We start from the raw sequence: 72089 nt of genomic DNA, 5'->3' as shown, positions 1-72089 counted from the left end.
CCAGGCATTTTACAGCTTCTATCCCACTTACGAGTGGTAAAATGTATTTTTCTTCAAAATATAATACTAAAGACACTTCCAAAAAACCAGCTAAAACTTTGCAAGATCGCTTAGTTTCTGTTTATTATTAGACTATTTAATTCAACGTTCCTGTTGACTTGGTTTCTAAATTGTGATCGCTATCATTAAGATGTATTAGCATCATCATTATGAATAAACAAACTCGTTATAGATAGAGGTCTACAATGTATCTTATATAGAAATTGTTTTATTAATAATGTAATAGAAAACTAGCGCGCCAAACAAAACTAGATGACTTTTTTTGTAAAAACATTTATTAAAATTGTATACCATCCAAAATAAAATGAAATGTAACCGTGACCATGAAGGCTGCAAAGTCTTCGAAACGTCGGGAGACAATAAAACACCAATACCGCGATAGAATCCGAAAATTAGTTTAATTTCAATGTCTAACATTCGCGTAAACATAAGAAATCATTACGAAATGTAATCCAAAACATCCAAAATAGTACTGAAAAAGATTTTTTCAAAATCTAGGTAAGAAGACGTATATTATTATGTTGTAAAACTTTGAAATTTGGTTGAAGGGGTTGCTGTCAAAAAATAGTAATAACACACTGTGACGTCACTGATTGTTACTACGTGCGCGAGAAAGACAGAGCGCGATAGCCCTACCAACATTGCACAACATTTCAAATATGAAAAACTGTTTTATTTTTAACCATTTTTTTGGTTAATCCAAATAAGTATCCCTTTTTCATATTCTGGTACATATAAAATAATGTAGAAAATAAAAAATAAGCAACTATTAAATTTGATTTATTTCTATTATGAATTGATGGCAAAGGGTTAAACAAAATAAATGAAAAAAAAGGCGCAATCAGGTTTACTTTCAGATTTCTTACTTGTCAGTACATAAATTATAAAGTCTCTTGATAAAAGGTGTCTTTATAGCAACGTTTGGTTGATTTCTCCTCCTTAGCAACAGTAGGCATACATTACTTTGATCCAATTGGAAGGCATTTCTCGCCAGTGTAATAATAGTTTGCACAATAATATATGTTTAGTATTCAAAGCAGATCGGTGTTTTGCGAGGCTTAATGCTATTTACTACTATTATTAAATTCTCCAGTATTTGAGTAGCTATTTCGTGCAACAAAGAAGACACATTTAATAGAAAAAGGTTATCGACCTTTCTTATCCTGACAACTTTAATTAACAATAACTGTCTTAATACTAGCCCATTGCTGGGTACAAGAAACTTCTACTGCATATGTTTAGACCTTAGTTCACAAAGCTGTTTGCAAATTCTTTTATCCTATTTAGGCATCAAAAAGGTAGTCAGCAGTTTTTCAAATTAATGTTTCATTATATCATCTTAGGTTACATTTTTCAAAATTACAAACCATTGCGCAATGAGTAAAGGCGGTTGTCAGGTAGAGATCCCACATCGCTTCTGTCATAAAAATAATATGCAATCCATTCATAAATATGAATAAATTTGAATGCTTTACGCTGAGTTAATTGTTGCGCAGTCGACTCGTTCTTAAATGAACTTTGCTTGATTTAATGAAAGGGCGGTTGATAATTTTGAATATGGCCATATTCTTGTTATAACATTAATAATTAGTGTTGTTGTTTTTTTATCCTTTAACACGATAGGTGACGTGATATGTGAAAGAAATTCATTAAGTTTTCTAAAACGAAAATCATATGTTTGTGTTCGAAGAGCTCCTACTACACTTGCCAATGTACGATAAAGGATTCATGTGAATAATTTGGTACTAATTACGAAAATATCTTATGACCTACGTCAATCAAAATATTTTGTATTTGAATTGGTTTCTTTAAATAATTTATAAGGGCAATAGCAAATATGAAACCAGAATTGGCGAAGTAAGGACAAAGTAGAACACTAAGGTCAATTTATTCATATATTTATTTTGAAAGACACAAACACAAATGTATAAGTATAAATAAACATAAAGCTCGATACATAATTGAAATAAAATATGCATTTTGAGAAATTGATACCACAGTTACTATAATCTAAGCAGAACTGTGGTTAAAATAACACTAATATATTTTTACTGATATTACTAACTAGAAACAATTGGTAGAGTCACTGGCCTACAGAAAACCGAGGTAATGAGTCAGATTTATGTTTCGTTTAGTGAGTGAGAAATCCGGAGGATTAAACAGCTTGAAAACTTTCGTTTTACGGAGCAATTATTTTGATTCACATGTGCATTTCTTGAACGGACATAAAAAAGATAATCTGAATAAAGAGAATGATGAGGCAATTCTTGCTCGCGTTGATAAGACTGACTCGCTTTGAAAAACTTGCATCAAGAAAATTACTTTGTCTTCTCAAGGCCTTATTAAATACAACCACATTAGCGTATCTTTAAAACTTTTAGTATTAAGGGAATTTTTCGGTTGCGAAGGACGATTTAAATAAAGTGACCTATATATTCGTTCGCTGAGTTTGCTAGCCTATGCTAAAAACTGCTGTATGTTTGAAGGTGTGAAGAATTATTGATGGTGCTCCTACTGAATACATTTATTTCCTTGATGTGATAAAGAGTAGCCATAGATCATCATCAGCCGCAGGATGTCCTGACTTCTCCCAAAGATTTCCAGATCGACCTATTGGACGCGACCAGCATCCAGCGATAATCTGCAACTTTGATAAGTTCATTTGTTTTCTAACATGAGCCGTATAAGAAAACTAATAGGGGCTCAGCGAGCTATCGAGAGGATTATGCTTAGTGTTTCATTCGTGATTACATCAAAAATGAGGAGATCCGTAGAATAATGAAAAAGTAGTCTAAATCTAATCAAATATATTTCAAATAAAAATCAATAATTTTGGATTTCTCGACTCAGTAATTGCACGTAGGACTGCAGTCTTCATGGTTACGGGGTCTCTGTTAAAAAAAATCGAAAAATCCTTTTATTTCAATATCTAACATTCGCGTAAACATATGATATAATTAAGAAACTAATAAATTAAACAGTACCCTCTTCCAAAGATCTTACATCTGAGTTGGGAACCATCAATACAAAATATTTACTCTTATTTTCGTGTCTGCAATCTGATTGCTGTAGCTTCGAATCTAGACATACAAAGGTACTTATAATCAGACAGGAAGCCTTAATTTGAATATAATAAAAATATTTTCATCACTACACATCGTGTATAAAAACTTCACACAAGTTGGAGCTATGAAGACTCATGTGGGTGTGATGAATCTGCGATATTTATTTCATTTCATTATATTAAAACTAGCTACCCGTGCTGGTTTCGTACGGGTAGAACTAATAACCTATAGCCAGATGAACCGCAGCTCATACGAACTTCACAAGTTCAGCCCATAATCTAAAGTTTACTTAAAAAAATCATTAAAATCGTTCCAGCGGTTTTGGAGTACATAAAGAAATAAAGCTGGATCTGTCGCTGATCGGAATAGGTCGCCAACTCCCTAAATAAGCTAATGAGCGCAGCGCTGCACCAAGCCGAAGATCGCGCCTCGTGGAGAAGATTACTGAATGACCTTGGACGGGATCACGATCCTCAGTAATGAGGGGCCGACTGAAGAGAGAGAAGGATTTTATTTTCTTTCTGAATCTTATATATTTATGAAATACTTCCATTTTTTATTTTTAACCTAGGCCTATTTTCTTAAAAAAATAATTTAGGTATTTTTGAAAACTATAGACCACCAAAATGTTTCATAATAAATTGTCTATATAATAGTGTTGGTTGCCAATAAAAATTATGAATACTTTAGAAGATCCATGGAACAACAATTTTACTGGCATTTTTACTATGAAATTAATGAAAGAAAATCCAAATTATATAAAAATTTAAACAATAAAAATAACATATTGTAGAAAAATGATGTTATTTTTTCTATATTATTATATTTTTTTATAGATATGTAGCTTCTAAAAATACGCTTAGCGCGCCGTTTTACTGGAGCGGCCTAACTGATAACATAGTGGGACCGAAAATTCTCTATATTTGACCTGGATCGCACCTTTGCCCAGAGACTTATCGACTCCTAAGATCCGGTAGCTGTTCTAGTTATTGGTTTAAGGCGTTTGAAATAAAACAGAATCTTTGTTATAAATTTAAAGAGTGTGTTAAAAGCAAATATAATAATAGCTCTGTATTTCATCCTCTATATTTTACTTCTCTGCCTACCCCTGAAGGGGACATAGACGTGTAGCTCCTTATATCTTCAAATATATTTCTTTCCTGATGATCAGCATCAGATAATGATTGCTGCTTGATCAATATGAAGGTTTTAATGTAAAAGAGACATCTGTTGTCTTTGAAACGTATTGATGATCATGTTTATGAAATATATCTATATAATCGGTCCCTATGGCGCTCGATGGGGGAGGCCTATGTTTAGCAGTGGACGATTCTCGGCTGAAATTATGATAATGATGATAATATAATCAACTAAAATCTCGATATTATAAATTCTTTAATTCAATAAAAACATAAAAATCGGTTTAGTTTTTTTGTAAATTTAGATCATCAATCAGACTATTTGCAAACTTATATCAACCGCTTACTTAACTTTGTTATTTAAAAAAATCAGAATCAGACAGACACTTCGGATTGTATATTAATATACTTGGACTACGCCACTTTTAAATGTATTATGCATTTGAACTTGTACCGAAGATAGTACTTCCTATAACGATACGTATGACCTCGAATTTCGTAACTTACTTCCCGTTGAGCTTCTGTCGTTAAACTAAATCTTCGTTATCTTGACGGCGTAGGCAGAAATGTAATAATATTATTTTTAATTTCGTCTGAATTTGAACTTACGAATTGCACTTATTCAATTTAATATTCATTTCGTTGTTCTAAATACGAAATTATTAGAAAGGAAATTGCGTCTCCAATATTCATAATTATACACGCTACGAATAGGCCTAATATAAATTATTATTATTTTAATTATATATAACCAAAAAACGCGGAATTAGTTCACCCTTTGCTAGTAAAAAAGCGTAATGTAAAGCTTCGACGCGTAGGCTCGTGAAATCTAAAAAATAATTTATGCAAATATAATATTATTAATTATAAAATCTTATTTCGAAACAATAAAAATAAAAAATAAAATAGTTCACAGTTGCAAACGATACATTATTTTCTACGTCGCGCGTCAACGCTTCCTTTCAACCTATAATTTCCTTCAACAGCCCTAATTACTATGATCCTACAATCGCAATCATTTCGATAATTAAATAAAAATTAAATAATCATGTGTTCGAAAATTGACCCCCGTCCATGACCTCGGAGCCGAGATGGGTATATAAGGTACCAGCAGTGCCGATCAGCAACAGTAGACATCTGGCATTCGATCAGTAACCACACACGCACAACAAATCTGAACATGCAGAGATTCCTTGTCTTCACCATTGTGGCCGTGGCCACCGCAGCTGCCGGGGACATCTTTTACCCTGGATACTGCCCCGATGTTAAGCCCGTGGACGATTTCGACCTCAGCGCTGTAAGTTGAATTTCTATTGTCGATGTGTTACCCTAGTACTGAAGATCGATCATTTTTTGGTTCCTAAAATTATGTGGAGTCAAAGAATTCTCGCAAATTTGCTGAAAGAATTTGACGTGCCCCGAGATAAGGATAAATTTATATTAATTAGTATCAATTGATCATATCCTTGTGAGCGACGGGTATTGCACAACATTTTTTGAAATATAAATAATAATAATAAAATTAAACTAGTTTAGTAAACAAATTAGCATAAGCGGTGAATTGCATCTTAGCAAACCTCGGCGAAACATGTTTTTTTTTTCTATTTATTTAGTGACGGGATTGTAAATTTATGATGTTTGTTGTTTTGTTTTAGATTTTTACCTTGAAATATTAATTAATTGCAAACACGTGTACGTAGTATTAAAGGACCTTAGTACAAAATATTAAATTGAAAATTATTATCGAAATAGCCTAAAAATATAAGTTTCTCGTCAATTTAGCAGTGAACCATTTTTTTTATATTTTACGAAAAAAACTTTAAAGACGTTAAATGTTGACCACGTTTGCAAAAATCATGAAATTGTTACCGATACTTGAATCACAAAGCCCGCAATTTCGAGGTTATCAAATGAGTTATCATCATACAACAAAACGACAAGCATTGATGATTTCTTATTTTTTTCGCATTATATTATCTGTGATGATAGTTACGTTCTTTTTTCCTTTTTTTTGTATTCTTATAGTAACTTGTACTTCTAAAGTTTGCGCGTAGTTACTGCCATGTTACTTTTACTCCGAATGCCACGTCTGTGTATCACGTGACTTCAAAATTTAAAGGTTCTCGTTTAGAGTACATCTATTTATAATTACTATATTTTTTTTCGACATTTGGTTGAATATAGTAAATATTTGTTCTTCATATTCATTTTATTTTAATAGTGTTGATTTTTATCACGATTTATCGCTTAAGTATTTTGATTTTATTTCTTGATTTTTGCTAATATTTATCAGTTAGAAACATAGACAGAGTCGATAGATTAGATTTTAGAACCGCTGCATACTATATTCAAAATAAAAAAAATAGTTTGAATAAACTCCCCCTTTTTTTGAAGTCGGTTAAAAAGTGAAACTGGTTTAAAGTAAAGTATGTAATAGAAAGAAATTAAATAGCGTTCATAAAAAAAAATAATTAGTGTACAGAAATTAAATAGTGTTATCGATGTATATTATTGGTGTACAAAAATTTAAGTTCAGTAAATGCAATTTCAAAATTTGATATAAAAATGGAATTTGGTATGGAGAGATACAGTTTTCGCTTAAAGCATGCAAACAATAATGATAAAAGTACTGCAGAATTCAACAATACCAAAATACAAAATGGCAATATTCATAGAACCTAAGAATCAAAGACAAAACACTGTCGTGTAACTATAAATAATAATGTGTATTTTGTAAGAAAAATACTTATTTCTATTGAATGTTATATGATATGACATGCGAACATATCAGAATATGCTGTGTTTGTCAAAGGTTGCGACATTACATTCAGTTGTTACATTCAGTTTTCTGTTTGGCTGAGGTTTGGGCTATACTCCGACGAAAAGTTATCTCTTTTTACCGTCACGCGACTAACCATCGTTCGGGCTACAAAAAAGCGAATGCACAGATTTTACGAACTCACAAAATTACGTCTGTTTCATCTCGGCTTTAGATTACTTCTCGAAAGTTCTCTCAATTATCAGCTTGTATATTTTTTATTCTACCAAGTCATAGTTATAGATCACAGATTATTCTAGGATCATTTATATAACATGACTCCACAAGATTGTAACAAAGGATGATGTAATCACTTTTGAATACATTAGGAGCATAGGCTTCTAAATTTTGAATACTACTTATGCAAAAAGGTTTTTGTTCTTCCTAGGCGTTTCGTAATCGCTTTGAAGTTGATTTAAATGAACTACTCAGAATAATATTCTTTACAATAGCTAAATTTGGTGAATCTTGAAAATTTTCGCTAGAATCTAAGATTAAGCTATATTCCTTCATTACGTAATGTAGAAACGGAATAGCTTTGTACGATAAATACTTTCCCAGGAGAAAGCTCAATTTCTGTTAAAAAACGAAGATCACTAAATGATAATATGTTTCGAACGGTCAAGTAAGCAGATTTAGTCGATATTCGATTGCAAAATGCAAGTGACGATCTTTATAAAATATGGTAGATATCAAAAATCTTCAGTACGTTGTTAAGTAATAAAAATGTTATTCAACATATACGAAAAAATTTAAATATTTCATTGTTCCCTCTAGTTCGCTGGAGCATGGCACGAGATCGCCAAACTGCCCCTGGAAAACGAGAACCAAGGAAAATGTACCATCGCTGAATACAAATACGACGGCAAGAAGGCTTCCGTCTACAACTCGTTTGTCGTCAACGGAGTCAAGGAATACATGGAGGGTGACTTGGAAATCGCTCCTGACGCCAAATACACCAAGCAAGGCAAATACGTCATGACCTTCAAGTTCGGACGTAAGTTTGAAACTTTATTTTTTGTTAACCTTTCGTGCTGGATACGTTCTAGCGTTTGCTTTAGTTATTGTCTAAGAACAAAATCAAAAATTATAAAGAATAGAAATATTTTTTTGTATCTTTGGACCCATCATTATTTTCTGTTAAACCAAAAAGTTAACTGATACAGTTTACTAATATGTTTATTTTAAGAAATCATATTATTTTGCATTCATTTCAATGTAAAATATTAATTTTAAGTCTATCTTCAGATACGTCATGATTACGGATTTATGAGTTCGTAGCGAAGACCATAGTTACTAACGCTAGTTCTTAGTAATTGCTTATACATTTTTTAACATGTTCTTTTTGTATTATAGAGAGGGTAGTGAACCTGGTCCCATGGGTTTTGGCCACTGACTACAAGAACTACGCCATCAACTACAACTGCAACTACCACCCTGACAAGAAGGCCCACAGCAGTAAGTATATTCTTATATATTTTTTAAGAAAAAAATTAAAAGTATTTAAAAATGAAAAGTCTTGTAATATGCAACCTCACTTCTGCCACAGGGTAACACACCTTTAAATTTGATTGTACGTATAACGTATGTAATCTTTCACATAGAAGAATACGTCTTTGATAGATTGTAATAGTAAAATCTGTTGTTCTGAGCCACAAATAAGAGCAAGCACAATGTTTAGCATTAGTATATTCATATTTGATAATTGGCTTAAATACAGCGATTAGCCACATATCTAAATATACACATGTTACACTGTGTGATCCTATTACATTTTGTTTATCTAGAAGGTCACGAAATTTACAATTACTTTTTTTACAGTCCACGCCTGGATCCTGTCCAAGAGCAAGGTCTTGGAAGGAAACACCAAGGAAGTCGTCGACAACGTCCTCAAGACCTTCTCCCACCTGATCGATGCCTCCAAATTCATCTCCAACGACTTCTCCGAAGCTGCCTGCCAGTACTCCACCACATACAGCCTTACTGGCCCTGACAGGCATTGAGAAGCATAGTGAAAAATGCTAGCGTTAAATGTTTGCCAATTGCCCGTAGTGTTACGATAGTTTAAATATTCGTTGTATTACAACGTATCCTTCAATAGTTAAGTTCATGTACCAACATAGTTAGGGAGAAAAGGTATTGAATTGTATTTAGTTGTATAGGTGATTTTTTGCATATTGTAAACAGAAAACAGAAAGCACACTGTGTTTAAGGAAATAAAGGAAAGGTTTTTACATACTTTTATGTTATTATTTACATACTTTAGTTTTTAGAGAAACTTTAATGGTAAAAGTTACTAAGTATTAATGTCAACAGAAATTTTTTTTAGGATATTTTCCTCGAAGAGTTAACAGGAATGTTATAGCACTGCATCTGATGTTCAGTATAGCTTAATTTAATGATTGACTGACTGCCTCGGTGGCGCATTACGGTATGATTGCAGTGCTGAGGTATATAGTTCGATGCCGGGGTCAGGAAAAGTGATATTGGGTTTTTGTATTCAGTATCAGCCCGGAGTTTCGAAGTTGTGCCTGATATGGCGTTAGGTCGCCTCCTATTACGAATGGTATACACACGGCGGAAAGTGGATACATCAGTTGCGCCTCTGGCTACTTCTTTGGGCCATAGAGGATAAAAAGGCGTGAGTGTGTGTTTGAAAAAATCCCATTACTTCCTATGGGAGCAAATAACCAGGGTCAATGTTTCCTATGTTTTATGCTAGGACATGCTCTACCCCAGACCAAATTTCATCCAAATCCTTCTAAACATACATAAACCCAAATATTTTTACAAGTAATAAGATAAGGTAAGTTTCAAAAAAATGGGATAATGTTGAATATTTATTAGAAGTAAACGCAGAAACCGCTGAACGAATTGGGTGAAATTTGGCACATGGATAGACCATACCCCTTAAAAGATTTAATGGATCACTGGCACCCGCCAGAGCCAAATATTAAAAAGTAAAACCTAACTAAATAACTTAAGCAACATGCTTGAAAAAGTTATGAACCCAAAATTCGAATAGGGTTTGAAGTAAAAGAAAAGACAACAGACAACATTAATCTATGAAGGAATTTCTTCTAAAGAACACCAACTCCTCCCTATTTTTCTATTTCACTAATTTTGTTGTGGGATAAAAACAGATGAGTGTTCCCTGAGATTCGTTGAGCTTCACCGCTCGGTGTCAAAATGCGTGCCACTACTGATCTTGGTTTACAGGAGTTGTAGTGATGGGTGTGAGAGCAGGAAATGCCCTAAAGAACACCAGGGAGAAATGTTAGAAATGTCCTTTAATCTATGGGTCTGAAAACGGTAGATGCAATTACAGAATGCCGACACAATATTTATTTGTAATCGACTTACTTAATGGTAAGTGCGCACCACTATCAATGAATACCACCAATAGGTACAAGTACCAGGGACCGTTGTTAAGATGCTAATCTAAAATCGCTAATACTAAAGATAAGTCTGTAGGTATGATATGTCGTTCCCACACATTTTTTCTGTTTTCATTATCGTTAACGATAGTGAAATGTCAACTGGGGTCCACAGCTCTTGCTATTTTTACCAAGCGATGTACAGTATTAGCTGATACCCCTTCATAATAATGGTAACTTTCATATTTATGCGTAAATAGTATGAATACACAGATTGGCTGATGAGAGATAGTCACATTCTTATCCCGGAACTCGACACACTTACGTGGGCAACTAAGGCGCATTTTAACACCTTGTGTACTGTGGTCGCTATCCAGACGGATATAAAATATATCCACCAGCAAATCTTCAAACCCAAATAAACATGTCTGTAGAAATAGACAATGCTATTGTACCTAGCCCAGATGGAGTCTTACTTACAAAAACTTATCAGTCATTACAAATATTCGGTGGTATTAAAAATACCTAGTGTTTAAATATTTCCAAGAATCGAAATACACAATCACACTATGTTGAATAATACAATGTCAAATTACTACAGAAATTATGGTTGATATTTTGTATGAAAATATGTTTTCGGTCACCTGTTTTAAGTGGTCAGGGTGTCACCTCTACATGGGCGAATCTATCTTTTTGCAAGGAAGGGCATTCTAAACCGAATGACAGTGTTGAGAGTTGTATAGGCAAATACAGGATTATTTTACTCTCTTGCTTTATCAAAATTATAATTAACGAAGTAAAAATAACACTGCAGGATAAGTTATCGTGGAGATGTAAACAGAACAATTAAAAATAATCTTTGAAAACATATTTTTTGATAACCTAAACTAACCAAATATGACAGTAATAAGTTACCTATTTTGGGCCGATAAACGACGGCGAGTTCATTGCATGGTAGAAATCGTTGCCAATCAACACGCTAGAAGACTCGAAAAGGCCATCATAGTAATGTCGACTAGCGAGGGTTAATCAATTCTTGTCAGTTGATACTATTGTTCTGGACACCACTCCCTCACCTCCCTCATTATTAAGTACAGTTTACTTAGTCGTGATCGTATAAAGAATCGTGGATGCATTTTGGACTTCAAAAGAAATATGAGTTGATTAGATCAGGCAGTTTTGGCATAAAACAAAACTGCTGATGATATCACCTTTTTGCATAGAGATAGCGAATCAACACTAATCAACAATTCAGTTTCCAGTAAAAAGTAGGATGAAACGTTCGTAGATGGTGGGTTTGATATATCAAGTTAGTCACAACGTTCTTGTATTATAACTTCATTCAGTAACCTTACTGAGTATTCGAGGTTAGCAGACTTTGTTACTATGTTGACATCGTTTTTGTACTACTAATATTAAGAATGCCTGCGAAATATCAACATAATTTTTCAAGTGATAAGTCTTGATAAGGTCAACATTTAGCTGAATTTAGTATAATTTGATTTGTGTCATACATTTTTTTTATTTGGTTACCAAGAACAAGCATGACTGTTGTGATTTGTCTTCAGTATGTAGGTATAATAAAGAAATATTTAAAATCTGTTGATTGTTTGAGATTTGTTTATAATGTTATACATGTTACCGAGTCTTGAGTTGTTTCATTCATTATTAATTTTTATTCTCTTCTTCTTCCGACTTTCTTACTTTCTGGTTTTTATTTTTATTCAGTTCCTTCTAATTAATCCGCTATAAAAATTTCCGAAACATCTAAAATTCCTTTCTTTAAAATAGCCACGACTGGTGAAGCAACTTATGTTTTCCTGGTGAACAAATATCACGTGACGTCATTTGACGTGATTGTCAGCTAAGCATCTCGTATAAAAATATAATTAGATGGTATACTAATAGGGTCTGATGATGATACACTGTAGTCCAAAATAATATATAAAATATCTAGACCATAGAACGCAATTAGGAACGAGTCGCTATTAAAATTTTAAGGAGAATACAATTAACTCCAGTATAAACTATCAGTATAAATTTTGGAATAGAAAATAAATTGGAAATTGGCCAAATATTTTGATAAACACTTTAAATTGCTAATGGAAATCTAAATACGAAGATATCAGTATATGATATTTGCATTTGTGCGTGCGATAATATGCGATATGAATTATGTAATGTTTATCTGTTTTTAAAATATATATCGACTGCATAGTAATACGGCTTCCACTTTCCATGATAAATTTTGAAAAATTAAGAGGATTTTGAAAGGTTTTAGGCTTGTTAAAATTTACAACATTACGAGTTCCTTCTTCTCTTTCGCATACAGTTGGATATATTATGTAAGCCAACTGCATTATCGGAAAAATCTATTTACACGTGGAGAACGAGTTTGAGCTATCGCCAATTTAGTTATCATTCATGTTGTCGCATATCTAATTGCACTGTTTATTTGTATTTATCGAACATAGAATATCTAAAACAGTTGATTTTACCTACGAGCTCTTGGCATCAAAAATCTCAGTGTAAATTGTTCTAGTTTATTGCAATCGAAACAGCCTCTTAAAGAAATAAAAAAGAAATAATCTTTTAAAAACTGATCCTATGACCTGTGGCGTACTGAGTATATAAAGTAAATACTGATTACACTCCTAGTAGTATTCCACTGGACTGCGATTTGTGACTACGAAAACCGTCAAGATGTTCAGTTTGTTTATAATTGCGTTTTTAGGCGCTGCATCTGCTGATTTATTGTACGAAGGGCAATGCCCTGATGTCGCGCCAGTGGAAAATTTCAATATGCAGGCCGTGAGTTGATCTGTCACTATTTTATCATCATCGTCTGACGTGATTTGCTATCAGTGTCAATTCATCAAATTGGTTTCATTATGGTTGTTTATTTTGTACTTGAACTTCACCTTAATATACGATGTTTCTTCCAGTATGAAGGCACGTGGTATGAGGTAGCTATGCTTCCGCTTTACAACCAAATGAATGGGAAATGCTCCACTTCAGTCTACACCCTTGAAGGTGATGGGCTGTCAGTCAGGAACTCTCATATAGTCAATGGAGTAAAGCAATATCTGGACGGGAATGTCAAACATGCTGACCAGTCCAAATCTGGAAAACTTATTCAATCATTCAAGATTGCACGTGAGTTTTAAGAATGATTTTAATAATTTGTGCGGTGTTTAGATTTTTCCTATGGAAGATTGATGTCATTAAGGTGGTTGGTAGAAGAACTGAGCCCATTTCGAAGTAGGGTAAGGAAAGGTGCCAGTTAGGAAAAAAAGGAAAGGTAACAAAATAAATTTATTTACTTTATATAGTAACTTCCTTATTCATAAACGTTTTTTTTGTAAGGACGGAGTAAAGCTGTGATAACAAGTCTGTTTCTCAATGCTAATAGCATGGCAGCCTTCGCAGTGCGTAGCCATATGGCCGTTGTGATTGGCTAATATTGTTGGTATCTTACTATTAGCCAATCACAACAGCCCTATGTTTGTTTCTCAGTGCCGTGGGGTACTGAGAAACAAACTTGTTATCAGAAAAAACCGTCTATGAATAAGAGGGTTAGTGTTTAGATTTTCAAGCTAAGGATCTTTCATGTTGTACAACAACAAAAATTCTTTTCAAATTTTCGTAAAATTGAGTTAGCACGTATGTAGTACAACAGTATCTTGATTTTATTATTAATGCATTGTATAAACCAATTAACACTTCATTGCCTCTAGCTGCAAAGAACTTAATGGCCAAATTGAATATACTTAATTAATTAATATTTACTTCTAGACCGGGTGAAAGTGGTTGAGCCGTACATCTTGGCGATTGACTACCAAAATTACGCCATCGCGTACAGTTGCAGATACGACGAATCAAAGAAATCACACTACAGTAAGTAACATTACCGTTAGAATTATATAATAGTATCTATAAAACGTATAAAACTATGTAATAAACAAAATTTGACCTGTCATTTAAACGCCAGTTTTTAGATAAGTCAAACTTAACTCTCAAAATACGCTATATGTTGTAACTTAAGACATTATATGAGCTGTTGTTTATAATATCTGTTTCTTAAACAGTCACGATCTTAAGATGCTGATGTTGACATTAACTTGACAGCGTGTATGCTATCACACTTGAGAGCGAAATTTTGTTGCATCTATTAATACAGCCATTTAATCCCATTTTCATTTCTGGAATTGTAGTCTGGATACAAATTAACCATCGTAAAGCATGTGCAAGATTCATGAGATATTACGAATGCCTTTATTGTTATTTGTTACATCGCGTTACTTCGATTTGCTAACTTATCCCAAGCAATAACGTTTTACAAATAGACGCGTCATATGCTAACAAAATGGCACATAAAAACGGCGCACTATTTGCTATAGTCACGTATCTGTACATATAATTACAAATTGGCTCGAAGAAGGAATAAAAAGATGCAGCATACATTCGTTAGAAAAGGATATATATACATCGACCGTTACGTAACAGCGTTAGTGCCGCGTGCTTATTGGCCGTCAAGTCGGGCAATTACCTTACTTTCGTCTTGCCAGTATTGAGCTCGGACAACGTATCTATGTAATAAAAACATCTTAGATCTTGGGATCTAAGATGCAAAACATGTTTGTCATGAAAAACTCCACAAAATAACTTCGTCTGCCTAGGGATGATAGTCTTGGGACTGATTATCATCCCTAGGCAGACGAAGTTATTTTGTGGAGTTTTTCATGACAAACATGTTTTGCTCGGGATAAAATTAGTATCCTAAAAGAGATACCCAACAAAATCGTATACTGCAAAATATATGTTACGATATTTTTTTTTAATATTTTAATTAAAATAGCACTACAGGCTATGTTATCCGTATTGGGAAATGTCGGATTTAGTTGTAATCTTGAAAAAAACGGGATTACCCAGTGATCCGGTATAACCACAAAGCACCCTTATTAGCAGATTGGAGCTTAAATAGAATACAGATCAATGCCTAATATTATCAATTATGCTTAAATTAGTTGATATAACTATTTAGTAGATCCGTTCAAATCTGAAAGTTTTCTGACATAAGATATTTTGTGTTTTCAGCTTTCGCCTGGGTCTTATCTAGAAGTAAGACTTTGGAAGGAGACGCAAAGACAGCAGTCGAAAACTTCCTCCAAAACCACAGCAGCATCATTGAATCTTCGAAACTTATACCAACAGATTTTTCTGAAGAAGCTTGCAGTTTCTCCAGTTCGTTTTCACTTTCGAATCCAAAGATGTTTAACGCTGCAGCAAGACATTAAGAAGAAAGAATACAATATTTTTAAATTATTGTTTATTATTTCTGATTTTTTTATTATATATTGCTACAGTCAATTATGATGACTGGGTTCGGTGATTCTCAAAATTCGGGGAAATTGAGCATTTTTTTCAAATCGTGAAAGAATATCGTAGATATGCATTATTTTCCCTTATTCACGAAATCTAGGTATGCAAGAATATAAAAAAATGGTTTCTACAAGAATGGTGTTCATAGTTTTTGAGATAATTGAGATTGAAATTTGTGTTTAAAACGGCAATGAGAATGACTGTTTACGGTAATGAATGTACCAATGACGGTAGTGAAATAAGCCGCCGGTAATGAAAAAATCTGATGAAAATGTATATTCTACACTTAATAAAATAGCATTAAGTGAGTACTATTGCATTTATTCATAGAAATTAGCCCTAAAAATAAAAAATATACCAAAAATACTAACATACTTAAACTTTTTTTATCAAATTAACTTGACAAGTGTTTATTCTCATTGACTTACATATTATATAATCAACTATTAGAAACATAGAATCAGACTTTAAGATCGTATAGGTACTATATATTAAAATGCTTATCACAAATGTCTTAGTATATTAATAATATTATCACAAACAAATCAGTCTTTTATATTATTAAGTTTCTTATGACTGTAATGTTCTACATCCATTTCAATCTATTTGAAAACAACACCGACGCAGTTTTAATAATAAGTAATCAACATTAAAACAATAGTTATTCCGATTTAACTATTCTTTCAATAAACAACTAATTTTAATTGTAACTCACTAACATTAGTAGATGTTGAGACGGTTAGATTAGTAGACGTTCAACAAAAATTATAGTAGTAAGTATAGAAAGCCTTTTTAGAAAATTTTGAAATCATCATCGTCATCGCTGTCACTCACAATATTAAATTTGATGTTACTAAATGAACGAGGTTTTTCAAAGTATTTACTACCACTGGGTTTGTCGGACACAAACTCTTCAAAATTTTGCTGAAATTTTGCTAATTTACTTTTTCGTCCATAAAAACTAGTGTTTGACCAATCAGGTAATCTTATATTTGATAATATTTGCACTCGAGATTCATTTTCAAGCACAGCAGTAGAATTAATCCCAATATTTTCTATGTCATTAATATCTGTCACATTGGATTTTGGTTTTGTTGAAACATCTGATTTACTAGCAACAGGACTTAATATATTACTGAAGTTAATCGTTTCTTGAAGTGCACCAGCTGATGTATTTTCTTCAATGAACTGCTCGAGGTAAACGTTATCGTTTTGTGAATTTGTAACAGCCATACCAGGTGTATCGAGACAGCCAATATGATACCCATGACGACATATGGTATCGTTGGAGCAGATAATGCAACTTAACTCTCTAAAATACATGCGAGGGCATCCTACAGACCATAATACTTGGTGTACCGACATTGTTCCCTTAAAAGATTTGATTTCGATGGGAAAAGTCCTTGTGAGTATCTCTGCTTCAGTCACAATATTAATTTTAATATTTTTGATCCGTGTTTTAATAGCTTTTACGAAATCATCGAATGTTGCAATATCAGAACCAAAGGCAACAATTTGATCAGCTATTCTTTTTAAAGTCGCACCTACTCCATCTGGAGCGCCCTTGCCATGGCCGGCTTCCAAGTAGTTCCAAGTTACTGTTTTAATCTGAGGAAAGTCTCGGTATAACTGGCTGATGGCATAAAACATATGTTTATTCCGGTATTGACTAGATGGACTGTCCGAGATAAAATGTAAACCGTCTAACATGGGTGAGATGTCTAATATATACTCTATAAGTGGAATAAGGTGAGCCCAAATTGCCGCCGCATCATGCCTATTACACTCGCTAAGAGTACAGTAACTTTGTGTTTTATGTGTTCCCAATTCTGGATCTAACAAGTAAATAACAAATGTATGTAAAGTTATCTGACTGCGGCTGCCACCAAAATGGACACTTTGTATTTCTTCATTGTATTTCAAGCTGTAATTTTCGCTAAAATCAACATGTATAACCGCTTCTGCAAGACATAGGGTTGATTTTAACATTTTGATGGTATTGTATTGTCGTATGACGTTGTTGCAATGAGCAAAATAGGCGGGAATAGAATCTTCTAGCTTTTTTATAACATTCAAAGGTAAATCTTGTAACTGTACTTTTTTGGATACGACTTTCTTCTTTTCTTGACCTTTAGACATATATTTCTCAACTGTAGTACACCATTGATAATATTTTATCGTCTTGTCATTTTCAAATTCTCCATAATTTAAAACTCTATCCTTGCAGCATTCACATGATCTATTCATACAATTATCTTCATTGACATTACAGCATAAGCAAAGAAGAAGAGACATTCCGTTAGCTTCCTTTAAAATATTGTATCTTTGAAGGCTTTTTAGTATCAAATCCATATTTACGTGTTTTTTGCAAGAGCAGGTATTTCTATCGGTGTTATTTGGGCGTAATACCCAAAACGGACAGTATTTACAGAACGTCGAGTAGCTTACGTTTTGATTATGGTTCGCTAAAAATTTCTTATGCAAATGAAGTAGATTATCGTTCAAGTATCTTTTTGTTTTCTTACACCTTTTCTTGTAATGTATTCCTTTTATCTGGCAAAATTCTACTATTAACATCCTCTTCCAGGAAATGTTCTATCAGTACTTTCAAATTGTCAGTTCTCTTATCAGATGTAATAGATGCTTCCTTTTTATTTTTAATTGTAAATGGTTTTACTTTTCCTAAAATATTATATTTCTTGAGCCGCTTTCTTTGCTTTAGTATGGCATCACTAAATAAACGTTTTCCTTTTTTGTTAATTTGTTTGTAATGATCCTTTAAACTTGAATTTAAAATTTCTCCAAAAGCCAGTTCTTTCTTCACTTCTTCAAGTTTTTGTCCGTCTACGTATTTATTAATATTTTCTATTTTTATTTGTATAGGTGTTTTTATTTCTTTCTTTTGTTTTCTATTGATCTGTAATAATTTTAACAGGATTCTTCTAAGGTTATTCTTATCTCTCTGTAGATTCTCTATTTGGGCGTTTAATATTCCAATTTTTCTTTTATTTCGATAACGTAATTTGTTAATATATATTTTTTTCTTGTGACATTTATTACAGGTGTTGGGGTTATTTGTTACATTATTGGTATCCAGAGTAAGGTTTGAGGGGCCAGCTAATGGATCTACAGTCGTTGCTGGACTTTCTGTATTTCTCGATAAAGAATCCAAATCTTCAATTATTAGTTCTTGAATGGTTCTACTTTTTCTTCTTTGTTTATTTTTTGGTTTTGCCATTGCCTGTCTAGTATTTTTTACTGAAAAAGAACAATTTTATTAATTCTGAGGTTGTGAAAGTCTGTAATTATTAAAGTTACTTTTATTAAAGTTATAATTATTAACTATAAAATATATTTGGATATTTGTTAGAACGTCAAAAAAGGTTAAATAACAGCAAAATTTTTCGTGCATTTTTGTCTCATAACCATCTATACACTCTCATTACCGCCTGAAATAAATCTGAGAGGAAATCCTGGTAATGAGATTGAGTGGAATGAGATTTGGCATCATTTTGATTTTTAATTAATTAACAATAAGTATAAAGACTTTTTTTTTTTATATTATTAGCGTTATGTACATTCACGAAAGGAATAAAATAATCAAATAATAGAGCAACATAGTGCTGTATTTACCTGGTTATTGCGTGGATGGTAAAGAGCAGCCGATCGTGGTAATCTTAAAAACTCACGTAATAATGGTCTATAATTTATTCGACACTACAGTTACGTCCGTTCTCGCCGGCGCTGTCGGCGCGACTGATCCGCCGCCAGGGTATAGGTCGGGTCACAGATTATAGAAAATAAATAGAACTTAGTAATCGCAGTGACAAAGTCAGCTGAGTAAAATGAGAAAAAAATTGTGGTAAAAGTTTAAAAATCAGTGCAAGAATAATTAAACGAATATCTTATATGATTTATACCTAAAAACTGCCACTAATGTCTTGTCAGTGAAATATATTTTATTCAAGATTTATGAACAATGTTTTTGAAAGATATTTAAAAATAATTAGGTCAAGGTACGTTTTGGACCGCTGAGGGTAGTGAGAAAATGGGCATATTATAATTTTTATATCAGTTACTACGTACTTTAATGTTCTAAAATTACCTGGTTAATAAGGCGTGGGGTGCAAAGATTACTATAAAAAATAATTGTTCGAATATTCACATGGAAAGTATTTTTAAATTGTTCCGATTCACGATTTCCCCCAACGGAGAGAACCACCGGGTTGCCCTGAAGTCATTTATGTTTGATCTCGACCTTGCTTTTTGAATAGACTCTTTTGTGAAAGCTTATATTGAAAAAAAAAGCAAATAAGATAACTGTGTAAAAAATTTTTTTTTTGTATTCGTAACGAATGTAAAAAAAACACCTTCAGTTGTGCCTTACTTCATTTGTTAATAGACTTTTAAAGTAAAGTGGGCGAAAAACCAAGCCTTGTTCGTTCTATCGTTCTTTGTTTCTTATGTAATAAATTTAATCAATATTAAAAAATATTTCATATGCTCGACTGAACATGATGAACATATGTTTTATTGTTCCAAATAAATGCTGATAAGATGATCTTTCAGATAAGCAGAAACAAGAATATTAAATTAAACACCTCATTTAATTTCAAATCGATGAATAATGCATAAAATTTTTATATAATAAAATAATATTAAAAATCATTTATTCGAGTTAAGACGGCTCAGTGTATAAAATTAAAGATAATTTAGTTTCTGTCTTAAAGATAATTTAATTTATTTGGTTACAATCTTTTGCTTGCAGCTTCACCCGCGTGAATTAGTTCCGAGATAAAAAATAGCTTATGATCTTTCCAAGGGAAAAACTATCATTTTACCAAATTTCATCGAAAGCCATTCGATCATTTTCAAGTTTGTCGCATTTAGAAAGATAGACGCGACACTGGCATTTTGTTTAGTAATATATTATAAGGATTTTTGAATTACAAAGTATTGTTTGGTATTCCACTGCGCTCGCCATCCTGAGACATGAGGTGTTAAGTCTTATTATATCCAGTAATTACACTGGCTACAATGTTCTTCAAACCGGTACACACTAGAGAGACTACACACTGCTGCTTGGCGGCAGAAATAGACATTGCGGTGGTACCTACCCAGGCAGACTCTTACATATGAGAGGCCTACCACCAGTAGGATGATTTGAATTTAACAAATAGGATAAGAACACAGTATCAGAATACAATTATGTAATATACCACCTAAAATTATATTGACCGTAAAGTTTTGAAACACGCACGCCTTTTATACCTGAAGGGGTAGGTAGATGCGCAACTGTTGCATCCACTTTTCACTGTGCGTATAGTGTCCCATGATGTGACAGGGGTGAGCCTATCGCCAAATCGGGCTCTAATCACAGACTTCGAGTACAAATACAAAAATCTAAAAATAATAAACCCGACACTATAGCATTGTAGATGTACCTAATATGCCGCCGGAGCACTTTAAATTGTAGCAAAAATCATAAAATATGGCGAAGGTTGAATATTTCAAACGGTAACCCGATGCAAAAAAAAAATATTACCTTAGTTAACCTATCGCGGCATTTTAACAGAAAACAAAAACTAAGACAAACGTAAATAAACCTAAAAGGGAAGCCGGTAGGAATCGGGTTGTATGCACGCTTCGGCACCATAAAATATACACGATTTTATATTACTTTGTATAACCACACAGTATTCTAGAAACGAAGGCGTGAAAGTAAAATTTTTTTACCAAATTTTTGCAACACAAAATTTGTATTTCTAAGATAAAAGTATTAACTCAATCCTATTAAGTTGATTATTATGTCGGAATTGATTAATATCTTTATGATGTACTTCTAGTGCAGTTCTAAATATATGTGGGCAGAATATTCTGGAGCGAAATTATTTATTTAGGTATTTATAGAGTAGTAACAGCCATGGGCGCCGCAAAGATTAGTTTGAGGTGTTTCTGCATCTATGCACTATACTGCATAATATCATGTTTTTATCAAATTCAAATTGTGCGGGTTTTTATAAATGCTTCATCATAAAAAAACCTAATAGCCATAGACATAGCTCCTAGAGTTGCGAAACTCAAGTGGCAGTGGGCAGAACACATAGCTCGTAGAACTGATGGCCGTTGGGGCGGAAAAGTTCTGGAGTCGCGACCACGAACCGGAAGACGCAGCGTAGGCAGGCCCCCACGAGATGGACCAACGATCTGGTGAGGGTCGCCGGAGTCCGATGGATGAGGGCGGCCCAGATCCAGTCCCTATGGCACTCAATAGGGGAGGTCTATGTCCAGCAGTGGACGATTTCCGGCAGAAATGATGATGATGAACAAAACCTTTGTGGTCAATAGTTCCCATTGTTACATATTTATTGAGTGATTTATATTTTTTGTGATTTATTTCTGGACAGGGAGGCACATACACCTACTTGCACCCCCTTCCCGGCGTCCACGGCAACAGCTATATATATATAACAGACAACAGTTTAACAATAAATAGCTATTCAATAATAACTACTGAATTTACATACAGACTTCACAGAATTTTTGTGGAAAAAAGTAAAAGAAAAGATAAGGCAAATTAATATGACAGAATATAACAGCAAAACCCTCTGTTACATAAATTTAAAGAAAGCAATAAAAAAGAAAGGGATGACTAAACAAGGGTATCAAAAATCGTTAGAATATTTTTTCACACAGACGAAGTTGTTAGCACAGATAATATGTTCATTTCACTAGGCTCGACTTACATTATCCTTTAATATTATTAATGGCTTAATTATTGGATGGTGTTTTACTCGTAAGACATTGTCGCTACCAAGTCTGCTCGACATTTCTTTATATTAGCAAGAAAAAAATTTACCACATTCGACTTAACGGTGATCGAAATATAATATTGCATTCCTTGATTGTCTCCGGAATTAACTGCTCTCTTACTCCATAGTAAGAAGTCGAGTGTAGTTTCTTTTTTTCTTTACAGTTATTACTAATAGAGTTGGTAGCTGTGAAGGGTACATATAACTTGATTCCTGCCGGCTTCCCTTTTGCAAACTATTAAAATAAATTATATTTTTGTCAAATAAATAATTAATATTTATAGCATAGTGGGCTATAATCTAATATGATAGTATTAATACCTTTATTTTGTCAGCTTCTCTTTTGGTAAATTTCACCCTTCGCCACAGCTTGGTATACTTGGGTATATCAGGTGAAACAGGAGTTTGTCTGTAGTCTTATTGGATGTTTACTAGCTGTCCTAACACGCGATTCACTAAGACTCGATTTTCATACCACATGTGTGTCAGTTACTGTATTACAAAATTAAATTTTACAACAGCTGTCCCAATTGCTGGTTTATCCTTTTGGCATAATACAATATTATGCGAACACTTTCGAGTTTCGTTTACTGAACTCACATTATGTTGGTGACAAGTTAGGAGAAATCACCATATTCACTTTCCATCTTGCTGTATAGATTATTTCATTCAGGATGACTCGCCCTACTACTTTCCCTAATCGCTTACAGTGTGCGTGAGAGATCGCACACGCACAATATAATGGATAGCGTCGGGGAAAGTGCTCGAATTATTCCCCTTACCCCGCCACCCTATTGATTTTGTGGTGTAATACATACTATCATAATAAGTTAATCTGGGGAGAACGGTGTTGGTTAGATAATAAGTTAAACTATTTATTTCAAAACTTCCGTATAAGCTGTGTTTTGTAACTGCATGTTGTTCTTAAAATAAATAAAAAAACCTTATCAAAAGGTGCGTCTTCATGGATGAAATGACTAACGAAAAATAGGGATAGGTTTACGTCGCGGCGCTAGGTGTACTACTTGTAACATAATACTATCGTGTGCGCATCCAGCGTGCTGGACAGTGCTGCCACGTATGAAGATATATCTCTATTTATACAGATTTAAAACACATAATACAGATATAGTTGCAAATATTAATAAATATTTTGCAAATTTGTTTTTTTATATATTTTTTTTCTAGTTTTGTTTTTATGTATTTTTCGTTATGAACTAGTAGCTTTTGCAAACAAAAATATTAGTCGTGGGAACAGAAAAAGATGTTGCTGAAAAAGTTGGATACAGATTAAAAAAAGAAGTCGCCGGAGATGTTGGATACAGATTTTTCCTGTTTCAAACAAGCACGCACGGGATTTTTATGAATTTGGAACTCAGATAGAATCTTCTGAATTGACATTATATGATATAAGGTACGTTTTGCACCGTTTGCCGAGAAAGCTGCGAGCAAAACCTAGTACATTAGTGTTGGTCAGGTTCAAACAGTATACACTTGCTCGTGTATTCTTATAACCTTTCGTACGCAAATATTTCGCTCGCCTTGCTGTTTACACGTGCATATGATCTAGATTCGATTGCGAAATGGTGTTGCAAAAGTAAAATAAAACAAACGACGTGGCTCCATCGTGTTAGTAATAAGTAATATTTCATTCTAATTTGACAAAATATTACTGATGAGAATAGAATATTTATATCCGTTTTGATAGCAGAAAATATTTGAAAAATTTCACCTTTCGCCACTGTGGCCCACTGTCTGACACCGAAAACTAATAATAAATGTCTTGGCACATAATACATTTTGGCAATAAAAATAAATTAAAATCAAATACTTAGTTTATTGCAAATAGTCAATCACAGTCCATGAATCGCGAGCATTGGAATTCTACCAGAAATTACTTGTAAAGAAGTCTGTCTCGAATTTGCTGGAGTACGCGCAGCTGGCCTCGGAGAAGTCTTTGAAGACAAACGCCTGCCGATGTTCAGCCAGCTCAGAATACTTGGAGAGAGTGTTTTCCACCATCTTCAATGTGTCTCCTTGTAGCTTTTCCTTCGTACGAGTCAGAATCCATGTGAACACTGGAATTGTATTAGCAAATAGTACAGACTTGGGTTTAAATGATGTTGTAGCTAGTATGATTAATAAGACTGATAGTGAAGAACATGAGGCTTGAATTATACCATGCATCAGAATTAAAAGTAAAGGAATCATATTGTAAAGCCCTAAAAGCATTTTAGATTATATGTCTTCGTTAGTCATTTAAAAATTAAAAAGAGACTATAAATACTGGGTTCTTAATTTATTTCAACCAATGTAACGGTTTATTTTAATGAATATGTTACTTTCAATAGCTATACTAATATTTAATTTTACTAGATATTTGGTTTCTGCATTTTATATTTTTTCTACTAAATAGGGGCTTGCTATAAATGTTTTGAAAGCTATAGGATGTTATAGGTACTGCTGTATTGATTATAAATAGTATAGTGTTATTCGGTATCATGAAATCTGCGACCCTAGGATATGATATGACAAACACGACACAACCGGCCGTGTCGTTTAATTGTAACGATTGTGATCGGTTCATGGATCATCGCGAATCACGTGCTAATCCGTCGACACTATGAAACGACTTGAGCCCTCGTGTCGAGTTCTTTGGCAAATTCTATAGATGCTGACATCTGACACGTCACAACGAGCACAGGTCAGCGGAATTTATTTCTCTGTTAATCAAATTTCTACTGATGCTATTATAATATTTATAAACTGTTATCGACGATGCCTACCAATAGGCGAATGTCTTACGACCGTCTCCAAAAAACGATCCCATTTTTAATCTTCGATCCGATCCCGGGAAAGAACCAATAAAAAAGTCATTTGTAAGCATATCAAAAACCTTTATTCTGATTGGTTCATTATCACGATGGTTTGAGACAAGAGATTGGGATCGTTTACTGAAAGCGGCGGTAACTCGTCTATCATTTTAATGTCCAATAAGAAAGCGTCATACCATAATGTGTTCTGGTCTTCTTCTTCATAGTTTTGCAGGTGTACGCAATCGCGTAATTATCGTAGTCCGTGGAGAGAATAAAGAACGGGAACTGCAATACTTTATCTGAAAGTTAAGGTAATATGAACATTAAATAATTGGAATAAATACAGTCTGACCAGGAAAATAAATGACTTGCATCGGGAGTGCCACTATTCACTTTGTCGTGTTAAAGTTAATTCTGTCAGTACAACAATTAGTACCGTATCTTAAACTTGGCGCGGCTTTTCTTTTTTCTGGTCAAGTTATACACCGACATTCTATTATTGCATATAGACCTTATTGCATCAGCTGACGGCTTAATCATAGAAGAATCAGACAGAGCGAAACTAGTGTACTACGTTGAATTCAACTTTGCATTATGGTATTGGGGTGAGATATTATAATATCCAATATCGGTTTGATAGGCGTGAAATACAATCTTGGGTAATTGGACATATTCTTTGTAATCAAAAAGTCATAAATATTTTTGTTTTCCTACCAGAGATTTGAAAATAACGGTTTGCATTACCAGTACGCATTAATGATGCGAATGAAATTATATTTCTATTTTTTTGCATAAAATCAAAAGTAACAGAGTAAGGGGATAGTTCATTATAATATTATAAATTATCGTTTTACTACAATATGCGTGATAAAATATATTGACTGTAAACACAAAACAGGTTCATATTGACATTGTATTAGTAAATGAAACTATCTTTACCTTTGGACTTCTCTTAGAGTGGCAATAGTGCCATTAGGGCGTGTAAAATTAAAATTACTTTTTATTGATATTTACTTTGTTCGAAACTTCCACTTTTTTATTTTACATCTACGGTTCGTGTTACTTATGTTATTGTGAAGAAGATAAGTAGATATTTAATTTCATTTAGAAATGCAATGTTAAATTGACCCTGTATAAGTAAGTTATTGAAACAGCAATTTTCAAATTAAGATTGGATTTAAAAATATACATACCTCCATCTTCATGACTGACAATAAACTGGGCTTTGTTTCCAGCATCGAAGGTGGGATCGACTCGCGCCAAATATGACTTCTGAGTTTTGTTCTCTTGGTCTGAAGATACGTAGGTTTCCCTCAGGGTGTATCCGACATTATCTTCTTGGAAATCTAGCGTTGCGCAGTCGTAGATAGGCCTTCCGTCGCTGGCATAGCTCGCCACGTTATACCATACTCCTGAAAACTAGATATATATATATGTTGACTGCCTTGGTAGCATAGTTGTATTACATTATAGCCAGTGTAACTACCGGACATAATAAGACTTAACATCTCAAGTCTCAGGATAGCGAGCGCATTAGAATACCAAACAATATTTTATAATTTGAAGTGTTTCCACCGTTTATGGGCAAGCTCGTCTAGACATTCAAAATAATAAAAAAAGGGTACGTCTGCTGTAATGAAGTCTCGCGTTCGATCTTCGGGTTGGACAGAGTGATATTGAATTTTTCTACTGTGAATCAACCCGGAGTCTGGAATTTGTGCCTGATTTGGTGATAGGCTCACCCCCTATAATTATTTAGAAGGCATATATACGGTGCACCAGTTTCGGCTCTGCTACCCTCTTTGCGGATAAAAGGCGAGTGTGTGAGATTTTTAAGTTTAATTACATATACCGTCCCATAAACCTTTGTCTCTTATGGGATTTTTACCTCACGTAATTGGTAGAATAGTTAATTTTCTCATGTTTCATATTATCCGTACAAATATAAATCGGAAGTATTATATCAACACCCATAAGGAAGATAATCCCCAGAAGAGTCATAAATCTGCCGCTAGTCTTAGAGGAAGGCAAAAAAATATTCCTTAAATGGATTAGGGAGAGAAAGGAGATGTTTGGATTTTTGGAAATTTTTATACGAAACAAAAATGCGAGCTGTCGCTTTACTTAATTTTTCTCATTCTTGATGGAGTTAAATATTATAGATAATTATTTGTCTTTAGGGCACTGTTACTGCAGTCATTGCTATTAAAATGTAACTATGAGTGATTCAAGGACAGTAAAACTGTAGACTATTTCTTGTTATCTTTACCCCGATAAAAGACTTTCACGCTTTAGAAGTCACGTAGGATTTAGATTTATTTCATAATCTAGAAAGAACCTAAGACTTGCAAAATAATTTCCACATTATCTAGATAGTAACTGTTGCAAATCGCCCACGATAATTCTGATAGCCCAAATAGCGTCATGAGCAGGTAAACGTCACGATATAAGACGATGAGAGTTCGATTGTCGTTTTTTATCTTTATTTAAGGAGCTATGGCTTCATTGTCGCTTTAGGTCAATAAAATTCAGAGATTTACAAATATTTCTTTTAGATCGAGAGCGATGCAGGAGTATATGGTATTTTAAAGTGAAGAGGAAAGTGTAAATCTGTCATAAAATTTATCAACGCATCGTTCGTTTGCTATTATAGATGATTATGAGTGTTAATAATCATCCATCACCAACATTTTCTCTTTATCGTCTTAGAAGCATTCGCATATTTTAAAGCCAGAACTATGTACACCGTCGACTCAAAACGCAAACGTCTGAGATCAAAAGAATGATGACTCCATGTTCAGGGGATCACAACCCTCAACAATACGATGCGAGGAGGAAGATGTACACCGGTGTATATCTATTTGATTTTTATACAAAATATTAACTACCAAGTTCTAAACCACAATCTTAAAGAATTACCTTCGTGTAATGCAAATTCTCCTGCAGTTTAACATCAGGACACTCTCCGGGCAGCGTGAATTCTGCAGCCAGAGCCGTAGTGACACAAAACAAGATAAAGACATACATCGCTACTGCGCCGTACGGACGTGATACGACGAATGCTGGGCTCTCGCAACCCACACTGTAATTATTCAATGATACGTTAATAAAGACGTTTTATACTGAAATAGCTGTGAATTGGCTTTTTATTCTCAGTCCTTTGTTAGGATGGCGGTATGCGCAGTTATGGCGTTGACAAGGTTAATAAGGATTATATTTGCATTTCAATTTAATGGATAATCGTAAAAATAGTTACCTATTTCGTCTGTGAAGATTTTCAAGTATCATGAAATTTACAGGACCAAATTGCTTATAGATTAACTGATGAAGAAGGATTACTGATAACACGTTAAAAACCAGACAAAAAATGCAGTGACAGTCTTTAAAGTCGGATAAGTAATCCGATGTGTACCTTTGGATTTTTCTATGTTTAAATATGACATCCTATTTCTACAATTGCTGTGACTGTTACGTAGTGGCTAGGGGAGATGCCGATTGCTTTAATAGAGCTATTGTGTCTATTAGTTGATAAGGCTCAAAATAGCTTGTAGTGAACTTGTTTACCGTATTGATTTCCTGATTTTGGATCTGATGAATCGTTTATTTTTAATCTACGATTACTGAAAATAAAGAGCTGATACAGATAATGGTTTTAGTGCAATGTGCTTTGTATTTACTGACATGGAATGTTCATTATTTGTAATTACTATATTATTATTTTTTTCACTAGTCATTAATTAATGAAAAATGTTTCATTTGGCTTAGAAAAATATGTTCACTGCATCTAATAAGTGAACTAAAGACTTGGGAAATTATGCATTATGAGAGATCGGGAACCCTGATAAGGGCCACAATTATGGTTAATGTTTCTTTTCAATAGGTTCGCCCCCTTAACATGTAGCGAAAGTAGGTACGCCAATTGCATTATTGTCCACCCCTTCGGAGATAAAGTCGTGATGGGAGTCTATGTTAAACATCATAGACTGTCCTAGGTTCTAATCCCGTCTGGCCAAATTAAAAGTGACTGGGTTATTCTATCTTAAAAATTGCTCAGTCTCACCTCGGAGTTTGGAAGTTGGTCTGATGCCCCTGCTTTGGAAAGCACGTAAAGCCGTTGGTCCTGTGCTTGATTTCTCTGATCATGTCGGATTGTCGTTTCACCAGACTATAAGAGTGACGGGATTGGGGCTGCATCTGTGTATTGCGTACAATATGCACTGAGATTGATCACCGTGGGCGAAATTCGGTTGGTTAATCAATATTATACACCATAGATTGTTTATCGGCTTTACAGGTGTAAACATGATGCACGTCATTTTCTTCATCAATCATGACAACAGCGTGTTAAGAACCACGTTTTGCCAAAAAGTAATGCGTGGCCTTATCTTTATTACAAATCTGGGGTATGTTACGATATTTATGTACGTAATTTTGCGGTCCTATTATGTCGTACGGTGCGATGGGGTAACACCGGATCAAGGGGTAATATCGTCAAACATAACTGGGGCCTTATTCTCTATCCCGCAAGTTATTTTAACAGTGCGTAACAAGCACGTAACACAACGCGTCATGTTTAGGACTATAGAAATTTGGCTTACAGAATACCATTCCACGCACATTTCTCAAAGATAACATGACACGGCCGCATTACGCGTTTACACTATCATACAGAATAAGAGCCCTGTATAACTGCTAAGCTAGTAATGACACAATACAGTGGCAGACCACTCAGGTATTTAAATGTAGCATTTCAGCCTCTGTTTTCCGTATTAGAAAATTTTGTCGGATTTAGTAGTCTTTTTGAAACATCGGGATTACCCCGTGACCCGGTATTACCTCAACGCATCCTTTTTGTTTGGTATGCAAGGCTTATTTAAAAGCTTAATAATGCAAACGAAATCACGGAAAGTATTATGAGACAACTACATGAATTATGTTAGTTGAATATAGTTTGATATCAAAGGGAAAATGTGCGTAGAAGTAGTATATTATATTTTTCCAAATTCCAGATTTTCAGAGTTTCGAAATTTAGAACGTAGAAAACATGTAGGCAAATTCTTAATGTTCGCAACATTACGGCATTTTTTTACAAATCTTATATTTATGTACTTAATGAGTTAACATATCCTGAAAATTTGCATTAATTTAATTATTAAAAACTTAAATATTGTTATTCTGAACGCATCTTTATGCTAAGATCAGTCAATCACGTAATGGTCAGAGATAAAACACATTCGAAGAAAAAAAAACTGTGAGTAAATAATACTCAGAACTGACGCTTATTTGTTTACAAATAAAATAGAATAATAATTAATATTAGATTATGTCTGTATATTGTGAAATAAAGTTATTATAATTTAAATTTAACTCATTTAAAATCTAATGACTAACAAATTTTGCGAGTTGAGATTACAAATAAAAATTGTTGACTTAAATTTCAAATGTGTTAATAAGTAAATATTTTATTTATTTTATGCATCTACAATAACGCTATTAAATAATTAGATTTATTTATTTATTAGAATAATAGTCCTATATTTTTTTAAGATTTTATTAGAAAGCATGTGTGAAATATTTTTTTATTTTAATAAAACTTATCTTTTCTCAGAAATGTTATTAAACACAGTAAATATTTTCAATCTTATTTACTGTTATTCATAAGAAGCTGTGAGATAACCTATAGATAATTATAAATAAATATGTGACTGTTAATTATGTGAGAATTTACTCTTCACTCAGAAGTAGAAGGGATAGCGTGTAAAATGTTGAAGATTTTAATAATTTGTGCTTGTGTTTGTAATGTGTTTTGTTATTTCACATTGCTGGGAAAATGTCCAGAGAATTTGAAGGTCCAGGAGGAATTCAGACTTGCTGATGTATGGATCGAATTTAATACTATATGTTATTTATAAGTTTTTGATATGAAACATCTGTAGGTGCAGGTATTAACAGGATTGTTGGCCTTAAATTTTTCATTATGATTTATTTAGTTCCTGTTATCTTGTCTTTTATGCATATTACTTATACGAAGATGTTTCACATCTGCCAGGCGTCCCGTGACGGCTTATTTTTTTTTTTTTTGACTGAAGACAGATGAAATAACGGCCCACGATGGTAAGTGGTCACTGTCACCCATTGACTGGCAATGCCAAGGGCAAAGCGAAGCCGCTACCACCATAAAATAACCTCTTTTTAGGCAATTACCATTCTAAGTACTCTCTAATATTTGTTCAATATCGTTTGTTCGAACTCATGACAATGATAAAATTCATTATACGATAAAATAACTTATTAGCTTCCTGGAAACTCCCTATCCAGTAATAAAACGGTAATCTAGTGATAATGATTACACCATATTGATAATATAAAAAAATCAAGGATAATTAGGTATAAGTTATAACTAATTTATGTTACCGTCAATCATAATTGTTATAATTTCATAATGATTTATTATGTTGATGCGAAATTTTGATGTTGAAATGAAACTATCACGGTTTTTTACAGTTTCAAAGAACATTGATTCCTATTTACGATGTTTTGCGAGGCTACTGATATTGAACAACAATAGAGAAGATAGTTCGAAGCTTGCACTAGCCTAGGATTCTATTACACATATATTAATTAATTTAGAACCGAAAAGACCAGCTGCCTGGCTTCAAGACAGATTATTATGCATAGATCGGACAGTTATCAAATAATTATAAAAAAAATGGTATATTTGTAAAATGTAGGTAGGTATTGTAATTTTGACTTTTCTGACGACCAACACCACAGACAGTCCCGTGACAATGAAGGCTACAAAGTCTTCGAAACTTCTGGGAAAAATAAAAATAAACCACCATAAAATCAGAAAACGAATTATAATTTCCTCAATTCTTCACAATAACTAGTTTCCTAATAAATATTTCAGTTTTTTGGCAAATGGTACCAAAGCTACCACTACTCAAGCGACGGGCAGTCTAAAAACAACTGTTCAGTGCTGGAGCTGGTGACGAAGCCGACTGGAATTTATCTGAACCAGTCAAGGATCGACCGAGGCTTGTTCCAGCGATACAGTATGGGGAAACTGGAAATACCAACTAAAATCGAAGATGCTGCTAAACTTGATCTTACCTTTGTGTTTGATAATGCTCCTAGAAGATGTAAGTAGTAGTATAATTATAAAGTCGTCTAAAGATCATGTTATAAAATATGTTAAAAATTTGCCGTAGTATTTTGCCGCAATAGTATGGTTTTGTAGTAGTGTATAATAGTTCAAATATGTTATAGATCTTTGGGAAATCATAGAGTTTAACTCGTTTATCGAGTATGATCTTTAATTTTTTATTAATATCAGCCCTTTATTATATACTGTCCTACTGTTGGGCATCGGCTTCCTCTACTATAGCAAGATGTTCAGTCTTTAGGCCACAACGCTAGACTAATGCCGGTTGGCAGACTTCACATACCTTGGGATTACTTACGGAGAACTTTTCAGGTATATTTAAACTAGATGCTTTTCGAGGTAGGCCGTTTTCCATCTACAAATGCCAACATTACATAGGTAGTTTCTGATAGCGTGCTAACAATATCGATTCCCGGTGACATTATTCGTATCACTGTCCATCTTGGCATACAGGTGTTGCGGTACGGACGGTAAGTATGTAATGATCATTAATAAATGTGGTGGTATTCAGTAATATAGTACTTGATCTTCACTGAAGTGTCCCATCAGTTTGGTTGTAGATACTTTACCGTATGATTATTTAAGAGATATAATTTTTCTTATCTGAAGTTATCCTAGATTCCCAGTGTCAGCCTTAATATTGCTGGTGGTAGGATATATTTTATATCCGCAGAATAGCGACCAACGTACACAAGGTATCAAAACCCCCTATAATGGTCCTCGTAAGTGTCGCATTCCGGGATCACTCTGTGTACATCTGGTTTCATCAGGCCGGCATAATTGTGTCGAATGTCTAGGGGTAATCATCTCTCGTCAGTCGACATTCTATTGGACCCCACTCCACTTACGTTCAGGTGCGGTGACGTCGCTTTGCCGTGCTTTTATAACATTATAATAAACCATTTTTTTTCTTAGTAAAGTGAAATTCTCCTGGTATTATATAAAGGTTGTGAAAGCGTTGAGGATCTGGTTTCGATTCCCTAATCAAGCAATTGTTGAGCTATTTGTGTCTTGACAACAATCCAGTAATTGTTTAAGATTATAAGATAGCATATGCTATTAATAATTCGGGCATATTTTAATGTTTCTTATTGAAGATTAAGATCATATCTGTAATCAGTTGATGATTATTATCAAAGATTAGTTGATAAAAGATATTGTAAAGATTTACATAATATGAATCAAAGAACTATTGAACCGATTTTAACTATCTTGAAATTGTATCCAAGGTTTCGAGATAGGAATGTAGTGGAATTTTAGGAAGTAAATTATATAATATAATGTTATTTATATTATGTGTGTTATTGATGCCGATTATCTTCTTTTTTCAGTGAGAACTAGGAGATATCCTTTTTACGTTATAGCTACGAACTACAACTTTTATGCCACAATTTACACCTGCGAATACAGTCCATTGATCAATAAACATTTCAGTAAGTTCTTTAAAAGTACTGGATATAATAAGACTTAACACCTCATGTCTAAGGATGGCGAGCGCAGTGGAATATCAAATAATACTTTGTAATTCAAGGCATTGGATGGTGTTTCTACTGTTTATGGGTATTCGTATCGCTCACCATCAGGCGAACGGCTAGGTCGACTTGTCGACCAAAAAAAGAAAACCACTTTCTAGTATTTTTTCATCAACATTTACTAGTTTCTTGAATGCTGAATTACGTAATTGTTATACAGATACGCTCTAATTTTTTTTATTCAAATTTATAATTCGAGCATTTCAATTTAATTGAATTTTATATTCTGTGGATGAATAACCAAGAAACTTGCTAGCTTTAATTCATAATTCTTTATTGCAGTCTACGTATGGATCCTGTCGAGAAATCAAATCTTGAACGACGTATCCAAGGATCTTGCTGTTAAACCACTAAGCCAAATTGGACTGGATGCATCAAAATTAACAATGGATGAATTTTCAAAGTGTAATCCGAAATATTATACTGATGAACCGACTGAGCCAATGACGTTTAGGTACCCAGTGCCTATTTAATCAAGGTCTCTCATTAAACCAATAAAACTTTTATGTGTTTATTATTATTTAAATTTTGTAAAAAGACCAAAGATAAAGGCCTCTATTTCAATTGCTTTCATTCTTAATTTTGAACAAAACATTTAAACAACAATGCCAACATCTACTATCAATATCTTTCGTTATATCAAACTGATTTATCATGACTCCAGTTCGGGATTAATGGCTTAAGATAAAACAGGAAAGTACCGTCAATCTTTAAATACATCAATCAATAACCTTCATTGAACGTAGAATGTGGCTCGAAGTTTTTTAGGTAATCACACTTTTATTTCCGAAGGGACAGAGATGCTACCAAGACTTATCAACATATGGGTTCCATCCCATGATGTGATAAGGACCCTATCTCCATATCGGGCATAAATTCCAGGCTCCTGGCTATTACTTCATATAAAATTCAAATATCACTTTTCCCGAAGCAAAATTAGAACCCGAGACATCAGAGCAGTAGTCATACAGGCAGTCTTTTAGGTAGTATATCAATGAATAAAGAAATTAAAAAGCCGCCCCATGATGGTAAGCGAGACGATGCTCGTTAATAGTAAAGACCAAACGAAATTTCAATTGAAATGTACTAAGTGGCTTTGCAGTCATCAGTCATTTTTGCATCAACGGAATTATTTGGAAGTATAGAATGTTAATTTTAAGTTTCATCGGTTCATACACTAACATGAGGAGCAGCATTAGCAGCATATCATTTACTTAGAAGTTGTGAAACAAGCCCTTAGTCACGTATGTCTTAGTAAATATATAATATATAATGTTCTTGGCTGCAGGAAAATACTACAATTCCTTCAATTTCTTTTTATATTATGGCTTCTTCTTCATCATCCTTTATTTTATGGCTCCCACTGTATATCTATCGGTGGTTTCGCCAATGTTGAGTAATAATAGCGGATACAAAGGAAAAGTGACTAGGTATTATTATTATATACATTTTAAAGCTGATGTTATGATGTCGATGGAAAAAAAAACAGATGAAATTTGACAAATCTGTACTAAGTACTATCATATAAAGATGAAGAGTTTGTTACTTTGAACGAGCTAATCTTAGAAACTACTATACCGATTTTTTTTTCCACTTACAACTCCTGAATGCTATAGATCACTTTTATTCCGAGAAAATATTTATCCCAGATTTTGTTTTCACGCGGGCACATTACTTATAACACTTGGCTTCTTAATGTCAGTGACAACACATATTTACTTAACAGTTTATTTTTGATCTTCATTTAAGTTTACAGCCTGGACATGCGCGGTCCAGTGGTAGTGGCATTTCTCCGGTCTCTGGTCCACGTGTTGAAGATGTGCTACGTCTGCGTTGGGCACCGAGTTCAATTCTAAATGCGCTTGACGTAGGAGATCTGGATCTAATGTGGTGTTTCTTGATAAAATCCAAGCTAGAACTGAAAGAAACAAAATATAATATTTTGGATTTAGATTTATAATAGAGATTGGTCAATCTAGTTTTATATTTAATTGCTTTGAATGACTAGACGAGGTGCCGTTCGCCTGATGGTAAGCGATACGGTCGTGCATAAACAGAAAGACCATCCTCTTTGAATTACAAAGTATTGTTTGATATTCCACTGCGCTTGCTATCCTAGGGCATGAGAGGTTGTTATCTCAAATAATTACACTGGCTTCAAAAGACACAAAACAAAATTTAAAAATCTTGTCACATAATATTAAAAAAAAAATCTTTTGTAGCTTAATCCAATGAATGTATTGTTAAAAATGGGTAAGTTTGAAATTTAAAGATTTCAAATTATAATAGACAATTATATGGGAATTTCGAAAATGTTCATATTATACAGGATCTTCGTATTGTAAAAGATATACTCACTATATTTGATACCCAGTGCTTCATTTGTTTTACAGCCGTACACAACAGCATAGTTTGTATAGTCTGTTGTTATGACAGACAGCGGTATGCCAACGGGATCTGTGACAATAAATAAGCAAAATCTTATCTTACTTCTTATTTCATCTACTAATATTATAAATGAGAAAGTTTTGTAACAATGTTTGGATATTTCTTAATACAGCAAAAACTTCACGGATTGGATGATATTAGGCACATGGGTAGACTGTGTCCTGGATTAACCCAGGCTACTTGACCCAGTAAATTGCTTCCATGGGAAATAAAGGAACTTTGAGTAGATGGCGCTGGTAACCTAGTTCGGACAAAGTGTGATATTTGGGTTTTTCTGCTCATTATCAGCCCGGAGTCTGGAATTTGTGCCCGATATGGCGATAGGCTCGATCCTTATAACTTCATGGGACGGAACACGATTGGCGAAAAGTGGATGTTTTGGTTGCGCTTCTGCATACCCATCCGGGGATAAATGCGTGATGAGTGTTTGTGTTTTGTTTGCTTTGGCGCTGGTATCGTTTAGTGTATAACGGACTTTTGTAGCAGGGAAGGGTATTCACAGGGTCGAAGCTAGCGGCTTCGCCCTCCTGAACGCCTCGAGCAACACCTACATTGTTCAGCACAGCAGTATCAGTCAGGCTGGTACTGCAGCAAGGAACTGTATGATGGTTCCCATCGTTGGCATAATCGGTATAATTCTGTTTATTTTTTTATATATTTTATTTTCTTTTTTCCTTTATTTCTATATATTCTACATTATTATCCTTATAATAAAATATATTTTTCTTATATTTTAGAGCTTAATTTATACCGAACAAGGTAATGTGTGCAGGAGTAACATATAAAGTTATGTATGTAATGCTACTGTTTATGGAAAGTCATGCCGCTTACAATGATTCATTCGCCTTTGCATCTCCTCATTCCGTTTATAACTAGCTTTTGCCTGCGGTTGTGTCTGCGTGAAACATTTTTTCTGGAATAAATATTTTTCCGGGATAAAACGTAGCCTATAGCAAACTCTGGGTTATGTAGCTCTCTAATAGTGAACAATTTTTCAAAATAGGTTTGCTAGTTTTTGAGATTAGCGCATTCAAACAAATTCTTCAGCTTTTTATAAATTAGTATAGATTACAATATTGTCTAGAATATATAACAATTTCCTAGTAATAAGGTACAATTTCGAACGTCATCGCATTTTAAAACCCAGACACCAGCTGCAGCGCGATATCGGGCGGGGCTGCAGGCAAAGCTTGTATCAAAATCAACACAAACTTCTTGGAGGAATGCTATTTACATTTAGATCTTTAAATTACTTGTGTTGAAAAACAGTGTATATAAAGGATTATATTATATTATATTAGTAAGTCGTTTGCTTTAATGGTGAAGGAAAACATCGTGAGGAAACCTGCACACCTGAGAAGTTCTCTATAGGAATTTCGAAGGTGTGTGAAGTCTACCAATCCGCACTAGGCCAGCGTGGTGGACTAAGGCCTAATCACACTCAGTAGTTGAGGAGGCCCGTGCCCAACAGTGGGACAGTATATAATACAGGGATGATGATGATGATGATATTAGTAGGAACTAATATTATAAATGCGAAAGTTTGTGAGAATGGATGTATGTTTGTTCCTCTTTCACAAAAAAACTACTGAACGGATTTGGATAATACTTTACAGTAATATTTGTTATACGTCAGAATAACACATAGACTACATTTTACAATGATTTTGTGTAATTTGGTCATAATATAACAATATATATCAAGTAAGTCGGAAAAAATTGATCCCGAAAAACTCCTTCACGCGGGCGAAGCTGTGAGCGAAAGTAGTATTATATAATAATATCAGACCCGTATGACTACTATCCTACTGCTGAGCACGGGCCTCCCTTACTGAGAGGGATTAGTAGCCTTAATCCATCACGCTGGCCTAGTGTAGATTGGTACTTCCCACGCCCTAAAAATTCCTATACGAGAGAGAGTTTAGAGTATAGAGAGAGAGAGAGTGAGTATAGAGAAATTATCAGGTTTCAGGTTTCCTCAAGATGTATTCCTTCACCATTAAAGCTAGCGATCATAATTCATAAAGAATACACACAAAATTTTTGGAAAGTCAGAGGTGTGTCTCCTTGGGTTGACAGCAGTCCGTTCCAAACCTAACTAGGCTATCACCATCTCAGTAATGTAATGGCCATTATTTCTATTATTGTTACTAAAGCCGAAGTTATCTACTGAATATAGATAAATGAATGATAATAAAATTCGGCCACGGGTACGCGCAAGGTTACAAAAGTTGTACGAGCAAGTTTGATTCTGCGATATTGTTTTACGAACGTAATTTTTGTTTTTTGGTAGAGTTTATTTGTCGGCGTAAATTTGTAGATTTGTCAGTTTTTTTTAAATCTAGTAAGTTATACAAGCGCCTGTTAGGTTTGGGTTAAATAAAATTTTAACAAAGGATGTTTATGAAAAAAGGTTGTAATTTGGAGATATTATAGTGTATAAGTGTGTGCGCAATACACGGATGCACTGTCTGTTCCTTTACTCATAGTCTGGTGAGACGACAATCCGACATGCCCGGAGAGAGGTAACGCGCAGGACCAATGGCTTTACGCGTTTTTTTTTGTTTAACCACCGCCAATTTCCACACCCTTAGCTGCGACTAAGTTATTATCGCAACAGAAAACCCAATCACATTTTTTTGGACAGCCCTGGGATTCGGACTGAGACCTCAGCTTGGAAGTCGTACCGCGTACTAAACAACTGCGCCAACGCAATCAACTCATAATAATGACTTACCAATACTATTCTCTTGTATAACGAAGATAGCTTCATCTCCAGGGTTGTAGGTACTGTTAACATGGAGTATGAACTGGATGCCGTCCCTGATGAAGGCGTGTTCCAACTCGACACGCCTGTTGCAGTACTGGATCCGCTTGTAGGCACACTGCCCGTAGTCCTCAAACCAGGTTGGAAACCTTTCTATCTCGTACCACGTTCCGAGAAACTGGAAAAATAAATCCCTTATATCTCTTACACGCTTTTATCCCGGGATGGATAGGCGGAAGTGTGAGCAGAGTATTTTTTGTCAAGTGTGTTCCGTCCCATGATATGATACGGTGCCTAACAGCATATCAGGCACAAATTCCATACTCTGGGCTCACTTTACCTGCCCCGGGTTGCAAATCCAAGACCTCCGGGCGCTGTCGTACTTCACACTCAATACAACTACGCCACCGAGCAGTCATAATAGTCAAGCAGGCTTAATAATCGTCTAAGATGTCTGAATATAGACTTTTTCCCTTCTGTCATATGAAAGAAAATAATCATAATATATTAGGTGTGGATTAAAGTGATTATACTTTTTCTGGACACGGGGTGTCTCCGTAGGTACCACCGTCCTTCTATCGCGCTGGCCTTATGGGTCGGTTTGCTAGTGGTATATCCGCCCGAATAGCGACCACCGTACACAAGGTGTTACAACCCACCATAGTGGCCCACGTAAGTGTGTCGTGTTCCGAAATCAGCCTGTGTATATCCGGTTCCGGGCCGGCATAATTTTATCGACTGTCGAGGGGTAATCATCTCTCGTCAGTCGACATTCTATTGAAGCCCACTTCACTACATCAGGTGCAGTGGGGCTATTTTGTCGTGTCCATATAACAGAAAAATATCTTTCGATATTTTTGAAAATTTTTACTGAATACGACAAAGAATTATGTGATTTATAATTCCATTTACGCAACAAATGGAACATAGACCTTATAATAATCACTAGTCAGACATTTATACTCTTCATTTAAAAGATTTATTCATGTTTTAAATTTTCGTTATTCGTTAAAAGTCATGTTTGGGATAAAAGGAATTGCTTATAACCCAACGATGAGATTTTGTCGATTTAAAAAAAATCGCATCCTCTTATCCTCTAAAAAAAAGGGAATCTTACAAGCAGCAAAATTACAAGCTATATTAAAAATAATCAAATTCACATTTGGCATTGTATCAAATCTTACTGTGCATAGCAACAACTGTCAACAACAGTAGTTAAACCGCAAAAGTCTAACAAAATTTAGAATCACATGCCAAGATTCAACTCAAATTATTCAATATCAAAATATGCATCGAAGTTCAGAATGTCTTTAATTAACATTACATAACATTAGAGACAAAATTTCTCGTAAATGTTTGAATTTAATTAGCCAATTTAAAAAACCAATAAGAAAATTAACGTATCATTTGTTATTATCCAGCTAATGTATTTTGCGATGTAAAGTTAAATTTAAATGCGAGTTGATAGAATTTCTAACCAAAATGGAGGAGAACATTCTTAAAAAATGTCTCAAGGTTTATCATAATCACTTACACTGACTAAATCAAAGTATCTCATCGTCTCCACCGCGGCACAGTCTCCAAATTGCAACACTTGACCCACACATGTTTTTAACAAACAAAACGTTAAAAATACCAGTAACTGAATTCTAAACATTTTGCTCTGTCTTCGTTTTCGAAGATTCTGTCATATCTTTTTCATTGTTATCAGGCAACTGATAGTAAAAAATGAATAATGCTATCTCAGGTTGGGATAAAACGGTCAAAATCATCTGGAGATATCGCAACTATCAAATTTAAACGATTACAAACATCGTAAGCTGAGATGGCCTAGTTCGGAATGGAATTGTGGCGAAGGTCGAAGATTTAAAACCTAAGAGAGATCTTGGACTTTACGAAGTTACGTGTAAATTATTAGTTAATCGCGCGCTTCGATCACGAAGGAAAAGATCCTAAGGAAACGTAGATGAGAATTTTATACAAGAATTTCGAATAAATGTAAAGTTTGCGTAGGGACTTGATAAACAGAGAGGACAACAAAATGATCCAATGAGTGTTCCTTTTAGGAAACCATAAATATAATAAAATTCTGTATAATAGAATTAAATAATAAAAATGCGGTTTGCGTTAATTTGTTGATGCATTCGCAACAAATGGGTCTTTTGTTATCATTTATTTTTGGTCTGGAGCGATATAACAAAAGATGACCTTTGATATTTTTTGCTAGTTAGACATTCTATGTTAAGTCTAAAAAATGTCTTCATTTACTTCCTGTGGTATAAAAACTCATTGAGTATAATAATATTATACTCTGATATCTTTGATCTATTAAAAATAAAAAAAAACGTTGTTACCTGCCTTATAGTTAGTGTAAAAATATTGCTCAACATTATGAGACTTAACTTCAACTAATGAAAGTTCAGTATCGTACAGAATTTTGTAGCTTAAAGTGATAAAACAATAGACTCGCAGTTAGCGAAGTGCGTCCTTGATTTGAATCCCATATTGAGCAATAATTTGTACGATGTACGATTTGTCGGATCTGCTAACCCAGTTTGTTTAGACCTGGCTTCTTAAGACGACAAAACAAGCGGCTGTATGTAAACGGATGTAAAAACTAATATAAATGAATTCTTCAACATGCTTAATGCTAGTTGCACAACTAGAGCAAAAGTTTGCTCGCATAGCGAATACACTTCCCCATGGAACATAATTTAGAATATGGTTTGGGATCTGCCACACATATATATATTTATATATATTTATATTTCATACGTGCATGGTAAAGCCCCACTGTACCTGATTGATGGTAAGTGAAATAGGCGACTGCCTCGGTGGCGTAGTTGTATTGCATGCCCGGTGCAATAGCGCTATGAGGTCCTGGGTTCGAATCCCGGGTCGGGCAAAGTGATATTTGGGTTTTTTCTGCTCAGTATCAGCCCGGAGTCTGGAATTTGTGCCCGATATGGCGATAGGCTCGCCCCCTATCACATCATGGGACGGAACATACTTGGCAAAAAGTGGGTGCCCTGGTTGCGCCTCTGCATACCCCTTCGGGGATAAATGCGTGAAGTTATGTACTATGTATGTATGTATGAAATAGGGTCCAATGGAAATTCGAATGACGAGAGATAATTGCCTCTCGACAGTCGACACATTTATCGAAGCGAGAAAGTCGCTCCGTCTACATGAGGGTTTACTTTACGTTATAATTCCTATGTTTTTAATAAAAATATTATTTTTTATATATGGCATGGCTTTTTCAGTTTAAGTTAAAATAGTATAATATATTTTGATACTAAAATTCCAAGTACCTCGAAATCCGTCTTTCTTCAAAATGAATATTCAATTTTTATAGTCAACAATAAATAACAACATATTTATGTAATACAAAGATTCGTCTGATGCAAGATGGCGGTTGCAAAGGATTCCGTATCAATATCTATTATCTAATCTCAGCCTTATGTCTAAGATACAAAAACACTCAGAACAGTTTCATTTACTCGAATGGCCGGCAAGATTTCATGTCCCATATGGCCTGAATTCTAAGTCTGGTTCTTTAAAATGAGCTGACTACGATCACTTTGATTGTCTAAGCCTGTGTTATTTCTTCCATGGGTCAGTATCTAAAGTTAAGGATCTCCTGCGAACAATCAATCTTGATCATTCCTTCAATACACTTACGGCTCAAGGCCTTATATAAACATTCATTGTTGCGTACGGGCCTACTACTGAAAGGGATCAGGGCTTAGTCCACCACGCTAGCCCAGTGCGGGTTGGTAGACTTCGCAAACATTCGAAATTCTTATGGAGACGTCTTAGGTAAAACTTCCTCACGATGTGTTAACGAAATACACGTCACTGCGAAAAATAGATTGGAAGTTTGAAAATTCTTGACTTTAATTTCTGCAGGACGTTTTGCAGGAGCAACTTGTCGCATGTAGAATCCAGTTATAGGGCACGGCAAAGCTACGGCACTGCACCTGATGGTAAGTGGAGTAAAGTCCAATAGAAAGAGTACTGACGAGAGATTATTACCCCTCGTCAGTCGACACAATCACGCCGGCCTGTTGGAAACGGATATACACAGGCTGATCCCAGAACGCGACACACTTACGTGGACCATTATGGCGGGTTTTACCTTGTGTACGGTGGTCGCTATCTAGGCATATATTTTTTTTTTCCTACCACCAGCAATATACAATATTCTTCACACCGATACACAGTAGTAGTACACTCATCAAATTTAAAGCTATGTAAAGTGCACCAATTTCAAAGTTGTAAATGATGTTGCTACTATTTATGGGTGGTCGTATCGCTTACCATTAAGCGAGTGGCATGTTCGTCTCATCATGCAACTAGAATAAAAAAATAAATTATCGCTTTGTGGAGAAAACCTCTCTATTTTAAATAGGGCCTGCGTTTAGAAGTGGGACAGTATTTTTTTTTTCAATGACGAGACGAGCTTGCTGTTCGTCTGATGGTAACCGATACGAACGCCCATCAACAGTAAAAATACCATCCAGTGACTCGAATTACAAAGTATTGTTTGGTATTTTACTGCGTTCGCCATCCAACGTGAGATGTTAAGGCTTATTATGCCTAGTAGTTACACTGGCTACAATGTACTTCAAACCGGAACATAAGAGTGACTAGACAATGCGGCTAAGCTGCAGAAATAGACATTGCGGTGGTATCTACCCAGGCGGACTCTCGCATATGAGAGACCTACCACCAGTAAAGTCACCACATACATTTACATTTAGGGAATTTTATCATATTATAAAAAAATATATACACACAAAGACACTATATCTATACCATTACAAAATAACCTTTTATAGAAAGAGACAGAGCGAATAAACGTCTCGTTTCCATTAACATAAAACTATTTTACGGATTTTATCGCGCTTTTTTAAATTTTTTCATAAGAAATCATTATGTCTCTTCCGTTAGTCTGTCTTCTTCAGAAATGTTTGAGTGCTGGTCAATAACCACATTGGATGCTTAAACGCAAAATATGTTTTCTTCTACTGCCTCAGTGGCGAAATTCTAATTGAACACATTACAGGTACGACTACCGCGCTGAGGTCCTGGGTTCGAATCCCTGGTCTAGCCAAAACATAATTGCGATTGGGTTTTTTCATCTTAAAATGATTCAGTCGTAGCTCGGAGTCAGGAAGTTGACGGTATAAAGAAAGAAAGAAGAAGAAGAAAGAAAGAAAATATTTATTTGTAACAAGCAAATTTACATAATATAAGTAATTACAAATTTAATACACTTAAATCTATTTGCTCGTCACTAAAGCGAACCCAGCTCAGCATATGCTGATAAAAACCAGCGCTGATCTTCCGCTGGGCCGTTTTGTTTTGTTATGATACCCCCATGCATCGGAAAGCAAATAAAGCTGTCGGTCCTGAGCCTGATATAACTCCAGTCATGACGGATTTCCGTCTCACTAGGAATAGAGGAAAGGAACTAGTGCATATATCCCGCGTACCTGACTGATCCCCATTGAGATTGGCCGCCGTGGCCGAAATTCGACTAGAAAGGAATCATTTTAGTTTTTAGGTAAATAGTAGAGCCAGCCAATTTTCTCTTTAGACCTGGTCTAGTGTAATATTGATGGTACATTAATATCAAATATTATTATTACTGTATCAGTCGATTTGACATTTCATTTTACATGATTTAATTTAATGCATTTAACGCCATAATGATTTCTTATGTTTACGCGAATGTTAGACATTGAAATTAAACTAATTTTCGGATTCTATCGCGGTGCTAGTATTTTATTTTCTCCCGACGTTTCGAAGACTTTGCAGCCTTCATGGTCACGGGGGGGACTGAGGTGTTGTTCATCCGTAAAGTCAAAGTTACAATATCTACCTACATTTTACAATTATACAACTTTTTTAAATCACAATAAAGGAATTAACGCCATGTTAATTCCTTTATTGTGATCATTAATGTGCCCCAAGCCTAACTGGTTATGTATATCATGGTGTCATTTATATTCTATGTTTTATGCAAATGAAGTATTTCTAAAATTGATCCTAGAAAAACGGATTGCGCTGATTTAATTCTAGGATTTGCAGGTATATAACAAAAAGCATATTATCATTTAGGGGACGATCGTAAGACATATTTTATAATCCTATTAACTATGCATACAACATTTCAGTGGCCGTCATTCTCCAGCAGAGTGGATTGAGAGATATTTATCATTCAAGCGATTTTAAATCTTGTTTGGATGTTATAGAGTTTGTATTCCATTGGTAAAATTGAAATGAACTTGTGCAAGTGAATTGAGCTAAGACATTGTTCACACTAAACGTTTGAAATGCGAAGTATGGTGTTGTGAGATTCATTATGGACAAACAGGTTGTCAGGAAAAAACCTCAGGGTGTCTGGAAATTTTCTAACACAAAAAAAAAAAAAACGATTGGACTGATCAACGCAAAGAAACTAATTATCCCTCACACACGGTCTCTCACGAAATTCTTGGAGTAATCTTACAATAATATTTGGAAGGTGTTTTATAAGTTTCAATACCTGGAAACATTTCAATTGGGTGATATGGGATGTGAAAAGTTATAATCAAAAATTGTATTCTGGAACTTTCTCGCAAGAATAGTTACCTACAAATATTTTGGTTATGGTTGGTCATTAAAGAAGGAAAGCGTATTGTTGATCTAGAAACTAAGAAACGCGAGTTCAAATTCGGCGTCGGAAAAAACGTTTAGACTAAACAATACCTTATTATAAACACCGTAAAATTTAAAACATTTAAAGCCGTTTCGTTTTGTCCATAGGCTCAGAGCAATGTCTTTAGTTGCTGCAGCCATTGTAGATGTTGAGAAAGTAATTAATATATCCAACGTTTATGTAGATGGCGATAAGACATTACCGATATTATAGATTCTGCTTGTGACGTCACCCCTATAAAAGTCCTATCCAAAGATAAAAAGGTGCCTATAGGCAAAAAACTTAGTGATAACGTAGCGTTTTGTGAGTTAAAAGGAATTGTCAGACTCCGTCAAAAATCGGTCACCAAAATACAAAAGAAGAAGAAATCGGTCCAAAAAACTGCATTTGATATTACGAATAATAAATTAATGGATAATGGACATCAAAACAAAGCTGTGCTGTGGTTCACCACACCATTATGATGGAGTGCGACCACGTTAATCTAACTAAATAGCTTATTGAGCAACAATATTTAATTGTGAGAAATTAACCAATTTTTGAGTTCTTTCTCTATGTTAGTCACTAGTTGTGTCTTTGTTTTAGTGTACTAATTGAGGGGTGATGCTGAAGATACCTGAAAATATTGATGAAGAGTTCAACTCCTCATAATATTCGATAATGTAATCTCAGCGCGTTCCCACCATTTCGGGGTTTATTAGACCCATCGCCACCATCTATGGCATTTCAATAGCCTCATTCACAAAAGATGCTGTACAAAAAACAATCATTATATAAATGGTTGCATTTTTATTTGTTCTCAGTCGTTGGTCATCCGCCGTAGCGTCTGTGTGACAAGGTTCCATAATGTTCATCCTTAGTATTGTGCTGGGACTTGTGTTTGCTAAAGTGGAGTCGGTTGTGAGGAACGAAACATGTCCGGTGGTCGCACCGAGGGAACTCGATTGGAAAGAAGTGAGTCTTTATTTTATTTTTAGAAGAGGGTTCTCAGTAAGCGAATGATTCAATGTCACCTTGGAATTCGTGATATACGATAGAAATTCCGGAAACTGAAACTTCGTTAGATTCGAAACCGGAAAATTTTCAAGAATATTAGTAGTTAGTGCTGAAACCTGATTCCTAATTAAAATGAAGATTTACATATTGAATTACAATAATCTTATTATTATCTATAAATATTGTTATTATGATTAAATATTCCATACCTTGATTTATTGGCGTGAGCTAAATGTCGTGGATCCGGTCGCATATAAGTTTATTTCTGAGAAAAGTTCAAAGCAATCGGAGATAATGTAGTTTTCTGTTAGCCAAAGATTTCAATCGGGACATAATTCCAGATATTAGTGTGGTATAAGCACTGTAACTTTCCAATAATACTTGCGTACAATGGATTTTTGAGGCAGGGCACTGGTCATAAGGTCAACTTAATTATTGTAGCTACAAGAAGATTGACTTTAGAAACTATTCATCATTTTTGAAGATATTGATATTTACATTCAGTGGTTTTAAAAAATATGTACAATCAACAAGATAATGGTCATTTTATGCAAAAACTGTTGTTGTCATTCGACCCAATTGCTTATAAAGCTACAAAGTTCGAGTAATTTTAACGTCAGATATTGTAAAAATCTTCTTCTCCGTACATTTTGTAAGAAATGCGAATCCATTTATATAACAAAACTTTGTATTCAAGGTCGATTAATCAATAATTTCACGAATAACAATGATTGCGTTTGTTACAAGGTTCACTTTTTGTACCGAAGGCAATAGTTTAGAATTGATGTGTAATTGATTTTGTGAATTTTACAGAAAGGTTTGTGTGTAAACAGATATTAGGATCTACGAAATCCCGAAATTGTAGCATCGTCTAGATGCATAAATAGATCTCGCGATCCCATCGCTCATTGTTTCGAATTTTTCAAATTATTTTCATTTAACTTACGTGATACAATAGTTGATGAATGGGTGAAAAAGTACAAATTCTGAATACACACACCAAAATACGTATTGCGATTTAAATAGACATTAAGAATGATGTAGTCTTAAACAAACGTAAAAAATGTTTTGTCCATGAAATGGTACACAGAAAACCAATTTGTAACTTCACAAATCAAAATATTTATTTTCCAAATAGAAAATTTATCAGAATTATTGCATAACACATTACAGTTAATTGTGGCTTCATATTTTACATTACGTTTATGCCTTGTGTTACATTACCCTCGCATATATTTTTTAAATAAATAAAACAATGAGGTGTGTTATTTCTTCGAGCAACACCTAAAATTAACTACGAATTTTGATATAAGTTATCATTGTTATCCAAAACTTCCGTAAAATATTACAGGTCTCAACAAATCAAGGATTACGATGAGAAGAATAAACTACCATTGACAAAATCGCTTACATAAGTTATCAATAATCAAATAAAACTGTTTGTATTAAATAATAATGCTTGGACTTATAAAATGCCTACAAATATTAGATTTAGGCTTAGTTTATGGACTAATGATTTCTTATTTAATTCAAAACTTTAGACTTGTAAACTTTTTTAAAAGTAAAATGTTATGCTTAAATGTTAAAATTCAATGTTATGCTTAGGCTTATGTTTTAATGAACCCAATTTAATTATGCCATCTATTGTAAAATATTTACATTTACAAAGTAATGTTCTGATTGAAATATAAAATGTATCATCATCATTATTATCCGCTACAGAATGTCTATCACTATAATAAACATAGGCTTCTAAAAAGATTCAGACCGCCTTACGATAAACAAGCTGCATACTTCGGCGCTCATGTTTTCCTATATCAGAGCTCGATGTTCTTTGACGTGATCAATTCTGAAACGAAAAGATCCATAGAAGAAATAAAATTTTGATGTAGACCAGTGGATTGCTAAAATCTATTTTACTGAATTACTTCCTGATTTCTTCCAAATCATGCTAGGAATGGTCTGTAGCTAATAATGTATTTTGTTTGTCATCGTAATTAATACGATCGATGGTTATTTTTTTTTGATTATTCATTGTGTGATTAATTGGATGATTCTTTATCTAAATAGCTTCTTCTCGTGGCTTTATCCGCTTTAGATAAGTTCCTAACAGCGTGTTGGTATTGTAGTCTCTTATTAGTGAAATCTTTTTTACTATTTTCATTTTAATGTTTGGCAAAGTGGGTCCGCTTCTGGCAGTTAATTTATAGTATACTATCAGAACAATCACATGCTGGTCTTGTCATTTAATTGGCAATGTTTAAAAAATGTATGGCTGATGTTAAATGCAGCAACGGTTAAAAATATATCCACGAGCGAAGATGGTTACAACTCTTAGCTGTCCGCATAATTAGTCTGGCCTCAGCGATCAACCCGATTCCTGCCGGCTTCCCTGTATGTAGTAAAATCTAATTATCTTTAGAATGATTTGCAGACCGCATTTATGAATATTAGTACCTATATGTTGTGTCGGGTTCCTTTTTGAAAAGTTTCACCTTTTGGCCCAGCTGGCCTCTTTGATTCCTTCTTTAAAATCCGCTTATTAGACGTTAAATTAGAAAGACATGATTCAATACATTTTTATTTTTTGCGCCGAAAACAATCCCTGACCTAAAAATAGAATTCAAAGTATTATTTTCAAAATTCTTTCCTTTTTATTCCTCAGATGGACGGAACCTGGTACATATCAGCTATTGCAACGGACCTGGACGTCCAGGGCGACTGCGCGATGATCATCTTCGACCATCAAGACACCCTGGGTGTATCCATCCGATGGATCTCAAACAACACTGTGTCCTACTACAATGGATCTGTTGCTTTGACTCCTGACCCGAATAGTAATAGTACTGGCGGCGACTTGCTGATGGTTACTTATAATGGTGCGATGAATAATTTCTGTATTTAGCTTTTGTTCTTTGTTTTGCTTGTTCAAGTCTCTACCTTTGATTTAGTCTACGAACTTAATGAATATGACAGTTTAATTATTACTTTGATATTGTATCTTTGCTTTATCGAATAAGTATGTTTTGTTAGTCATATTTCTTCAAAAAAACCTAGCAAAAGTGGATTCCATAAAAAAAAAGAAACTGTCTTTGCAGCCTTCGTGATCACGGGTATATTTCATTAATAATTCTTACTAAGATTTTATAATTCATCCAGTTAATCATTCATTCCAAATTCTAACCTTAGCACTATTGTAATCTTATCACCTGATCGTATCATTATCAGTTAATTGATGTTTCAGACAACAGAACGGAAACGTACTCTTTCCTGGACATAAGCTATGAGCACTATGCTGTTATCTTCGCCTGCTACGACAATAATGATGGGAATAGCAGCACTTGTAAGTATTTAATAATAATAATAATAATAATATCAGCCCTGTATTATGTACTTGCCCACTGCTGAGCACGGGCCTCCTCTACTACTGAGAGGGATTAGGCCTTAGTCCACCACGCTGGCCTAGTGCGGATTGGTAGACTTCACACACCTTCGAAATTCCTATAGAGAACTTCTCAGATGTGCAGGTTTCCTCACGATGTTTTCCTTCACCGTTAAAGCGAACGATAAATTCACAAAGAATACACACATGATTTTTTAGAAAAGTCAGAGGTGTGTGCCCTTGGGGATTTGAACCTGCGGACATTCGTCTCGGCAGTCCGTTCCACACCCAACAAGGCTATCGCTGCTTTTTAATTTATTTTTATTATTTTTTTTTGTAAGTATTTACCATACCATTTTTTTAAAGACCAATTCGAATTGGTTGTGATATAATCATCGTTTTTGTGATAATTCTGCTAATGTCAAAGTTTGATAAGCAGAAGACACACATTCTTGTTCTTCTTGGATTGAAAAATGTCTTTGGCTGGGTCAATTTTAAATAGAAAGTAACGTAATAGGATAAAATTGTGATCCAAATCTTTATTTAAAACAGTCAAGTGAACAAAAGAATCTGATGTTAAGTAAAAATAAAATCTATACTAATATATAAAGCTGAAGAGTTTGTTTGTTTGTTTGACCGCGTTATCTAAGGAACTACTTAACTAGTTTGGATTTTTTCCACTTATAGAAGCTATATTACCCCTGAGTGCTATAGGCTACTATTTATCCTGAAAACTTTATCAGGCGGGTGGAGTCGCAGGCAAAATCTAGTCTTCTATAAATTTCAAAAGAAGCATGGTTGCAGCCCTGGGCCCTTATTCTGTATGATAGTGTAAACGCGTAACGCGGCCGTGTCATGTTATCTTCGAGAAATGTGCGTGGAATGGTATTCTGTAAGCCAAATTTCTATAGTCCTAAACATGATGCGTTGTGTTACGTGCTTGTTACACACTGTTTAAATAACGTGCGGGATAGAGAATAAGGCCCCTGTTCGGTTAGTGTATTGGGCTTTTGGATCAACAGCAACTAATGACATTGACGGATTTCTGTGAAGCAGTAGATTCGAATATATCTATAGAGTGCCTCTACTATTTTAATATTTAGTTAGATTTATTCATTAAAAGCCATCGCTTGTGGCATTACCCGCATATAAAGCCTTTCTTGCTAAAAAAAAGTCGCTAAACAGTGTACCACGCAAATGACAAATGAGCGAGATGAAAAGTAGCCTATGTTTTAACGCAAAACATGGCATACCCGTATGCCATATTTCATCCAAATCCATTCAGTTGTTTTAGCGTTTACTTCTAACAAACACCCAAACATTTGCATTTATAATATTAGTACTAAGTACTATATTATGGAACTAAAAGAGACGAACAACTCATTTACAAAAAAATAGTAGGTTAATAGGTTTCCAGAGGTTACGACCCTACCTTATTTATTTTTTCGTAAATATTCCTCGTTTTTTATACATTCATTCGTAAATTTACAGATTCATAAGTATCGTTATTTCAACCACGCGTTGCTCTTTTATCATTTTGGTCGGCGTATGGGCGTTGATCCACTTATTTCTATTGGAATAAATATGTTGATTAGTTCTTTATAAGGTGACCTCTGTGGACTAAAGGGCATGGCAGATGTGTATATTGGAGACATTTTACCCGACTACGCCGCAGCAAGTAATGATTTCTGGAAAAATACCATCCACGCGAATGACACAAATATATTGATTTTTTTTCCGTTAATTTTTTCATGAGCAGTCACGATCTTAGTAGAAAATAAAATTTTGTTTAGTAATCTGTAAAAAACTTTGAAATCTATTGATATTAGATATACATAAATTGTGACAGTACATTATAGATATTGAAGCAAAACTAATATGGGCGATCTTTACTAGAGCAACAGAAGCCAAAACAACAGTTTTTTTAATTTTTTGTCTGTGTGTATGTTTGTGTACGACTCACGCAAAAACAATTGAATGGAATTGAATGCAGTTTTCACACATGTTTTGCTAGAGAACTACCTTTAAATATAGGTTCAATTTCATCTTAGGAAACAGAGCAGGACTTTTATCCTGGAAAAACCTTCACCATGGCAATGCCGCGACCAAATGCTAGTTTCTAATAAAACTTCATTATCATGTCGATTTTTTATATGAGAACCATATCGTTACATAGACGAAAATATAAGTAGGTTAACACACACTATGATAATTTGGGTTCTGATTGTAAAATAACAGATCTCATCCTAATATTCTCTTTTGTATGTTTGTGAGAATAAGGAATATGTCATGTTAATGATATTTTTAATGGAAGAAAGTCCAAAATAAAATAATAAGGATATATAACAAAAAGAAACAAGCAACAAATAAAAAAAAAGTTAGAGAACATTCCAAATATGTTTCATGTTTAGGGCTAAGACATACGTTCCTGTCGAAGCCAAAGCCAATCATGCGAGAAAAAGACAGCATGATCTATTTTGACTAGTTCCTATTTTTTGTCGCTTTATATTTAATGTGACCATTGTGCAGTGGGCAGTAGCGGTAGTGAGGTAGTAATTTATTGGTTGAATGGAGGTCGAGGGCATTCGTACGGAAAACCGCGTGATTTTGCTTTGTATCAATTTGTTTTGATTAGTTTTTCCTCTTATTTTTGTAGGATAATTGTGTTTTTTCATCGAGTTACGATGATCCCTTTGTAATTCGATTGAATTTTGGTGGAACGAATGTTAAATGTTTCCTTATAAAAAAATGTTTTCTATCTCTCTGGGTTGAGTTAAACAAGAAAAGGAATAGGCCGGCATAATTGTTGCGACTGGTGTGGGGTAATCATCTCTCACCACCGACATTCTATCTGGATCCTACTAACCTTACAATCAAGGTCAGTGTGGTCTTTGCTGTGCCTACATTGAGCTAACTAAAACAGGAGCTTACCCACTCTGATTTCAGCCAATAAACAAATTCTCTATATTTCCAGATGAAATATGGAAGCTGACGAGGTCTCCTCATCTGAAAGACCTGGATGCAACGAAGCTTGACCAGGCTATAGCAAACTACACTCTCCAAGACACGCCGTTCATCACGTTTAATAACACAGAAGACACATGCAGAATTAATGGAAGCAGTCAGCTAGATTCCTCTGCGTTAATCATGGCTTCCGCTGCCGCCATCGCGTTACTGAGAAGGATGTATTAGAAGATCGATTTAAAGAGGCTAATCTTGTTTGTTTATTAATACATTATGGAACGCTTCCCAAGAGTATTTATACCAAAATTAAACTGTTAAATTAGAGTTAGATTAAATTTGTTTTGAATACGTTAATTCTTGAGATGAATGTTTAACATTATACAATTGTTTTGATATAGTAAGGGCCTGTTTCGCAACTTCTGAGTAAATCATACTTTACATAAATATATAAGCCGACCAAATACATAAGTTACACTCTGATCTATGCTACCAAATAAATTAGAAGTAAAATTAGTACTATCTGCATTACCTATTTAATACAATAACTGTCAAATTAAATTTACTTGAACTTGTGAAACAGGCTCTTAATATTTTTGGATATGACATAAGCTGTGAAATATTTTTAAGCCAAAATCAGCTGTTAAAATTTAGAGTATTTTGAACTTTATTGCTGATATCTCGTTTATAGTATCTATCGAATATAATGTAGCTTTGGTTGTTGCCGAATTTAGGAATTGAAAGTAAATTAATTTTTGTCTGTTTGTTGAGGCTATGGAGTATTATTATTGCTAAGTACATTGTAGTTATTAGATTATTTATGTTGAGGCCAATGGAAGCGTTACAATTATAGCGTTTGAGGTGTTATTTATGATATTAATTCATAGACTTGAAGAATGGTATAGTATTGTAGATATTAAAAACCCGTGCCCATTAGTGGGAAAGTATATAATACAGGGCTGATATTATAATCACTTTTTCTAATGAGTAGTATATTTTTTGTCGCTTTTACTCAGTCCATTCCCAAGTCTATGTGTAAACTTGAGCCCTGAATAATGCTAAAATTAAAAATGATCTAATATAAAAACGCCATTACAAATATATTTACTTTGTTACCTAAACCACCTCATCAGTTTAGAAGTCCTGAAACTCTTTCAATAGATGAGACTATGAGATTCATCTTTAATGTGGTAACTAAAAGTAAGCGGGTTCGCTTGAACTGTATTGAGAATTTATTTAATATCCATCACATTATGTGATGTAATATACTGTAGTTAATGATTTCTTATGTTTACGTGAATGTTAAACATTGTAATAAAACTATTTAATTTTATTCCGGTAAATTTATGTTATTATTATCTGCCGAAGTTTCGAAGGCTTTGCAGCCTTCGTGAGTCCTCCTACCTGTGACCTGAAGACTGCAGTCTTCGAAACGTCGGGAGAAAATAATAATATAAAGAGCCAGAATAAAATCCGTAAATTGTTTTATTTCATAGTAATTATTCTACCTCTTTTAATTGAAACAAATTGTATGCTGATTAATTTAAATGAAACTAAATTTAAACGTTTATTATAATATATTAATAAGCTGTTTTTTTATTGTTCACTAACTTCGACTTGTGAAATTCCTTTCTTGGTGAAAGTCTCAATCTGCTTTTTCTATGATTGAAAATTCTAATTTCTATATGTTAATTTACGAGTTGATATCTCTGTATGTCGAGTATCTTCCCAATGAAACGGTTTATGAATCATCGCTAATACCTTAACGGTTAGCGCGATAACCGTGTTTTTTAGAAGCATTCTATTCGAAATTTATAATAAATAAAAAATATTAATTAAACATCATTTGTCTGCAATATGTTATCTTCAGTTTGGTTGTTAAATTTTTTTTAAGATATGTACGATCTTTCTTTAATTTAATGATGAAAAAAAGCACTAAAATTTTCGATCCATGCATCTCCTACATTACACATTATTTTAATTTGTAACCAACTTTAATAAATAGACAATTTAATAAGGATTATTTAAGAGGTTTAAAATTTTTTAATTAATTTTATTTACTGAGTTTATTCGTAAATCTTTGCTAATACACCGCCCCCCCCGTAACTAGTGCGCCATCAACTATGGAATGAATTATTCAAGGTCGTTTGCTGGTTTAGACGTCTTAAAAGACATGAGAAATTCTTACAATTTACAAGATAAAGTAACATAATTATTGGAAAATTTAAAATAAACCATTTTTATATTGATGTTAATACAATCAGTTAAGCCCACATTGGTGTACAAAAATTTTGACACTTAAAATATTATATAGCCTTGGATAAACTACCGTCAGTTTAAAATAATTGAAGAAACCTGAAAACAATAACTGAATTATGTTTTCAGGGTTTCAGTCTGAGTTTAGAATAGACTAAATAAAACATTATTAACCGTCATCTGCCGAGAAAATGTAGCTGATACTTAACAAAGTAAAAACGTTAACTGTGGTTCGTCTTTAACCCCGGTTAGCTGTAAATCGTTTCCAATATACGCCGCTAGATGGCATTGTTACAAAGCCGCGACGCTTAGAAATCGGACTGCAATAAGTGACAAGACGAGTTAGGATCATTCCTCTAAACGCATCTTACTGCCTAAGTGGTATACGTAAAGGTTTCATCTAATGCAGCTATACTCTAAGTGTGTTCCGCGGAACCCTAGGGTTCCGTGATACCTCTGTCGGGGTTCCGCAAGAATTTAGAAAAAAAAATCAAAACACCTCTCTCAATAATAATTAGTAACTGTTACATTGTACTTTTATTATGCTGATTAATAAAAAATACACTTATAAAAACAATTGTTTTATTGTAGGGTTCCATCAAGTATTTTGCTTCCCAAAAGGGTTCCGTCATTTAAAAAGTTTGAGAACCACTGATCTAATGAAATACTTTACTGCATTCAATCTCTGCCACCAAACAGCAGTATAAAAGCTTCTGTACCTACTGAAATGAAATAATTTATTTCTATTCAATAAAATGTGAAACATTATTTAGTTTTTGTAATTACTCTACGATCAGTTCGGAACGCAGTTTCCACCAGAAAAAACCGGACAAGAAATTAGTGTTGCTCTTTGCAAAATCAAAGGTACAAAGTGTACAGCGTATAATACAACAAAAAAAGTGATGGATTTAGTTTTTTATTTTGTTTAGAGTCATTTATTAATTGCAAAGTTTGACGTTCATATACTACGTTTTGAATAAACGATTTCAATAGTTTTTTTCGATCTGTCGCGAAAATGAACCAATCAGAACAAACAGTTTTTTGACATGCTTACACGTGAGTTACTTTGATTGGTTTATTCTCGGAATCGGATTATAGATTATGATTGAGATCGTTTATTTAAAACTGATTTGTGAGATTCGTATAACTGTATTTTTTGCTATTAGGACGAGAGTACGGTGGGTATTTACCCTTGTGCATGGTCTATTTGGACATTACACATTTTTAGCCCGTAATTGCCTTTATTTCGAAATATTGCCATTAAATCACTGATCACCCATTTGCTTGGTGAGTTTAATATCACCTTTCTTAATTATAATAAATGTGTTCGAATGACAGGCGCAGTGCAGTGTCCGTAACTTCGTTATTTTTTCATACAATCACGGCATAATAATCCCACTACACTCGATGGTAAGCGGAGTGGGGCCAATAGAATGTCGACTGACAAGAGATGATTACCCCTCGACAGTTGACACGATTATGCCGGCCTGTTGAAACCACATAAGCACAGGCTGATCCCGGAACGCGACACACTTATGTGGTCTACTATGAGGAGTTTAACACCTTGTGTACGGTGTTCGCTATCCGAGCGGCTATAAAGTATATCCCACGTCCAGCAAAATATTTAAATTTCAGATGACGTTGCTACCGCGAGCAGGTGTTGCGTATTATCATCAGCCACCAGATGTCTACTGTTGAACATAGGTTTCATCTAAATAGTTCTAGAATGATATGTAGTGGCGTAAACCGTAAACCAAACATTCTTTCTATGTAAGAATTAAAAATGATAATTTTACTACCGATTAAAAACCACAAGAACGAAGGTAGATATTTAAAAATCGCTTACAGGTGAAGAATAAAGTAAAATGGACTCGGAAGAAATTATCCTAACCACAATGGCGGATAACGTTCGTATAAATTCAGTATCCAATCGAAACAAACCGTTACTTATTATGATTGCACACGGATCGTTTTAGCAATTTACGATTACACGGTAGGGATGGGCCAGTAACGTGGTTCTCGGATAAGTTTCGGATAAAAATGGAAGGGAATGTAAATCCGGCACGTTTATTTAAAAACTGATAATAATTATGAATTAGATTAATTTATTCGAAATTTACATAGGAAGATAAGGATTTAAGCGGCGATAGCCTAGTTGGGTGTGGAACGGACTGCCAAGACGAATGTCCGCAGGTTCAAATTCCAAGGGCACACACCTCTGATTTTTCTAAAAAATCATGTGTGTATTCTTTGTGAATTTATCGTTCGCTTTAACGGTGAAGAAAAACATCGTGAGGAAACCTGAACATCTGAGAAGTTCTCTATAGGAATTTCGAAGGCGTGTGAAGTCTACCAATCCGCTCTAGGCCAGCGTGGTCGACTAAGGCCTAATCCCTCTCAGTAGTAGAGGAGGCCCGTGCTCAGCAGTGGGCAAGTATATATGTAATACAGGGCTGATATTGTTGTTATTATTACATAGTAAACATTTTGAGTTCTTACACTTGATCATTATATCGGATAAATAAAAAAAAAAAATACACACAGCTTGTCTATTATTCGAATTTTCTATATAGATGTGCTTGCGCCTATCATATTAAATCAGTAAGCTTAACCCCAATCAAAGCCAAAAATACCATAAGCACATTCACAATTATTAAAATTTAATTTCCCTTCAAAAATATAATTTTAGAGTTAACAGATAAATTCTCTAATCATTTCCGCTGCTTGTAGAACATTTTTGGCCTGTTGAACTTCACTCCAGGCTGGCCAAAATCAATTCTAAATCCCGTTTTTTCTTGCGCAATCTAACACTCTAGATTATTGTAATAATTTCCAGTTTCAACTGATCATAATTTCATAACGAGTTTTGTTTGTTCTTATTATACCGGATTTACAATATTTCGCAACATTAATAAATATGACAAGGCCAAATATTAAATATAATAATAAATAGGTACATTTTAAGAGATCAAGGTAAAAAATTGTATTACGTAGAAGATAGTATTATTTCCTAATAGCTGTCAAGTGACACTGATTATGATAGTTAATTTATAATGCGAAAGTCCTGAAATTCAATAAATCCTGGCAGAATCGCCAGTATACTATCAGAATGAGCATTGTTGCGTTTTGATTTAAAATACATTTTAGCCTATGAATAATAACTTCTTTTAGAAAACAGTAATATTTAGGGCCTATTTCGCAACGTCTGAGTAAATACTATTCATCACATAAATGTATAAACGACCAAAAAAAAGCTCATTGTAATCCATGCTCCCAAATAAATGGTAATAAAATTTACAATTATTGATTTTGCTGGTGGTAGGATATATTTTATATCCGCCCGGAGAGCGAACACCTTATTGTTAAAACTCGCCATAGTGGCCCACGTAAGTGTGTCGCGTTCCGGGATCAGATTGTGTTTAGATGGTTCCAACAGGCCGGCATAACCGTGTCTACTAGCGAAGGGTAATCATTTCTCGTTAGTCGACATTCAATTTTTTTTTGTTTTCGCTGTAACAATCTAGTCATAACAAAACAAATTTCAAACTTAATTAATGACTCAGGTGTGACTAAAGTTTTGAGTAATAGATATTGAATTGTTGAAATCCGCAAAAAACTGGTTTAAAGCATACCAGTAACAAAAATAACATATTTAATTATAAATATTTATGTTGTTTATAACTGGTCCTTTTAGTGCGTTATCATCAACATAGAAATTGGAATTAAAATGGGTATTAATCAATGTAAATTGCTTCCAGTGTTTATGGCTAGACGATCTTTAAAAATTCATTATCTATGAATACAGACATTTAAAAAAAAATCAGGATGTGGTTTCGTGTTTTTTTTAGAGAGACTGCAATTCGACATGATCGGAGAGAAGTCAGGCGCAGGACTAACGGTTTTACGTGCTTGCACAGGGGTATCACACCGGCATCTTCCTAACTCCGAGCTCCGACTGAGCATTTTTTAAGATGGAAAAACTCAGTCATTATTATTTTGGCCCGACCCAGGATTCGAACCCAGGACCTTAGCGCGGTAGTCGTACTTGAACAATACAACTACGCCACCGAGGTAGTCAATTATAAGTAGTCCATTACGGGAGAAGTTTACAGACTCCAAGCAGAAACTGAAGAAAAATCGACCTTAGTGCAGTCGAGATCTCACCACCACACTCCGCATGCAACGCCACCAAATAGTCCATTAACTTCACTCCGGCTCATACTAACTCCAGTACAGAAACACTTAACACGTCTCATAATAAAATGTTTAATCATGTCGGATGCAGCCTTACAACACGCGTATTTTACGGATGCGCCCCTTTCGCTAAACTTGATACAGTTTAGGCGGTCGTTGACTTTTATAGCAGTTTTTGCAGCCACAGACGATGTGCTGTCGGTTCTATTTTGAGTATACCTGCAAATTTCAGTTCACCTTTAATATTGCCCCCTTTAACCTTAATGCCGAGGAATAGAGTCTAAATTCGAATGTCTATTCCTTCCAAATTAGGTAAAATCAATTCTTTTCCAAAGTAATAAGGTTTGTTTTTGAATGGTTTCTTCGTGTTGAATAGTTCGCAAAGGGGTTGATTACGGTAATGCTTTGAGTGAAATAGTGTTGTGAGTTTGTTCGTGGTAGTTTTGGTTCTGTTCACTGATAGTTTTGGACTAGGTTTTAAAAGAAGAAAAATGATCAACAAGATATTATAATCCTTACGTTTTATAAAATAAAGTCCTCTATCGCGTCTCTCTGTTTAGACGCGGTAAACTCAAAAACTACTAAATCGATTGCAATGAAATTTGGTGTGAAGTTAGTTTGAGACCCTGTAATGTAGACAAATTATCCTGTTAAAATAAAAAGCGAGATTTTTATATCTTCCAAGCTGGCGAAGCGGCGATAAAAATAAAAATAAAAGCCTTATATTTCTTGCAAGAGTTTACAAATAAATATTGTTATATCCTGTGTTATATAGAGATATATAAATATTATGAGTAAGGTATGTGGTAATATAAGAAATTAAAAAATATCGGACTGCCTCACTGGCGTAGTTGTATTACGGTTCAACTCCAGTGCTGAGGTCCCGGGTTTGAACCCTAGTTTGGGCCAAGTGACTTTGAATTTTTGTACTCATTATCAGCCTGGAGTCTAAAATTAATGCCTGATATGGCGAAAGGCCCGTCCTCTGTAACATCATGGGACGGAATACACACGCAAAGTGGGTGCGTTAGAGTGTGTGTCTTTGTGTGTGTGTGTGTAAAAATAAAAAATATTCTGCAGGAACACTTCTGCAGGTTAAGGCCTCCTTCAAATAATGCCACTTGCATCTAGCTGTGGAAAGATATGAGGCATTATTACAAAGGGTTCCTACAAAACTACATCCAATGCATAGCGTCACCAATAAACAGAATAAGATATATACAGTTGTTTATTATATTTTGTAACGTTTCATTTATCAGCATACTAGATGTTGCTCGCGGGTTCGCTTGCGCCAAGCTTTTTCGCTACACAAACTCCTTAATCACTGTAGCAACCTAGCGCCATCTATATGCCGCCAAGGCAAAATATTTAAAAAAAATGATAAGTAATTTAAATATTTACAATTGGAAATTACTAGGGTTAGAAGTAGCCTATGTGTTAATCGGGGACATGGTCTATTATTGTGCCCAATTCAAACAGACATCCAGACATTTTTTCAAGTAGTCGCACTATAGTTTTAATAATATTTTTAACTACGTGTGGCTTGGGTCTTGAGTTTCACCATCGAGGTGTGATCATTTTTTTAAATATGTATTGATTTGTTTTAGATATATATAAAAATGTAAAAAAATAACATTCAAAATAAAAAGTAATTATAATATCAACAAGACTAATATTTTCTCGCGTGTTCGCCGCAGTATTTCAGTTTGTTACCGAGGTTACAAGAATTAGAATTAATTAAACCAAAGGACAAGCCGTTACCTATTCAAAAATGGTTGCAGCAAAAAATTTGAATTTTCAAATTAGTTTCTATAAAAACCTTCATGGTCATTCTAAATTAGGAGTCGAAACTAATGGACATCTATTTTTGGAGTTGTAGAACAGGTTTATTTTTAGTTTAACTGACATTTTTTACCTTATCTAAAAGGCCTGTTTTGAATTTCAAACGCGATATTTTTACATGATAGAATATTTATACATGGATTCATAATTACTTTTTGTGCTAACGCTACTAAGACATTGATAAAATCTTGCTCATATAAAAGAAAAAAAAAGTTATGTCTAACAATAAAAAATATATACGTGTCGAATTGCGAAACTCCGCTTTTAAAACGGTTAAAAAAGTGGGTCATACTATGTTTGCATGTTTATTAGAAGAAAACACAGAAACCTATCGATGGTTTTAGATCAAAGTCAGTATATGGATAGACTATATCCTGAATTACTGTAATATGTTCTACTATTTATCTTATAAAAAAATACAGGAGAGATATTTAACACTAAGGTCCAAGCAAAATTGATTCTCATCGTACTTAGTTATAATATTTATTATAAATTGGAAGAATTAAACACAAAAACCGCTAAACAGATTTGGATGAAATTTAACACATAAATAGTCCATGTCCTGGATTACAATATAAGCTATTTATACGATAATTTACTCCTGTAGGAATAATTGAATTTAATAATATTCTTTCTTTTTTAATGGCGTTGGTGTACAAATGTCGCTATGGAGCGGTACAGTGATTTATTTATGTTTAAGGAACAAACAAACAGTTACACATTGAGAATTGCCGACAAATGACTAAAAGTTATTTGTAAAAATACAAACACGCAACTCACAACGTTTTCCACAGATTATATAATATTATAACGTACCTGGTAAAAAAAATACGGGGTTTGGTAGCATTTTTAACGCGAACGAAGCCGCGAAAATACATTGTATAGCATAAAACTGTCTCCCATCCCATTGTCCGAATAATGAACATTGTTAGAACTGACTGCATGAAACAAATTAATATTCAGTGCTTAGTGTACAGCAAATTGGAAAGCACACTCGCTGCAGAGTTTTAAAATCGTTTGCATAATTTGCGTTGGGAAATATATAGGTTATTTATAAAGAGGTTTTTTAAAATTTATTTTATATATAATGAAAAGACGCACCTTTTATCTCATGGAACGGAACGCATGAAAACTGGTTGTCCTGATTGCTCTGCTTACGCTTTCGAGGATAAAAGCTCGATGTGTAAAGAGATGTGTCGTTTGGTCTGGTAATAGTATTGCATGGGATAAGAATCGGAGGACATTGGGTTCGAACTCCAATTCAGGTAGCACGACGCATTTTAATACAATTTGCCCGACACTTGGTTGTCTGAAAGAGTTTTCGGCAGGCCTGCAGCTGGTCACGTAAAGTAAAGAAAATCTTCTGCAATTTGCTTGACAGATATTGCGACGTATTATTTGAGTGACATTACCGGAGTAGACGAAGACTAAAAAATAAATATCGTAAAATACAGCGCAGACGCTGAACATGCTGGTATTGAAGATATTGATGCAACTCAAACATGGTATAACAGCAACAGAGTTTGCGATATTATTAATAGTAAAAATATATCTCGAAATATCTAATAAGCGAAAACTTTCGAGAGCTAGCGAGTATAGAGAGCTGTCTATAATTTTTGCTCATTGTACCAAACTGCTCTGATATATTGTACGAATCGCCCCGGGGACGCGTCGTAGTTCCCAACAATGCGAGCGAAATTAAATTTACCGTTCGATGCCAAGGCACAACACCTACTACTTCAATTACCAACGTTAGGTTATAGAATAACGCCTATTGATTTGAGAGGTACTGGCAGAGATGAGACTCACTCAGTTAGGGTGGTAAGTCAGCATGTATTTCAAAACCAAAATAAAAATTACATATTCCGAAAATGCAATTACACTCCTTGTTTCATAGCCCATATGCAAAACCAAATCAAATTAATGTCTTACTTGAAAATCGAATCAAGAACTCTAGTTTTAAAGTCCATGTTACGGTACATGAATTAGCTATAAAAAGCTAATCTCATCATACTCTTCCTCTCCTGACACAAATAATTTCCTGTCTTTAACAACTTGGCTTGATAATTCCATTATTGCGGAGGCATTATGAGATCTCCCTTTGTTTCCAAAGAAAAATGGTGGACATTGTCACATAATGACGGCAAATGAGGCTTGAAAAAAGCATTTAAGGCATTGTTTACAGGGTTCGCTTTGGACAGAGCTTTACCGAGCGAGTTGGTGTGGGTGTTCATTTCGTTTGATTGTAGATTTTTGAGACAGAATTTGATGTGACTTTTCCTTTTAATATTTATATTTGTTATGAAATAATGAAAGTTTGTCACGGTATTTATTTCCATTATCAGATTTCAGTTTATTGGACCAGTACTAATGTGATAAATTTTTCACATTATGCTACATTTTACTTCGAATCGGTACTCAGTGGGACTTTCCTTTCACAAAATATTATAACGCGCAGTCACGAGCAAATATTAGTAACGAGCAAATGCCAAATATTATCTAAAAAACAAAACAAAATCATCCCTCAACAAACAAATATTAACCTCTAAATAAACCATCATTACCGGTTTTATTCTCATTACCGCATCCGGCATCCACTTCTAAACGATGTAATTAATATACTCATAAATATAAAGCATTTTAACCTAATTTATAGCAAACAATGGCATTGTGCTGGATAAAACGGTGCAAAGCTCAAACCCGGCGCGAAGTGAGAGCATTCTCAATAACGGTTTTTTCATTAGTAAATGCATTTTCACACTGCGAGGCCCCTACCTCTATTCCTCGCTATGTTAATTGTGTGCATTGTTGCACCATTTCGCGATGTCGCTTTGCACTTCGCGAGTTTTTAAATATGGAATGAGTTTTGACTTTTGTTTTGTTTTGTGTAAGAGTTCGTCGAAGGTTTGAAATGGCGGTATACACTTAGGTTCTAATGACATTTGCTTTAATTGTTTTATTTCTCTATACAATCACAATCGCTCGCAATTGGTTCACGATAGGTCATATTGTTAATTATTTTAAATCTCTAAAATATAATTCAAGTATTTCTTTAGATTGTCGCCATCATTTATTCTACTTGGAATGTAGGTGTAGTATTGAGCTTACTAAATGGCGTAGAAAAGATTTGGCTGCGTTTCTGTACCGATCTAGCTGTATAGCGTCAACTTCGCTCAATACCTTTGGAAATGAGGTAATAAACATTATGTCTGAAGTGTCCAAGAGTTGCAGTCGTCCAATAAGTGGTGCCAACACTACCATTACTCAAGCAACGAATAATTAAACACCAGTAGTTCCGAAACCAAAAAAAAAAATAACAGGAATTGATCTGAATCCAGATATGAAACACCGTTTTATTCAAATATTTTTATTTAAAGCCAGGAACTGGGATATATCCAATTACTGGCATTCATATCGAACACAAAACCAGAGGTAGAAGTCATAAAGAATAGTGTTTCCTAGAATTCTTTTTACCACCACTCATGGCTATGTACGTCGCTTCCAAACAAACACCGGTACTACGGAAAAAGGATTAAATCGATCCAATTTTGTACGATACGCGGCGGGGTGCAGATTTCTCGTGTACGAATTCGAACGCGAAGGACATTTGCGAATGCGAATTATCGATGTTAATTTTATCTTTGCCTTTTTGGTAAATGAAGAGCGGAGAAGATGGCTTGTTCCTGGTCCTCTATCTTATTTTTAATGCATTTATTTTTACTGATATTATAAATGAGAATTTTTGTTAGAAGTGAATGCAGAATCAACTGTACTGATTTCTTTTTTGTTGCTTTGAATGATGAGACGAGTTTGCCGTTCGCCTGATAGTAAGCGATACAAACACCCATAAACTACAGAAACATCATTCAACACCTTCAATTACAAAGTATTGTTTGGTAATCCACTGCACTAGCCTGAGACATGTTATTGTGTTCAGTAGTGATTTTAATGAAATTTAACACATTGGTAGAGCATGTCCTGGAGTCATATATAAGCTACTTTTTATCCTACCATTAGTTCTCATAGGAAATATTTTACTTATCTGGCTTTTTTACATATAGCGCTGTCGCCTTAGAGATAGCACTGAATGGAATGGTGATGGAGTGCAACAGTGAATTGGGCATTTTTCACTAGCGCGAAGCCGAGCAATACTTAGTCTTCTATTTATATAAAAAGGTCGTTCCACCTAAAACATTGTACTACTATGTATACTGCTTTTACTATCAATATCTTCGGTTGTGACTGTCAGTGGCAAAAGGTGAAATCGTCCGATAGGGAACCCGGCACAAGATATAGGTACTAATATGTGTAAACGCGATCTGCAAATCGTTCTAATGATGTCATAGATGCTACATAAATCTAATCAATAATAAATCATAAAAGAAAGTGGTGTCAGTTACACTATTTATAACTCAAGAACAGATGAACCGATTTGGCTGAAAATTGGTGGAGAGGTAGCTTAGAACCAGGAGTCGGACATAGGACATACTTTTTATGCCGTTCCCACGGGAATGGGCCGTGACATAAGACGTGGTATAACATAGTATAATTTGGTATGGAGATAGTATAAGACCCTGGGAAGGTATAGGCTAGTATCCCGGGAAATATATAGTGGGACTTTTATCCCGGAAAATTCCTTCACGCGGTCGAAGCCGCGAGCAAAAGCTGGTTCTATATAAAGAGAAGCCGATAGGAATCCTGTCATATGGATCTTTCGCCATTGGTAAAGAATATTGAATTCTAATTCAACAGTTCACAATTGTTCGTAAGCAGACATAGGAATGATAGGAATAATTATGGCCTCTCTTATCGCAAATTATAATCTTTGTCTCTGATTATAAATACTCATTACTCTCATTAATCACTAAGGCTCCGCGCAGACTAAATTGTTGAACTAATCAATAGCGGATTAATTTATTTAGATATAATTTTATTGCTGGTAGTAGGATATTATTATATCTGTACGTGTGTGGCATTCCGGGATCACGAACAGGCCGGCTTAACTGTATTAACTGGTAAGGGATAACTATCTATCATCAATAGATCTATCTGGACGCCACTTCATAATATCTTTTGTTGAGCCGGTTTAAAAAAGTATTAATATAGTATGTATTACATATTGACTCTCCCGAATTACTGACTTAAATATATTTTAACACTTCATTCAGAATACGTAATCCAAACTTCTTCTCATTGCAAGTTTATAGGAATAACATCTCATTCCATAGTCCGATAATTCGTATGTGTCGTTCGTATAATGACTTGGCAAAAAAAACACAAACACCTTGACATTATGAATGGCATATTTGGATCATTCTCAAGAAATCTAAAACAAATAATATTTACCCGTAATAGTTAGATATATATTTTTAAGTTACTCTTATACTACTTTCTTGTTTCAATTTTTTAACTATACACAGTACCCAATAATCCTAATTTAAAATCCTAATTTATCTTAGTCCGTACTTTAAGTAATTAACTAGTATAAGGGCGCAATGTTTAGGAATACAATCTAATTTTATGCTTGTATATTTTATAATTTGTTATAATTTTGATTATAATCTGTTTTGCATCTTAATTTTATTAAATAAATAAAACAAATGTCAGTTTTATAAGAATAACGAAAGGAGAAGTCGACAGCTAGTTGTCCCCGTATTTATAATGTCTGATGTGAAGTTGCCAGCGTCTGTGCGGTGACTAAATTGTTAATTAAATGTGGCATGAGTATGCGCAATAAGAACATAATGTGTTTCATTTATTTATCAATAGCAGATCAACTTGCTCCTTTATGTTTTCGTTCATAATTTTCCTTTGTATTATATTCATAAAGTTAGTGAGATTGCCAGAAACTTGTTAAATCTTCATCATCAGCATCAGCCCGTTGCAGGCCATTGCTGGACATAGGCCTCTCCCAAAATCCGTTACAGAGCTCGGTCCATTGCTTGATGCATTCAGCCGCAGTTAAATTTTCTTACTCTTTATTATTCTTAGTCACTATACCATCGCTTTGAAGTTCAATAACGCTCCCTTTTAGCTATGGAGATATAATATCGCATTATAACATGACCTATCTATTCAGTACTTACCTCCCGCAGAATCAAAACACTTAATTCACAAAAATAAACCGACCACCGCACTAGCATTCATAAACCTTCATATAAAATTTCAAATATAAATTAACCCACAGCGTTCCCTGCACGCCTGTACGTTGTTTCTGCTGTCCGCTCTGCATTTTAACTATTAATAATACTGACATACAAAAACTCTTGTATTTTTATATTATTTGTATAAAAAATATAGCAATTTTCCACTGTTATACAAAATGCGGTAGTCTTTGACAATGCTAAATCCGCGTGGCTGAATCCCGAATATAACCCTTTGAAATAGTGTGCAGTGTTCGTGGATACAAAATAAATCCAACGTAGAAGCTCTAAAATCGTTTCGAGTTAAATAAAATGCGGAATTCATTTGTTGCATAGAAATTATTTTTGTGTTTTTTCAGGATGTATCGTTTTGGGGTATTTCAGTGGCTTAGAAGTATGAAATATGCCTTGGGAGTTAATTGTATTAATTTGTACTTAAAAATTTTGGAGCTGTTTTGTTAGAGATAGGTTATCAAGTGATTTGTTCTTCTCGTCTTTTAGTATAACAGAGGCCGTTTTCGTTCTTCTCAGTTATTGCGAGGTTATTTTTTTATCATTTTACATACAGGATCAATTTGATACTGCGTTAATAAATTAAACCAAATACTCTTATAAATTATGTGTGCTAACACTGTGTACAAAAAAATCCATGAATAATTAATATTTTTATCAAAAATTCTGGTTTCACTTTTCCGATTTTTTAATCATTTTGTAGTTTTGTTGGTACGTATATGGCGCGTGCGTGTGTTTTTTTGAATGAAAGTGTGATGTAGCTGCGACGAATTGTCGTAGAGTATTAGTAGTGAGATTAGGGAGTGTTATATAAAAAAAAATAAAAATACAGTCGAATTTAAAACCTCCTTTTTCCTAAGTCGATTAAAAAATAAAATTACTATTTATTCGTATTTAGTTTGTTTAAAAACACTTTTTTATTGTACACCTACGGTTCGAGCAACTTATTGTAAAGTGTTATTTATAAAGATAAGTATGTGGTTTTATTTAGTAACGAGAAATCAAAGTAGCCTATATGTTAGTCGATTCCGCGTAGCTTTCCATTTAAATTTTCTTACGTACGGCTGAAAGAGCAGCGCATCTTTTGCAAGATTCTTGTTATGTGTAATTTAAAAGATAGTGACCCTAAATTGGTGTCGGTACCTTTATTATTAGTAAATTATAACAGCACTGCATCAATTACTTACTGAATTGTTAAAAAAACTATGTAAGGTGTATGTTTTGTTGTCTGTTCAAATAAATAAATAAATTCAGTCTATGATCACATCCATCTACCAGCGACATCTTGTGACCTAAAAACCATTTATCCATTCCAACCTACTCAGTTCTACAAGAACTATTCCTTTCACCAACCCTTCTGTACTAATTTGATACAGTTAACGGGCATTGAAAAAACTGCAAACAAAAGGTTTTCGCGGGAAAAAATTGACCAGCGTAAACGGGATTGGAGCCGGTGACGATGTACGTATCTTTGTGTGTGTTGGACGTGCACATTCAAGTTTGAATGGATTAAATCCGAGTTGAAATTTTGAGCCGCGGCTTTGTAAGTTGATTGTGGATGTATTATTGTTACTGTGTTGTATATTTTTTAGGTTCAGCTTGTTAGCACTTGTTAACACTTAGTAGGTTTCCACTGAGGCAATTCTTGTGCGCTCGGTGACCGAATGCACGCCCATGCACATGACATTTGTCGCGGGTGGACACAGTTAAGTAGGTATACCTGTTGATTATCAAATGACAACAATAATTCATTTTTAAACAAACTCAAATGTTTATATTTTATGAAACTAGATTTAAAATGACGAGACAGATATTTTTCCTTTTTAAAAACTCAGATATTTTCATACATGATTTTCAATTTGAATTTTGTTTTATTCTAAAACGACTAAGTACCAAATGACGTCATAGATACGGCCCATGACGTAATGACCTTTGCTTTGCGGTAAAAAGAAGCGAAGTGACAGATTTTTTTGTTTCTCTCTCTCTCTTTCAAAGTGACAGTTGTGACGTACCTATTGTAATATTGATATGTGACATTAACAAACTGCCGCGGGGTAATCATCCCTCGTCAGTCGACGTTTTATTGGCCCCGCTCCACTTACCATCAGATACAGTGAAGTCACTTTGACGTGCTAGTATAAGAATATCAAGATGTTACAAACCCTAGGTAAAACTTTTCACTTCCTGTTCACTCCCCCTCGAAATTAGAGCGGCTACTTCTCGGCTTGCCTTCAAAAGGAGAGTACGGCAGCTTTTGTTAAAAGAAGCAGAAGAGTTGTCACTTTAATTCTAAACTTTATATTATTAGTATATACGAGTACATATTATATATTTATGTATTTATAATCTGTATTTTATGTATTTATAATATTACTTATATTATGTTTGTATTTAATATAGTTTTACATTATAGTTACTTTTATGTATGTTTATGTATTATTAAATATCCTTATGCACCTACCTTATTTATCTCTGCACCACCCTTAGGTTGACTGGGAGAGAATGCCTTTGGCATTAAGTCCGCCGATATACTTATTATGTATATAAAGTGCAAATAAATAAATAAATAAATAAATAAAACCAATCCATAGACCGCTTTGCAGTTATCTGTTATTAAAAAAGGAATTACGAATTTCATTCTTAACTAACCGTCAGTCAAAAACTCATCATGCGCTTGTGCAAATTGCCTTCAGAACCTTAGAACACAAAATATATTTTCACTTTCAAAGTAAAAACGTAGCGAAATTTACAACATCACAGTAGTTTCGATATTACGAAATATTGAGCAATATATCCAATACACGAGATTTTACGTGGAAAACAAGTTATTAAAACTTGTATACCCAACTCGCGCATGCAGGTGTTTTGAAACGACAAGTTTTCTGCACCAAAGTTTGTTTATGAAACTGAAAAAGCGGTTGAGGTAAACCGTGTTCCGAACCATGCTTCGGTTGGCGAGCTGAACTAGTTATACAGCGAATAATTATGTGAATTGTATTTTAACAAATTTTTGTGTAAGACGAGGTAAATTCGCCAGATAGAGAGGTAGCCGACCCCAGTGGTCAGGGTTAATGGGCAGTAGAAGAATTGATAGACTTAAGAATTTATAGATTACGAAAAAATGATTAAACTATTTTTCGGATTTTATCACGGTTTTTATATTTTAATTTTCTCCCGATCTTTCGATGTCTTAGCAGCCGTCGTGGTCTGCCACCGAAAAAAATACAATTATAACGTCAAAATAATTTTAATATTATTTCTAAAATATAACATTTAAGATCACTTATATAACTACGGACATTTTAAATTAGGGATAAAATTCGTAAGGAATAGAAGACATAAGGTAAAACAAAGTGGCTAGCTCGAGTTGGTAGGAAAGACGAAATAAAAGGATAACTTGTCGCGATCCTCACCAATGAGGACATAAGCCCTAGCCTAACTAACCTACCAGCCTTCCACTAGCTACCTAAGGGATGCCTACCTGAAGAAGATAGGCAGAACGAACCTTATTCCCTTCTCAGGGGTAGGCAGATATGTCACACCCACATTTCTCCGGTGTTCAGTGCCAAAAAGTCGCCTCATGTCATTTATTTTTGTATAATTATATTTGCTGAGTTCAACATAATATTTCCAACCTTGAAATGTTTATTTTGACCTTGTAACAGTTAACCGTGGCATTGTAGTTGTAATCTTACACATGCTATATTAATTAATTGCCTTGACCCCTAGCAATTCTGCGGTAGGCCTTTTAAAATCACTGACCCATCGAACTGGTGTGATGTCGCAATTTAAAGTACATTGCCAGAAATGACGTGGTAATGGCTTGTCGCGTGGTTCCTATGAAGCGATAGAACGAACTTCTGTATTCGTAATTAGTTTGATTAAAAGAACTATAGGATATTGAATGTTCTATCAATCAGTTCAAAAATAATCGATTCAAGTTAATGTGTAGAGTTTTGAAATTCTGAATTTCTTTAGTTACTTTTATGATTGACTGTACACAATAAAAATATCACAGCGTCACTAGCAGATCGTGACCATATGTTATTATAAAATATTGAAAGCACCTTTCCCCAAGCCTTAATCTCCGATGGAGTAATCCCAGCTGCAAGCAGATCATCCACTTATCGCCAAGTGCGTTCTGTCTCATGATATGATAGGGGGCGAGCCTATCGCCATATCGGGCACAAATCACGCTACCTGGCTAAAAATG

The 72089-nt window shown here is 34.3% G+C and overlaps 6 protein-coding genes across 8 annotated transcripts; 4 read left to right on the top strand and 2 right to left on the bottom strand.

Moving 5' to 3' along the window:
• The first annotated feature begins 5371 nt into the window (after positions 1 to 5371).
• Positions 5372 to 9320, top strand: LOC115446810 (insecticyanin-B-like). The gene is made up of 4 exons (XM_030173610.2): positions 5372 to 5561; positions 7860 to 8079; positions 8439 to 8540; positions 8904 to 9320. Exons 1-4 carry the CDS (start codon positions 5445 to 5447, stop codon positions 9083 to 9085), a joined length of 621 nt encoding a protein of 206 aa, XP_030029470.2. The 5' UTR covers positions 5372 to 5444; the 3' UTR covers positions 9086 to 9320.
• Positions 9321 to 13098: 3778 nt separating this feature from the next.
• Positions 13099 to 16150, top strand: LOC115446812 (insecticyanin-B-like). Its single transcript, XM_037438158.1, has 4 exons — positions 13099 to 13270; positions 13405 to 13615; positions 14255 to 14356; positions 15557 to 16150. Exons 1-4 carry the CDS (start codon positions 13163 to 13165, stop codon positions 15754 to 15756), a joined length of 621 nt encoding a protein of 206 aa, XP_037294055.1. The 5' UTR covers positions 13099 to 13162; the 3' UTR covers positions 15757 to 16150.
• Positions 16151 to 24470: 8320 nt separating this feature from the next.
• Positions 24471 to 29627, bottom strand: LOC115446821 (insecticyanin-B-like). 2 transcript variants are annotated; one of them, XM_030173620.2, is made up of 5 exons: positions 29530 to 29627; positions 28389 to 28551; positions 26663 to 26888; positions 25664 to 25768; positions 24471 to 24731 (listed from the first exon to the last, which is right to left on the bottom strand). In XM_030173620.2, the coding sequence occupies exons 1-5, from the start codon at positions 29610 to 29612 to the stop codon at positions 24538 to 24540; spliced, it is 771 nt and encodes a 256-aa protein (XP_030029480.2). In that variant the 5' UTR covers positions 29613 to 29627; the 3' UTR covers positions 24471 to 24537. The 2 variants fall into 2 exon arrangements, with proteins under 2 accessions (XP_030029480.2, XP_037294225.1); XM_037438328.1 differs by lacking the exon at positions 29530 to 29627 and adding an exon at positions 28726 to 28772.
• A 1547-nt stretch (positions 29628 to 31174) lies between these two features.
• Positions 31175 to 34670, top strand: LOC115446817 (insecticyanin-A-like). 2 transcript variants are annotated; one of them, XM_030173617.2, is made up of 4 exons: positions 31179 to 31345; positions 32380 to 32611; positions 33966 to 34067; positions 34449 to 34670. In XM_030173617.2, the coding sequence occupies exons 1-4, from the start codon at positions 31232 to 31234 to the stop codon at positions 34637 to 34639; spliced, it is 639 nt and encodes a 212-aa protein (XP_030029477.2). In that variant the 5' UTR covers positions 31179 to 31231; the 3' UTR covers positions 34640 to 34670. The 2 variants fall into 2 exon arrangements, with proteins under 2 accessions (XP_037294184.1, XP_030029477.2); XM_037438287.1 differs by lacking the exon at positions 33966 to 34067 and having other exon boundaries at positions 31175 to 31345.
• A 988-nt stretch (positions 34671 to 35658) lies between these two features.
• Positions 35659 to 41099, bottom strand: LOC115446819 (lopap). The gene is made up of 4 exons (XM_030173618.2): positions 40916 to 41099; positions 39352 to 39559; positions 36525 to 36623; positions 35659 to 36084 (listed from the first exon to the last, which is right to left on the bottom strand). Exons 1-4 carry the CDS (start codon positions 41036 to 41038, stop codon positions 35894 to 35896), a joined length of 621 nt encoding a protein of 206 aa, XP_030029478.1. The 5' UTR covers positions 41039 to 41099; the 3' UTR covers positions 35659 to 35893.
• Positions 41100 to 46205: 5106 nt separating this feature from the next.
• On the top strand, positions 46206 to 55013 carry LOC119189246 (insecticyanin-A-like). Its single transcript, XM_037438378.1, has 5 exons — positions 46206 to 46610; positions 46894 to 47044; positions 49752 to 49965; positions 50331 to 50429; positions 53443 to 55013. The coding sequence occupies exons 2-5, from the start codon at positions 46937 to 46939 to the stop codon at positions 53658 to 53660; spliced, it is 639 nt and encodes a 212-aa protein (XP_037294275.1). The 5' UTR covers positions 46206 to 46610; positions 46894 to 46936; the 3' UTR covers positions 53661 to 55013.
• The last annotated feature ends 17076 nt before the right edge of the window (positions 55014 to 72089 follow it).

The sequence above is a fragment of the Manduca sexta genome, chromosome 13 (genome assembly GCF_014839805.1).
Source record: "Manduca sexta isolate Smith_Timp_Sample1 chromosome 13, JHU_Msex_v1.0, whole genome shotgun sequence".
Lineage (NCBI taxonomy): Eukaryota > Metazoa > Arthropoda > Insecta > Lepidoptera > Sphingidae > Manduca > Manduca sexta.
The sequence above is the reverse complement of the archived record's forward strand: the minus strand, read 5'-3'. Positions and strand labels throughout refer to the sequence as shown.

Bases quoted from the DNA above. Each gene is read 5' to 3' on its own strand.
- LOC119189246 (XM_037438378.1), top strand. From the start codon at position 46,937: ATGTTCATCCTTAGTATTGTGCTGGGACTTGTGTTTGCTAAAGTGGAG. The intron at 47,045-49,751 runs GTGAGTCTTTAT...TTTATTCCTCAG, and splicing joins GGGAACTCGATTGGAAAGAA to ATGGACGGAACCTGGTACAT. The intron at 49,966-50,330 runs GTGCGATGAATA...TTGATGTTTCAG, and splicing joins GCTGATGGTTACTTATAATG to ACAACAGAACGGAAACGTAC.
- LOC115446817 (XM_030173617.2), top strand. From the start codon at position 31,232: ATGTTGAAGATTTTAATAATTTGTGCTTGTGTTTGTAATGTGTTTTGT. The intron at 31,346-32,379 runs GTATGGATCGAA...TAAATATTTCAG, and splicing joins AGGAATTCAGACTTGCTGAT to TTTTTTGGCAAATGGTACCA. The intron at 34,068-34,448 runs GTAAGTTCTTTA...TCTTTATTGCAG, and splicing joins ATTGATCAATAAACATTTCA to TCTACGTATGGATCCTGTCG.
- LOC115446810 (XM_030173610.2), top strand. From the start codon at position 5,445: ATGCAGAGATTCCTTGTCTTCACCATTGTGGCCGTGGCCACCGCAGCT. The intron at 5,562-7,859 runs GTAAGTTGAATT...TGTTCCCTCTAG, and splicing joins ACGATTTCGACCTCAGCGCT to TTCGCTGGAGCATGGCACGA. The intron at 8,080-8,438 runs GTAAGTTTGAAA...TTTGTATTATAG, and splicing joins CATGACCTTCAAGTTCGGAC to AGAGGGTAGTGAACCTGGTC.
- LOC115446821 (XM_030173620.2), bottom strand. From the start codon at position 29,612: ATGATCAGAGAAATCAAGCACAGGACCAACGGCTTTACGTGCTTTCCA. The intron at 25,769-26,662 runs GTATGTATATTT...CTTAACTTTCAG, and splicing joins TGTCAGTCATGAAGATGGAG to ATAAAGTATTGCAGTTCCCG. The intron at 24,732-25,663 runs GTATGACGCTTT...ATACAATTCCAG, and splicing joins GAAGACCAGAACACATTATG to TGTTCACATGGATTCTGACT.
- LOC115446819 (XM_030173618.2), bottom strand. From the start codon at position 41,038: ATGTTTAGAATTCAGTTACTGGTATTTTTAACGTTTTGTTTGTTAAAA. The intron at 39,560-40,915 runs GTAAGTGATTAT...TTATTTTTCCAG, and splicing joins GATACTTTGATTTAGTCAGT to TTTCTCGGAACGTGGTACGA. The intron at 36,085-36,524 runs GTGAGTATATCT...TGTTTCTTTCAG, and splicing joins AGCACTGGGTATCAAATATA to TTCTAGCTTGGATTTTATCA.
- LOC115446812 (XM_037438158.1), top strand. From the start codon at position 13,163: ATGTTCAGTTTGTTTATAATTGCGTTTTTAGGCGCTGCATCTGCTGAT. The intron at 13,616-14,254 runs GTGAGTTTTAAG...ATTTACTTCTAG, and splicing joins TCAATCATTCAAGATTGCAC to ACCGGGTGAAAGTGGTTGAG. The intron at 14,357-15,556 runs GTAAGTAACATT...TTGTGTTTTCAG, and splicing joins ATCAAAGAAATCACACTACA to CTTTCGCCTGGGTCTTATCT.